At 39.2% G+C, this 70,498-nt stretch overlaps 4 protein-coding genes across 7 annotated transcripts; 1 reads left to right on the top strand and 3 right to left on the bottom strand.

Moving 5' to 3' along the window:
• The first annotated feature begins 13,594 nt into the window (after positions 1 to 13,594).
• On the top strand, positions 13,595 to 17,631 carry LOC133129476 (adiponectin-like). Its single transcript, XM_061243593.1, has 3 exons — positions 13,595 to 13,685; positions 14,587 to 14,852; positions 14,930 to 17,631. The coding sequence occupies exons 1-3, from the start codon at positions 13,678 to 13,680 to the stop codon at positions 15,457 to 15,459; spliced, it is 804 nt and encodes a 267-aa protein (XP_061099577.1). The 5' UTR covers positions 13,595 to 13,677; the 3' UTR covers positions 15,460 to 17,631.
• A 2,097-nt stretch (positions 17,632 to 19,728) lies between these two features.
• Positions 19,729 to 24,161, bottom strand: LOC133129783 (uncharacterized). Its single transcript, XM_061244078.1, has 4 exons — positions 24,061 to 24,161; positions 22,668 to 22,712; positions 22,208 to 22,353; positions 19,729 to 21,567 (listed from the first exon to the last, which is right to left on the bottom strand). Exons 1-4 carry the CDS (start codon positions 24,125 to 24,127, stop codon positions 20,110 to 20,112), a joined length of 1,716 nt encoding a protein of 571 aa, XP_061100062.1. The 5' UTR covers positions 24,128 to 24,161; the 3' UTR covers positions 19,729 to 20,109.
• A 4,712-nt stretch (positions 24,162 to 28,873) lies between these two features.
• cops9 (COP9 signalosome subunit 9) lies at positions 28,874 to 32,717 on the bottom strand. Its single transcript, XM_061243395.1, has 3 exons — positions 32,548 to 32,717; positions 31,568 to 31,640; positions 28,874 to 29,090 (listed from the first exon to the last, which is right to left on the bottom strand). The coding sequence occupies exons 1-3, from the start codon at positions 32,641 to 32,643 to the stop codon at positions 29,053 to 29,055; spliced, it is 207 nt and encodes a 68-aa protein (XP_061099379.1). The 5' UTR covers positions 32,644 to 32,717; the 3' UTR covers positions 28,874 to 29,052.
• Positions 32,718 to 33,214: 497 nt separating this feature from the next.
• On the bottom strand, positions 33,215 to 45,473 carry LOC133129130 (otospiralin-like). Of its 4 annotated transcripts, XM_061242981.1 has the most exons (10): positions 42,616 to 45,473; positions 42,151 to 42,231; positions 38,416 to 39,831; positions 37,999 to 38,109; positions 37,845 to 37,900; positions 36,072 to 36,107; positions 35,498 to 35,619; positions 34,716 to 34,777; positions 34,272 to 34,295; positions 33,215 to 33,680 (listed from the first exon to the last, which is right to left on the bottom strand). In XM_061242981.1, exons 8-10 carry the CDS (start codon positions 34,774 to 34,776, stop codon positions 33,493 to 33,495), a joined length of 273 nt encoding a protein of 90 aa, XP_061098965.1. In that variant the 5' UTR covers position 34,777; positions 35,498 to 35,619; positions 36,072 to 36,107; positions 37,845 to 37,900; positions 37,999 to 38,109; positions 38,416 to 39,831; positions 42,151 to 42,231; positions 42,616 to 45,473; the 3' UTR covers positions 33,215 to 33,492. The 4 variants fall into 4 exon arrangements, with proteins under 4 accessions (XP_061098965.1, XP_061098964.1, XP_061098966.1 ...); XM_061242980.1 differs by lacking the exons at positions 33,215 to 33,680; positions 34,272 to 34,295; positions 34,716 to 34,777; positions 35,498 to 35,619 and having other exon boundaries at positions 35,967 to 36,107; positions 38,416 to 38,685; positions 39,500 to 39,831; XM_061242982.1 differs by lacking the exons at positions 33,215 to 33,680; positions 34,272 to 34,295; positions 34,716 to 34,777; positions 35,498 to 35,619; positions 36,072 to 36,107 and having other exon boundaries at positions 37,168 to 37,900; positions 38,416 to 38,685; positions 39,500 to 39,831; positions 42,151 to 45,473.
• Positions 45,474 to 70,498: the final 25,025 nt, after the last annotated feature.

Here is a 70,498-nt window from a genome sequence, read left to right as displayed (position 1 = left end):
GGGGCTTCCTACCCTTTCCAACAGGTAGAATATGTCGTAAACCTGTAATTGTACTGTCTAGCAGGGTTAATAGGACTCTGGTTAACCTAATTTGGAAATAAAGTTCCATTTCAAATGTGATGCAGATTTGTTAGAAAGCGTTAGGTTGAGTTATTCTTTATTCTTTCTTTGAGTTTTTTTTTACATTTTATAAAAGCATACTCTCATATATGTAAATAAAACACACGTAAAAGTACATTTTCTTTACATTTTGCATCAAAAACTTTTCATAGAAAAATGAGATTTTCTGGTCATTTATGTTTCTGGACAAAAAGATTTGCAGATGCTTTGTATTTGGAGAGATTTGGGGACACTTGAGAACATCACTTTAGGAAGTGCAGTTTTGGGAAAACTCATGTGGAATGCCTTTTGATATATTTTCCATACCATAAGTTGACATCAAGATTGTGCACAAATATAAAGGGTTGGTCCTTGACTTAGAAATTGAGATATTCTTTGCTAAACTATAAATATACATAAGGTGTTTCGTAATTTGTGTAACTTTCGTGTACACATAACAGTACAAGCCTCTTCTTTAATTCATGTCTTCAACCAAGTGTGTGTAGTATATATATGGGGGGAAAAGGGTTAAATAAAGGAGAAACAAAGATAAGCAGAGAGGAACGGGACCATGCACACAGATAAGCTTTCCACTCCACTTCTCCAAGGCTCCAAAGGATTCTTTTTCATCGCTTAACTTTATCTGTGAGTTAGCCCAGCTCTTAAATCCCCACCATAACACTCCAGGATTTGACAATAAGCATGCCACAGAAACTTGCCATCTAAAATGAATGGCCTGAGGGTTGACAGTCTGCCCTATCAAGAAGCTAGGGAGGAAGAATATAATGGTTCTTGTTAAAAGTCTCAAGAACTTTGATATTCGCTAAATTATTAATTTACCCAAGAGAGAGCAATAGCTTCTGCCAGAATAATAATAATTCTTCTGATCTATATTCTTCAGTGAACTATGTCATTCTTCAGCATATATTTCACTTTTGTTCAAGGGACAACCATTTCAAGCAAATAGTCCCAGGAGCTTCTTACAACGATAGTGGAAAGTCCTAAAAATGTTTTGCTCTTTGTTACATGCTGCTGATTTTTGACTCCCCTGGTGGTCTCTCTCTCTCTCTCTCTCTCTCTCTCTCTCTCTCTCTCTCTCTCTCTCTCCCTCTCTCTCTCTCTGCAACAATGAGCACAGGCATGAACAAATTTGGCACACCGAATTGGGAAAAAAAACATAATAAAATAGAAATAAATATTCCAAATAAAATAATATTCCAATTCATATTTTTGAGACTTTTTTTATACCAAAAGTGCATTTGCAAATATAATATCAGACAATATCATATAATATCATCATTTAGATAGCTGTGATTGGATTTATTGCCAAGAAATGTTTTTCAGAGGCAACCCCCATTACATGACAGGAAAGGATGGAAAGAATCTGGTGTGTGTGTGTATCTATGAATACTCAAGGAGGCTGTATCAACACATTCAAAAACTCATTCATGATAAAAAATGGCAAATAATATGAATTATACTGACAATGCAACATCAGTGGGTCATGCCAAGACAACGTTGTTATACTATTTGTTTGGCTAATGGTGTGATCTGATTATTTATCCAATTCTTTTAACTGTTCTGTTTTGTTCTCTTTGCCCAGTTAGCAGATAATGCACAGCACTGGGCATGTTCAGCACATTTTCATGCCCAGCATGTGGAAGACATTATAGTCTACCACACGCAAAGCAGAAAAGATATATCATTTGCTGTGCTTCCAGAGATGTTGTCAAGGGACAAAATAAATGGGCTCAGATGTGTTGATATCCATAATTATCCTCTCTTCAACACTTTTATGCATGAACATGAAATATAATGAGCTGGAGGCAGATGCTAGGTAGTGTTCGGTAATCTCTTTGTGGGCTTTATCGAAAACTCTTCATGCAGAAATATGATCTAATGCAAAAGGAGGCAGCGGTGATTGTTGAATGGTTTAATTAACAACAAATATAAATCTTTCTCACTTCCGAAAGATCTACACAGAATGTATTTAATACTCATAATTATGCTGTCAGTATGTAATTTAGCTTAAAACAAGTTAATTTGTATGTTATGCACTTGCTGTTCGGTTATTTAAATTAAATTAATTTGCATAGCAGACACCCTTGTCCGCAGGGGAATCATACGGATTTTGTTTTGCATATTAACTATTTAAACAGATGAATATTTATTGAAGTAATTCTAGACACAGACTATTGCATAGAATGTATTGCAAGTGCATCTACATTTCCGACTTAAAATTGGCTTATAAACTAGATCCTTTATTGGACATTAAAAAAGAACAAGTGTCCAGAGCTTAAATATTGGCTGAGCATGGGGATGTGGGTCACCAGAAGAGAGTTTAAAAACCTTTTTACCCAGGTGGAACCGAACAGTTTATCATTTTACAAACATGATCTTGAAATGAGTTAAACTGTCTCATCACATTGGCAGTATTTTTGTTTTTTTAACAAAAATCTAACAGAAACATTGTTTATTTCTGCATTTTTATAGCACTCTACTATTAATGTAGAGTTCACCCATTCACAGACCAGCAGCACTAGGCCACAAACCAGCTTGATGGGAGCAATTGGGGATTGGGCGTCTTGCCCAGGGACACTTCGACACCCAGGGCAGGGATCGAACCAGCAACCTTCGGAGGGCCAGACTACCTGCAGATCTTACCTGCTGAACTAATGTCATAATTTATCTACTTAAATTGATTAATCTACTGAGAAGTTAATTTTACACAGTATTCATGGTTTCCTAATTCAGTTGATCAAACTGTATTGATTGTAGTGCACGTTTACGATGAAATTGTCACAAAGTTCAAAACCAACTGTATTCCAGGAGGAATTGAAAAACTGGAAAACCTGAGCCTGAGAAAAGGCAATCAAAAAGTGCTCCTGGAAAACAATCAATGAAATAGAAATAAATGAAGTCTTGAAATATTGGCACAGTGTACAATTTCATATATATCAATATAGACCATAAACGCCTATGTGTAATAACTTGCATCTATCAGTCCAGTATATAAAATCAAACAGTCTGCTGAGAGCATTACATCAGTAGAAAAACATTTGTATGATTTGTATGTGCAGTATCCATCCATACAGAAACATGATATGATATAGGTGAATATGAAGCACCCCAATGATTCATAAATTAATTTGTTATCTTAATAGGCTATCATTCTGTAATGCTTTCTCACTGGCACATTCTGTAATAGCTATCTGCATTATTTATTTTCTTTCCCCAAATACTCTTTTCACAAAAAATCTTGCACAGCGGGGCACTGTTAATACAACTGAACTTCAATAGGTGCAACTGAAGAAAAACATTTATCTCGAGGGTACAGCCATAGGCAACATGTGAGTTTTTCACTAGGAAAAGCTACCACATCTTTCTGAGGAAAGTTCTTTTTACAGAACTGTTTTGAAATAAGTTCATGCTAAAAACCTTTTAAAGAGACATGATATGAAAGGCAGGCAAATGATAAACTACATCCATATATCTTTTGGGTATGAATTTTTTGGGGACATACTGTGTGTCAACACAGCAGTTATGTACTGTACTACAGTAGCTGGTCCTATGGCTGACAATGTGCTCAGAAAACAATGGTTTACCCATCCAAATGCGTTAAAAAGTTTTTGGTCCCAAGACCATTTATTTTATGTTATTATGTTATCTGACTATAATAGACTAATATTAGAACACACTTTTCTAAAATGTATTGCTTGTGGACCCGTAGACTGTTGATCTACTGTATATACATGCTAATAATGACATACACGTACACACAATACAGAGCAAAATCAGGAATACATTTCAAGTGAATTGAGATACAAGACTTTTTAAAATAATAATGTGCTCCAGCTCCTTGCTCAACACAATTGAATGTGGAAGGGACATTAAGCAGCTAAGTAAGTCGAGGTTAACTAGCAGCTGGGTCGGCAACAGCACTGAGGTCGACCTAGCCACTGAGCCAGTTGTTACCCAGCCTGCGGGGTGAAACCAATTAACCTGAAAACCATTGAAACAACCCAGCATGCTTACCCCAGTATTGGGTTTGAAAAATCAACCCAGCATTCAGTGTGTAGTTACGCATGTGATGGTCATAACCAAACCTATGTCATCCTATACGAAAGACTTCACAGATACAATGTACATCCAGGCCATACGACCAATGTGTTGAAGGTTGCTGTTCGCCAACTTGCTTTGCAACAGTGATCTTCCCGCTGGGCCGGTGTGACAGTCAATAAACTTTTACATTTCTCTAGCAAGTGTTTGTTGACTTGATTGAGTTCCTGCATTTTCACAGCTTTGATTACACTGAGAGAAGCTGGGTCCTAACAAATAAAAGCTCATTTATCAAATTTATTTCGATTTATTTCACCCCACCTATCATTTCCCAAACCTAAAAATCTTTCCTCAATCAGATCCAGAGCACAGACCCTTCCCAGAATAGGTTAAACATGCAATTACAATACAATTACAAGCGAGCATCCCTGTGTTTGTTCCACACTGGGCATGGTAAAGGCTAGGTGAAGCTATGAACAGATCTAGCAGGCAAAAGGTCACGTCAGTGAAACAAATCAATACAGATCAAAAAACATTTTCCGGTCACCCCAGGAAACAACTCAAAATGAATGGGTCTAAAATTAAAATAGATTGAATAGACAGATGGAACTAATAGAGCATGGTTTCCAATAAAGAGTAAAATATCCTTGATAAAACGCTAATTCCACCATAACCCTCCTTCATCCAAACACAAATGCTTCATTTTACATACTATTTAGTAATCATAACCATGTTTCACTTGAAGAGACGAACAAACTGCAGGTACTACTGTAGGAGCTCAGTTTTGGGATTTGTCTTGACCACTTACCCTCACAAATTCACAAGGTTGCAGAAAATACATTTAATGCAAAGAATCAAAGGATCAGTGGTGGCTTGAGCTTTTGACATGATCTCCCGGTGGGAGGGAAACAGCTGTTGTGATGAGCAATATGGATGAAATTCAACAGAGCATCTCAATGATGCGTGTGGAATATACTATGACAGTGCTTGCTTGTGATTGTAGAGACAAACTAGTTTTACCATCTGTAACATGAATTAACATATGACTAGTTAAATAGGACTTCCTTCCCAAAAGTTCTTCAGGTTTTGAACTATGAAATAAAAGTCTTACACACATATTAGCATAATTTAACAAGGGGCGTCTGAAAAATAGTTTGCATTAAAATGTATCTGATCTCTGGGCACCTGCATTATCTTAGATTTGTAAAAATGGAAAAACAGATTCCATGGAATTCAGCTGAAAATGTTTCAGGAGAGGCTTGAAATTGAGTAAATATGATAAGCGTATAATGCTGTAATGAGATTCTAAGCTATTCAAAAACACAGTGTGCCAAATCAATGCATGAGACAGCGTAATAAATGAAATTGCTTGGAAGTCAGCTCATCCAACTTGCTACCTCAAAGCAGAAAGTTCAGTTAGCTTTTAAACAAAAGTACTTTGGGGAGTGTATCCTTGTTGGGTACTTAATATGTAAAGGGATTTTTCAATTTCTATCCACTTCATCTCTGATAACCATTCTCTGATTTACTCAATAAAAGTCTGAATATGGTTCTCACATATGCTCAAATTGCACTTATTCCTGAAAGTGAAGAATCTCATTAAGACTCACATTTTGTAAGAAAGGGCAAAGCAATACATTAGTGGTATTCTTGGTCTGTGTTTGTGACTTTCCATTAAAAAATATTGATGATACAGAATCATTGGGGCTTTTAACCTGATCATTAACATAGATTTGTTTCTGCTATAGCACAGGCCATAGTTCCCATAATTATTTTGCAGTTTTGTGCCTGAATCCCTAGATTATACATCTCTGAAAGGTGATGTTTCTACAAAGTTTCTATAAAGTTCCTCTGTTCACTCTTTTCTTCTGAAGAGACAGTCCCATAACGCTGATTTTGGTTGGTTCTTGGGGGAGGGAGACCAAACTCCAAGTGTAATAAATATTTAAGTTTACTTCCTTGCTTATACTTTTCACAGGTCTTAGGCTGCATTGGGGCTGCCCTGTGTACATGTCCAAATACAAAAGAGCAAGAAAAGAATACAGGAAAGTCACTCACTTGTCTTTCAAAATTGTTTTTTAAATCTTTCAAAATTCTTTTATTTAAGGAGGGTGTACTGCTGAGACCAGGGGTCTATTGCAGAGGAGCTCTGCAAGCTATTTTTTATACATAGGAAGAATATACATTTAAAATGTCGAAATTACGTGATTGCATGATTAAAGCCTGCCTCAAAGAGGAGATAATGATCTATGGCCTCGCCCAGCAGGCGGGACAAACGCATTTTGGCAGTAACGTCAGTGCGCGGTCGGAGCGGTTTAATGAAACATAACCTTGGACGCTGTCCGTGTTTCGGCTCTGGGGGACCTGAGAGCGCAGCGCTTCCCCGCCGCGTGCATCTGAAAAGGACGATGGCAGATGCGCAGCGAGATTTATGGGCTTTTCATCCCCGCGGGACCGGCGCAATTAAGGGGCCGTTGTCGGAGATGATGAATGTGTGGCTCACGCATTCGGTCGGAGGTGGAGGTGCTGGCGGATGGGTGAGACTGTACAGGGTCCAAAGTTCTGCCGTCCCTGTTCCCCGTTCCTTGCTCTGAGATAGCTACGAGGTAATTTGCATCAGTACTCGGTTACTATCAGTACTATGATTGGGATGTTGTTTGTGTCTGTCCAGCCCCCCCCCAACCTCCCACTCCAGAGCTTTTTACCATTTTCTTAGCACATACTGTATGTCGTTTGTTGGACTGAAGTGGTCAGCCTCTCTCTGACATTTCCCTGGAAAGTTTCAGATTTGTGGGCTCATAAATTTCGTTCTTCTTGCCCACGTTGGTGCCGGACGATATGCAGGTAGTTGGGATTTATGTGCGCGTTGCCAACTGTCAGCATCTGCTTCCAGTCCCTCTGAGACTGGTGCTGTCCCAAATGATCCAGCTATTCATTCTGCGTGCTTCATACAGCTTTCAATCGCATGTCTTTTCCCCCCATGAAATGCCACATTTGCCACATAATCTATGCTGCGTTGCATGGTAGATTATGTACAAAATATCAATACATCAAATCCAAGGCATATGCAGTCTGGTCAGTATTATCAGCACTCTTGATAAAAAGGGGGGGGGGGGTATATTCTTCCAGTCAGAATATATTCATGTTATTAACATCAGCTCCAAACATTGGATTAAGCCCTGTCTGTCTGTTCCTGTTAATTAGTTGGGAAGGTAGTGGTTTCGGGACTGTTTAACTTTTCATTTTGAGTTTTCTTTCTTTAAGTTTATTGAATGTATATTTTCCTTTCAACACCTTCCACTGTGGTGTTGTTGTTGTGTTGTGTTGTTTTTGTAAAATGCATGGTATATCTAAATTGCACTAAATTGAGTGCAATTTAAACAGGTACAGGGACTATCTTGTGAGTAACTCCTCTATTCATGTATTTATTGATGACATAATGGTCCTTTTCTCCACCAAAATCTCCTTCCCCGACGGTGCGAGATGAATGACGTCCCATCAAGAACATATGAAGATAAACATAAGAGCAGTCCAAGGCTGACAGCAAAATAACAGCCATTCATCAAACACACTCTTCTTTCAGGGCTTGTCAGTGTAATATTGGAATGCCGTAGCACTCCTAATTAAGACTGTGACATGGACTCCGGTAGCCAGACAAGCCGAGAGCTTTAATGTTCAAGGGGCACTCATCTATCGTAAGGGCACTCAGTCAGTAAAAAAAAAAACCTGCATGACTGAATGATATTTCAGAAGTTGAAATAGAATAGAAAAGGCCAATGTCATCGTATTTGCTTCTCAAAACCAGAAAGGGTGTAACTCTCACATTTAAAAAAACTCCCTCAGTCGGGTTGTCAACAGTTCCATATTTGCTAGGATATCCTTTATTTATCGGCTAAAAATGGTTTGTCCCATATTTCTGCATGTTCAGCAAATTGTACCACTGGAAACTATCGCATCTGTTTTATTTGATTGATTTATCTTCCTATGATTGCATTACATTACATTAATGTCATTTGGCAGACACTCTTATCCAGAGCAACATACAGTTGATTAGACTAAGCAGGAGACAATCCTCCCCTAGAGCAATGCACGGTTAATTGCCTTGCTCAAGGGCCCAACGGCTGTGTGGATCTTATTGTGGCTATACCAGGGACCGAACCACTGACCTTGCGTGTCCCAGTCATGTACCTTAACCACAACACTACAGGCCGCCTTACTGTTGGTATTGGCTATTATTTTCACTTTTCAAACACAAACTAAATGCAGATGAAAAAGACAAGCGGCGTTACAGAAGCTAACACAAGTCGACACAAGTCCAAGTCAGGCAAAAAAGATACTTCATTATAATGCATATCCAACAAGGAGTAAAAGCATAGGTACAAAGAAAGCAGCCTATATATGTGTTACAGCAAAAAGCCTTCATCAGGGTGTAGCCCTGCAGAAGTGAGTTATCTATTATCAAGTAACCCAAGGCAATTGTCAATTAAAACCTGTCGAACTGATGGCAATAAAAAAATCTGGTTGTGGTCTATTCACAACTATGGCAAGAGACAATGAAGTAAAGTTGCTGAAGAACAGTCATGTAATGAAATATAGCCTAGTGTGCATCCCGCATATCTCACTCATCCACCATGGTAACATTATTAACAGAAATTACAGTACCTTAAGAATGGTTCACACACACACAGACGGCTCGCCATTCTATTCATAAAAAATGGTCTGAAATCAACTTCATCATTGAAACTGGAAAACGGCATAGCTTTAAATGTATAAATTCAAACGGTCTCTCTTCGTAGTAGTGTTTTCAATCTTTCCCCACCCCTAACTTGTTTATTTATTACCACAATATCTTCCACTTTCAGTAATTCTGGATTACTATGTTTATTTTTAAAATGTCTTGCCAGAGGATAATCCATGTTAACAGTTCTAATGGCATACTTGTGTTCTCTGATCCTCTCTTTTAGTTTTCTTGTAGTTCTGCCTACATAGAAGCATATAATAATCGATACACAACGTGATTGGTAATGCAGTTAATAAATTGTTGTGAAATCTCTGAAACTTTTTGTCTGAATTATATTGCTAAAGGTTCCCATAATCGTTTTTTGTAACCAGGTTCCCTTACGATGAGAACAGCTGTAACTCTTCGAATTTTATGGGCATTGGAGAACACTTCATTTTAGGCAGCGTCGCTTTTTATTATTTCCCAATTGGAATTCATACTAAATGCAGCTTTTAGGAATGTAAACTGCCAGTCAGAGCCAGTCCATCCTTTAGGCCATATTTTCTCTGCTGGTAGGCAGAAAGGTCTTGATAAGATGCTTAAATAATATAGGCTTAAATGCCTGTGCATGTCCAACTAAGTATGTTTCCTGGATTCTAATTTGCCACAGAACAATCTTGTTTTTTTACACTCAACCCTGCATCTCTTTGACAGGCACATTGGGATTACAAAAGACTCTTGTTTCAGAGGTAATAGTGAGTACAAATGGAAAATCGTTATGTCCCCAAGGCTATAGTAGCCAACATGACTTATAAAGTAATTTCCTTGGAAGACACCTTAAATCTTGCAGTAGGATAAAATAGGGAGAGAGATGCTTATTTCCAAAGTTGGGATTTTATCTCCTTTCACTGTTAAGGCGGTTGAACAGAAAACATTTTGATCAGAATGTGAATCAGCTGTTCTTTAAGCTGTTATATAGACAAAATGTGTGTGAATAGGACTAGGAGTCCACAAGAGTTATTTTCATTCAAATTCAGTTTTGAAATATCCATAATACACCTTTCTTGAGCTTTATGGGGTTAAGTGCCTTGCTCAAGGTACAACGGTAGGCGTTGGAATGTAGTCGTTCATCGGGCAACCCTCCAGTCACCAGCTCACACCTTTTACCCCTCTGGCTTGGGGACTGGAACTGGCTGCTAGACCTCGCCTCCAGCCATTGGGCTGCATACCGCATTGCGTATTGTACACAATGTGTAGCCATGTACAATACATTTTACAGTGCGACCGAAATTATTTGCAAATGCAATGGCTACTCACCCGTTTTCCTTCTGGAACATGCAAATGATTTAAGCCACTGTAGATCTGTATACATTAGGCATTACATTACATTACATTACATTATTGGCATTTGGCAGACGCTCTTATCCAGAGCGACGTACAGTTGATTAGACTAAGCAGCAGACAATCCTCCCCTGGAGCAATGCAGGGTTAAGGGCCTTGCTCAAGGGCCCAACGGCTGTGCGGATCTTATTGTGGCTACACCAGGATTAGTCCTTTACCTAAACCACTACGCTACAGGCCGCCCTACAGCTGAACACTCTCTCCAGCCTCTCTCGGGGAAAGACCACGATTGATAGAAAATTCAATCGAAGTTGCTCTCAAGTATTTTACCCTTCTTCGAACATGCCCTCTACTTCCCCTACCTCCTCCATGCCATCCATCTCCTCATGCTCCTTCATGTCCTCTACCTCCCCATCCCTTCTTCCAACTCCACCTACTCTACCTCCTCTCCCTCCACTCATTCTGACAGATCTGGAAACACTTTCATTCACTTGCTCCATTCTTTTGTCAGCCTCCATAGCTTTCACAAAAACAAATGGACTTCAGGTGACTTGATTACTGCGTGAACAATTTATTTAGCAATTAAAATTTTCTCTGTTGTGTGCTTTACTAACCCACCTGACATCAATAGGCTGGAAATTGAGCACATGTTTTGTTTCTAGTTTTGTAGTTTGTGTGAAAACTATTCAAAACATGCTATTAGTTTTGCAAAATTATCAAGTGTTTAGATGGCTGTGCTACTGTAACTGTTTTGAGAGCAGTTTGGAGAAATATGCCAAATCAATTGAGAAAAACTGTACTTGCAAGTTGTATGCTATTCAATTGCTAAACTGCAAGGGGCAGCAAAGTGCAGCTTTTTAAAGTAAAATATAGTTTCTGGGGAATTTCTTTTTTCACAACACACCAGCCTGTTTCCCCAATCATAGACTATTTTAAGGTCTTTAAAGTTTGACAGCCTGACCTTCAGATTAATCGCTGGCAAAATGCAAGCACATCTATTTCGAGTATCATTTTTATGATGCCATTTTAAAACATTTTAGCTCATGGACAGAACTCTTATATTTGACCTTCTGCAGTTGCCAGTACTCCCCTGGAACTTCAGACAGTAAGTTGCCAACCTGCAGGCAAGCTAGGCTATGCCATCAGTTGATTTGTAGTGCAGTGTGCCAGGGTTGATGAACAACAGCAACTGTTGTTTGCCCCATGCAAAACCTAAAGATTAGGCAGCGTGTTAATTCTTGCCTCATAGCCAGACCTCAGACTCATTGCATGTAGTTGTGAGCTTGCAATGCCAGTTTTGTGCTTTTAAAGAGTATGTGTCACATTTTGAATGTTTAACATCTTTTGCTTTCACTGCAGTTACATAAACGATTCAAACACTTACATATAATGTTGCATGTAGGGTTGCCACACGTTCTGGTTTTCCCGGGATTGTTCTCTTTTTTGAGAGACTGCCCCGGAGACACGAATTTTCTGTACTTCTAAATATCAGTTCCAAATGAAACCGGATTCTTCTACTGCTATTCTGTTTTTTTCCTATTTACGTTTAGACATCCAATCCCGTGTATGTAAACAGGTCAAAATGATTAAAACACTGCGACGATTGGGCATATTCCTATACTTCTATTTAATTGGTAGCAGAAATACGAAAGTTTATCACCTAGCAACTGCTGCACGGGCCGTTAGTCTGGCGCGTGCATTCACTTCAACGACCCCACCGTAGGAAAGTTCAGCTAGCTACTAGCCTAGAGGTACTCACCTACTGTAATACTTGATTTATTTATTTTTTATTTTGTCGGTTTTATAAAATGGGGGGGAGAGGGACGAGGAGTACGATAGAACAAAATCACACAAGCAACCAGCAGCGAAAAAATAAATAAAAACGATATACAACGTATAAACCTGTACAGAAAAGAGGGCACTTTTGAATGTATAATGGCGCGTCAAATGTCCCGGTTTTTCACAAATCAAAGGTGGCAACCCTAGTTGCATGTACGCAGTTTGATGGTCACAAATTCCGAAATCACCTCATAACTGTAATGTGCTCAGGTAAAAAATGTTAGCTAGCCATAAATGTTTGGGATTTGTTTTTCCACTGGTGAACACTGCCCTAGATACCTCAAAAGTGCAAAGAATGGACAGAATTTACAAGACTGCACCTACAATTACTGCAAAGGTGTACCCATATATTCTCAGTGGGGAAAGGTAGTCATTAGGGCCCCTGGCTCAGGCTTTAAACTTTAAAACTGTCAGCACCTGAACAACTGTGGCAATGCTCAGTACTGCTCTAGACTCCGTGGTCTGGAGTTCTGAAGTGCCAACGGCTAAAGGTATACGGTATCTGTGAAGTTACATAGTCTAGATTCCTTCTTCCTGTCTTATACTCAAGCATTCCTGTGTCATATACAAAATATTTTGATTCACTCTTATTTTTAAGTAAAATTCTTGTACATTACATTATTCTGTAACATTGTCTGCAATGTTTTTATCTAATTTTATTTTATATAAGAAAAGCACAGATTCTTTTGAATGTGAAAAGCAGGCAATGATGACCTGTATATTGATATTGCATTATATTGCACACAAATATCAGTAAATCTGAATCATGTTGAATTCCAAGATATTGAATTTTGTTGTGTTCAATGTTGAAGCATGATTGGGTTGTGCGCTTCTTCCTCTAGTTCAGAAACAATTGTGGAATTTCAGCACGCTGAATGAGCACATCTGTTCCTGCTGTGTGATTATCATACACACACATATAGAGCAGCTGACACATTGTCCATAATATATTTGTGTGAGTAAGTGTGTACTGTATGGAGCTGTAGTCTGCTGGCACAAGTTCCTCTGACTTTCAGAGGGGCTGTTCTACTAGTACAATCCCCCTGTTATTAGCCTAGCTCAGAATCAACAGCAAGTCTGGAAATAAGTGTGTGCCTTTAGTTTCAACCTAAATGTTTGTTGTATGTTTATTGCGTATTGTGAAATTCAGTGATTTCATATTTTACTTATTTGTTTATAGTTTGATCAGGTGAAATGATATTCCAAGATTGCTTTAGTTACTGAAAAAAAACCTTGGCATTCGGTCTTCCAGCAAGTGTGGGATGTCTAGATTTGCAAAAGGATGCATTTCAAAAGAAAATATTGACAAATTAGGTTATGTATTAGGTACAGTGTGTATTATAATAGCTGCAGTCCATTGGATCTGCTACACCATTCATTTCCTTGCCCATTAACTGCCTGAGAGAACCACAGGGAGCCCTGATGGGGGCTCATAGGTTGCTTAATGTCCACTGACGTCACCAAGCTACAAATCCATTTGTGCAGGGATAAATTTAGCAGGGGCAATGGTAAGAATTGAAAGCTTCAGACACCCCACCAGGACAGTTGGGACCCACCAGTGATTAGCTGCTGACCAAGTGCTGTTATCTTCTGCTCCCGGAAAACAGGACAGTACAACGATGGGCTGGTAAGGGCATATCCCTCTCCCTATTCACTTTTGGCTTTTGCAAAAAACAGCCTGTAGGATATATAGGTCCAATCACAAGAGGGATACAATGGGATGCTTTCTTTTCTTAAGAGATGGTAAAAATGTTAGGAACATTGTTTTGCCGTTGTTGAACTGTGTTTTAAGACACTACATATACAGTATGTGTGAATTCTAACACAAAAATACTGTTTAAAGAAAAAAGATGCAAAATGTAAAAGGTTGTATCTGCTTGCAAAAGGATGCAAACTCTAAACCACTCAGGACACAAATAGAACCTTATAATTCCAAGGTCATGGCCTTATAAACACAATCAAAATATACTTTCTATATGTGGGGAAACCTGGTATGACTAGCTGAGTATAGCAGTCTTGCAGGTGTCATTCTTGGTTTTATCAGAATGTGATTTGATTGTGTGGTGGCATTCCAGTGGATTGAAAACTCATACCTTCTAGCTTTATGGGATCTCAGTTAAGGTTCCCCCTTTGAAAGGATAATTAAATGATGTCTTTACTATTAATACATGTAATGGCTAAAAAGTCATACAAATGCCATCCACTCATTTCTATGGATTGAAAGCAAGCAATTGAATACACCTGAGTCATCAGAAACAGCTGAGAAGCCAACAGTCCAATTACTTTTGGTCCCCTAAAATGGAGGGGATATCTATAAAAGGCTTGTAATACACTGATTTCCTGATATAGGTGTACAGTAAATCCTCTCAAATTAAAGGTGATAGTCTGCATTTTAACTTCATTTTTCATTGCTTCATTGCATATCTAATATGATGTGTCATATCAGAAGTACCACTGTCCAAATACGGACACTGTATATGTGTATGTACAAGGGGCAGGTGTCCTAAAGGTGTCCACTGTCCTTGCAGTACCACAGGGCAGAGATCAGTCACCACGAAACTGCTGTGGACCCTGCTACTCAGCCTGCTATTAGCAGGCCAGTTGGGCTCTACTCAGGAGGTGGAAGAGGCAGCAGAACCAGAACAGCCTGTGGCACCAAGCAGTACGCCTGATGACAGGCAGGCTTGCAGGATGTGGATGGGAGGGGTGCCAGGCACCCCAGGGCACAGTGGCCTCCCAGGGCGAGATGGTAGAGATGGGCGCGATGGCCTCAATGGGGGACAAGGGGAACCTGGTAAGAGTCGGTAGTTTTCTCTTTCTGTTTAACCAGGGAGGAGGTCTGAAAGTCTCTTCATGTGACTGTGTTTGCAGGGGCAAAGGGAGAGATGGGCAATAAAGGCAACAACGGCGACCAGGGCATGCCCGGTTTCCCAGGCATCGTTGGGCAGAAAGGTGAGCCGGGGGTAAGTGCCGTGGGCCCCCGCTCGGCCTTCAGCATGGGCCTCATCAGCCGTGCGTCCATCGCCAACGTGCCCATCCACTTCAACAAGCTCTTCTACAATGAGCAGCGTCACTACGACGTCACCAGTGGCAAGTTCCGCTGCGTCTTCCCCGGCGTGTACTTCTTCACCTACCACCTCACCATCTACCCCAAGGACACCCGCATCAGCTTGTACAGGAATGACAAGGCCATCATGTTCACCTTCGACCAGTACCAGGAGAACAACCTGGACCAGGCCTCCGGCTCTGTTATGTTGCACCTGGGGGCCGGGGAAGAGGTCTGGCTGCAGGTGTATGGGGAGGAGAAGCAGGGCGAGATCTACGCCGACAACACCAACGACTCCACCTTCTCCGGATTCCTCCTGTACCCCGATGCCCCGGCGACCAGCCAGAGGCGCTGAGCGTGATGAAGCATGCTGGTGGTGGTATCAGTCATGGTCACATTGTGCCAAACTGAGCATTCTAACAACTGTTGTGCTCCCCTTTGGAACATAGCTGAACGAAATTTACTAACAGTCCTTGTTTGTCCCTTTAGCATGGTATGAGTGTATGGTTTTTTTATCTGGCAATGACAGTGTACTATTTTTGTGCTGTATATTAAGTTTCAGATTTATTATACAGTAGAACCTCACAGATCTGACTCAGATGTTCGGATATAGAATCGGAAGTATAACACTAATTCAAAATGATTGCAAAATGCAAACCAGGAAGACAAATGAGTGAGCTTAACAGCTGTTTGTTTCTGGCAATTTTACAAGTTTACAATTTAGATTATTGTTGGTTATTAGATGCCCGTTATAAGGGGGCGTGGCTACGGGCAACTTCATCTATCTGCACCACAGGCAGAAAGGTTTAGAAACATGCATTATCCTGCCGCGAATGAATGGACAATCACAAATTGAGTAACCGAAAAGTAGCCTACAAATATTCTGGTAACGCCACTGACACTGTTATATGGCAGTTACCCAACTGTTGAATGCCATTGCTTAGGCTATTATTGTTTATTATGGCTCAAAATAAAATGAACTGCAATAAATATTAAATAAATAAGCTAAATAATAATGTGTATTATCCTGCCGCAAATTGACAGACAATCACAAATTAACTAAAAGTTCAATTTGATTATTGGTTTATTATGATTCAAAATTAACTGGGATGTTTTGGGGTAAAGTCAAGACGTTCAGTTTTAGACAGAGATTTTACAATTTAGATGGGCTTGTTGCTGGGCAAACAGTGTCTTCAGCACAGCCCTAGGTTTAAGGTTAAATTATGTTTCATTTTGCGAGTAGAAAACAGCATACTAGGTTGCACCTTCAGAATTCTGTTCAGAACAACCTTCATTCTTGATGTGTTTGGGTCTCTGAGGTTCTACTGTTATTTTAACCATATCCACTTTGCCCCCTTGTGGTTGAGTCATCGACATCCCAAATTTTTGTTGCGTTCATATTTCTAGAAAACAAAAAACTGACGTAATAAAACGGCAAAACACAGATGCCAGATTGTTAAAAAGGCTCTCCGCTAGCAAGAGCAGCCTCTTACTTGCAAAGCAGGGCAATAAAACTCCAGGCTCCCCCTTACCAGGCAGGCAAATTAATAACATTTCTGAACAGTGCTGTAACAGAGTTATAATCAGCAGCTGTTTTTGCCACCATCCCACACAAGCCAGCCTTTCAACAATCTGCTGGAGCCTTTTCAACTTTTCTGTTGATCCATTGCTATTCCATTTTATATCAGTACATTTATTTTAATGATCAAGGTCATGCAATAGCACACTACATTCGTGTCATATGTCCACTCCACCATGAGATTCTAATTATGCCAATTGTTGCCAAGGAAATTGACTATTTGTTGTCAATTGACAATTGTCAAATCCAGCTGTTCCATTATTTTCAGTGTCTGTCCAAAAAGCAGTATTTGTCTGTGTCCAAAGACTCTGTGTCTCAATAAAAGAGATACATCTGTTCTTAGGGAGAGCTGAGTGGTACTATTCAATCATATTTTTGGGGAAAAGTAGAAATGAATGATGACTGTAGGTTGGAATAGTGTCATCAGTTTGGAGAGTATAGAGTACCAGCTGCATGGAGTAAATCAAATAATCAATCACTCTTTCTTTTGTCATTGGATTGGTAAACAGCATATCTCATGGTCATTTTTCTCAAGGGAGTAAAAAATAATAATTTAAGCCAATGTGGGCAAGAACGTAGGTTGACGACAATTGAGCTGCCACTAGATATTAAATGGTTTGAATAATTTTTCTCTGTTGAACTTGGAAAAACTATTCTAGAGAAGCAACCATTGAAGTATCTACTGCACATCTAGTGGCTTGGAAGTATTGCAAGTATTGCTTATAAGACATCCTGATGATGGTGATGTTGATAGGTCACAGACATTAGCAAGTCATGGCATGCAAAATATATGCAACCAAATATAAAATTGAACAATTTTATATGTTGTTAATTTCTCCCAAACTTTGAAATGGGGGCCTTATGCATGGGTTATGTTGTTTAAAAGGTACTGCATTTACTAAATGGTGAAACCAAAATGTATTCATTTCAATTTTAATAAAACCTGAGAATCTGCATTTTAACCAGATGTTAAAACATTGCTCTGAATTTCTTTTAAAAAGGCATGGTGTGACCAAACCTTTGACTGCCAGCCTACTGGATGCATGTATGTGGTAATTTAATATTATATATATATCTTCTATATAATAGTCTCACTTATTAAATATCCAACTTCTATAAGGAAAGCATAATAATATCATCAAGATTTTGTGCTTTTTCCAAACATGCAAATATGCTCCCTTGTCTTAAATTTAAGGAACTCCTCAATTGTAAGTTGAATGATATTCCTTTGTTAAACTGCAAGGGGCAGCAAAGTGCAGCTTTTGAAAAGAGGGACAATGTTTTTTGCAGCTCACAAGTTTCCCCAATCACGGACTATTGGTCTTTAAAGTTCACTTTTAGAAACATAACATGGACAAACTGACTGAAAAATGCAAGCACATCTATTTAGAGTATAATTTTTATGATTCCATTTTCAAAATTTTCGGCTCATGCACAGACAGTAAGGTGCTAACCTGCAGGCAAGCTAGGCTATGCCACTAGTTAATTTGTAGTGCAGTGTGCCAGGGTTCTGATGAACAACAGCAACTGTTGTTTGGCCCATGCAAAATTCAAACCTTTGCATCTGCCAACCTAAAGATAAGCAGCGTGTTCATTCTTGCCTCATAGCCAGACCTCCAGATACCATTTGCATTTAGCTGTCAACTTGCGAGGTCGTTCTTTTGTGTTTAAAAAAATGAAGGCAATTGGTCACATTTTCATTGTTTCACATCGTTTGCCTTCACTGCAGTTAAATACAGGATTCAGACAGCTACACATAATGTTGCATGTATGCAGTTTGATGGTCACAACATAAATCCATCCATTCACAGAGGAAAGCAGGATTTAACAATTGTATACTGAATTACATATTGATACAACTTTCTGTGGTGACAAAATTGAGCTAAATCACCTAATAACTGATGTGCTCATGGACCTGTAACACAAAACAGTATTACTGAGTTACAGCCAGATAACTGCACTGAGTAAAACCCAGACCCCACCCAAATCTAGTAAATAGAGCTGTTTTGGGTTTTACTTTGTGTAATTATCAGTAATTCTGGGACAGGAACAGGCCCCAGGTAAAGATTTTAGCTCGATATAAATGTTTGTGATTATTTTTCCACAGGTCAACATAGCTCCAGATGCCTCAAAAGTGCAAAGAGTGGACAGAAACTGCACCAAAAAGCTTCTAAAAGCTTCACAGATACATGCTGGGGGGAAAGGTAGTTATGGAGCCCCTGGATCAGGCTTTAAATTTTTACTGTCAGCACCGGAACAACTGTGGCAATGCTCAGCACTGCCCTGGACTCATTCCAAGTGGTTGCGGGTTCCGAAGTGCCGGTGGCTAAAGGTATACAGTATCTGTAAAGTTACATAACCTAGTTTCTTTCTTTTTGTTTCATACTGTAGAAAACCCGAGCATTCCCGTGTCAATTCTTCTGATTCACTCTTAATTATTTTTTATTTAATTATTATTTTCTTATCTTACTTCATTAAATTCTGCAACATTGACAGCAATGTTTTTAACTAAGCTTATTTTATATCAGAAATCTTTTGATGATGTGAAAAGTAATCAATGCTGTGCATTGGTATTGAATTTAGTTGGACATGCATCTACCAACCTGCCAAAGGTTAGTGTTTCCTGACATGGATATGATGCCTAGCATCATATTGCACTCAAATCGTGGTTTTTATTTGGATATATTTAGTTTGGTTGTGTTCAGTGGTGATTCCCTGTTTCATGTTTTTACACAAACACATTTTTCAGAAGAGATGAAAGTTTTTGGGTGAACCACAAAGGCCCATGAAGACTTCACCTTAAAGAAAAAACAAAAAACTTTTTTCAAAGCTTTTTATTCATAACATTAAAAAGAAAGAATATTAACAACAAACAAAGCAGGTTTTTGAGGTTTGTAGATACATTTGAAGCTAAAGCCTAGAGGACAACATTAAATATTAGCAAGGAAAAGATCTATAACAAAATTAAATGGACAACATACCACAGAGAAAAAAATGCAATTTCAGGATAAACCTAAACCATATTCAAGTATGCTACCCTAATTTAAAAATCACAAGAATACAAAGGCTCATAACTACAGACATTGTGTTTTAAAAAAACACAAGGCCAGGCAGGTTTCACATGGTCTTCTCTTCGGCCAAAGGACCTATGAGAATGTTCATTATGTGGTTATTTTCTACACACATCAGGCAGTAATGGTGTGAACTTCATGTACTGTGACTGAGTGAATCAGATTCACTGATGCAGACGCCCCACACCTCGTCTCCCCTTGGCCTACTGCCTTTGCAGCACAGGATTGTGGTATAGACGAGACTGGCCAGGTTGACATTTTGATCTGTGTGTGTGTGTGTGTGTGTGTGAGAGAGAGTTGTGTGCATCAAACACATGTTTAAACATTGGGTTCCTAATGTTTTCTTAGGGTGTTCTTATTTCTTCTTGTAACCTCCAGCAAAAGAGTCGTATCTACCATACTGGTCGGCATATCCCCTAAGGAAGTCTTCAAAGCGAGGGACAGCATGGTCCTGGGCCACATAGGCAGCGTGGGGGTCCCCCTGGCCGCTCTGGTAGGGATCGAACCCGGGAGCTTCCTGGTGGAGCTCCTCCTGGTGGACGGGCTGGTCCTTGGGCTCCTCCACTGCCTGGCTCTCCTGGGGCGCCTCCTCTGCCGCGGGAGCAGCGGCCTCAGGTTCGGCGCGCCGTAAGCGGCAGTTATAGTCGTACTCTGGATCACAGTCGGGGTGGGGCTCGATCACGCCATCTTTAGCCGGTCTGCTGGCCTGAAGGGCGCTTGGGGACGGGGGGGCAAACTTGCCGCAGCTGGGGTCGTAGGGGTGGCAGTCAGGGCCGTCGGCGGCAGGGGCTTCTGGAGCTTTGCCTTCACCCTGGGAGCCTGGCGGGAAGCAGCCCTCGTCGTAGAACAGGTAGCAGTCATAGCCTTCCTTTGTCTTGCCCTTGAAGCCCAAACGGGTGCGGGTCTGGGCCTGGGGCAGGGGAGGTGGTGGTTTTAGCAGGGCGGCACTGGCACCGATGAGGCAGTAGGGGTCATAGCGACGGTCGCAGGCAAGGTTTGGGGCAGGTGCTTCCTTGGGGGGGTACTCTAAGACAGGCCTGGTGATACCAGCCAGCCTGGTAGCAGTGAGGGGGTTGCAGTTGTCGTCAAAGAGAGGATTGCAGTTCTGCTCCTTGGGGGCCTCGTCAGACTTCTCTGCGGTTTGAGCTGCAGGAGCCGGCGCGCCCGGCTTGCAGAAGGGGTCAATGTCCGGGTCACAGGTCGGGTACAGGTGGTAGAGTCCTGATGGGGCCTTCTGCACTAAGGTGGGTTTGCAGTAGGGGTTAGTCTTTGGGTCGCAGGCCAAGTGCGCGTAGGAGGGAGCGGGCCCCGGAGCCGGCCTATAGCCGTACGCAGCACGCAGGTGGTACTGCAGACACTCAACGTCAGAAGCGTCGCAGATGCGCAGAAGTTCGGTCCGCTGTTCGGCCGGCAGGAAGGGCTCGAGAACTGGGGCATAGTAGTAACCCAGGGGAACTTTACCAGACAGAGGTAGCAGAGGAGTTAGAATGGGGGCAGGAGCTTTGACTGGGCCTGGAGGTGGTGGTGGTGGTGGGGCTGGGCTTGGAAATTTGGCAGCCACCATTCTGGCAAAAAGGCAATAGGGATCTGTGAACGGGTCACATACAGCCCTCACTGGGGCTGGCTTGGGCATCACAACCTTAGCCTTGGGTTTGCTGGTCTGCTCAGCAAGGCATTCTGGGTCGTCGGAGTCGGCACACATCTTGTAGATCTCCCCCAGGTGATGGAGATAGTGGTTGAAGGAGGGGCTGCCCTCCTCCACCCGATGTTTGTTCTGCAGGTAATTGAGGTAAATGCGGTCAAGGTCCTCCACCTGGTGCCAAAAGGAACACAGTTCAACAAGCGTTAGCACCAAAACAATTTGTTCATTCTTGTTTTTTGGAACACTGGAAAATGACACCCTCTGCAATTCAATAAAGCAATCAATAAATTAGTCAGTATTTTGTGTAGCACTATTTACTATTACAATTGTAAATTACACCATTTACAAACTATTTAACAACATTTCAATTACAAACATTTCACAGAGGTAATCAAAAAACCTGAAAATATGTGAACCAAAAATTATTGTCTAACCTAGTCTTGAAACAAGCTCCAATAATTGTGCACTTTCATCAGGGCAGATCACAGTAGTCTTACCGTCGCTGTTTATTTCTTTTTCCACATATAGAAACTGAAGGGGCAGCAGTAATTAATCAATCACAATGTGATGAGCTGTGTGTCTGTATAAGAGCTACCCAGCTTTGTACCTTTCAGGCTAAGTGGTGCTTGGGTTTCACTGAGGCATAATTGCATTTTATTCTCGGGGACTAAGCAAGTTCTTCACCTGGCTCTTGTAAACATTAAACAAAAGAAATGCCATTAAACAAACTTATGTCCCACGCAAGACACATTTTAAGAGCCCTGGATGACTGACTAGGATATTAGGAGATCTGGGCCAGTGGTATACTTACCCCCTCTTGATTCCCAGTGTTCATATAAAATTTGTACCAGGTCCAGAAGTCTGGGAGCTGCGTGTACCAGTTTACGTTCCTCTTATTCCGTGCCAGTTTCTTCAAGACAGATGAACTGGCAGCCTCTTCTGGTGCTGCATCTCCCACTGGAACCCACAGCAAAAGGCATGTTTACAGAGATCCTCACCTGATTTCACAGGTGGGTCGCAATGAATATTGCAAGACCTTCTTACATGTTAACAAATCATTGTGCCTGATAGCAGCTGATGAAGTATGTTTGTCAAAATAATCTTTTGTCAGCTGAAGAACATTCAAGAAATATCTTGTATGATGACATTTTTGTGATCTTTCGCCACAACAAAGTAACACATATCTGCCAATTGCAATGTTACTCTTTTCATATTTCAGTCAGTGAATGATAATCAAATACGGTTTAAAGAAACAAAAAATATATATTTACCGTCTCCTTTCACACGCTCCCCCACTGGACCAGCCCCCAGAAAGTCTGTGAGGGACATTAAAAGGAGTGATCAGAACCAGATGTTGAATGTTCCAAAGGAAGAAAAAATGCTTACCTGCTAATAAGCCCCTTGGAGCATGTGGCTTGGTATTTTCCATGCTGAAGCAGATGCAGACAGTGTCATGTGGATTAATCTTCAAACACAACATTACAGTGCTTTGAACAGGGTCAGTGGGGGGTATGTGCTACCGAGGCCTACTGGTGGTACAACTATAAAATTCCAAAGTGTCTGTCTGCAATGTGCCCAGAGGCAGGCACAATTACCAACACATCGTTAAAATAGGGGGCTGGGGTAGGTGGGGCTGAAATGGACAATATTTTCTATATTTCTGCTGTGGCTCCATAACTGAGGAGATTTATAACTAAGAGGGAAATGTGCAGTTGGCAGCATAATTCTATGAGAAAGGGTGTAGCCTACTGAAATCCAGAGCACTACTTCTATACTATTAATTTTCAGAAGAGTGTTGTGGCACATTTGGGGCAGGACCATTTGGAAAGCAAGTGCTTCTTGTTGACTAGAAAAATATTGTTACAGACAGAGATGTGAAATTGATTTGGTTCATATTTATATCGTATGGAGTTCATTATCTTCCATGCGGGCATATAGGTCGGTCTTTTCTGGAAGCTTTTGAGCATTGCCGTTTACCCCTGTTAACCGTTGAGGTCAGAACTGTAGAATCTCTCCCCACCTTCAAGCGCAAGCTGAAGACACACCTCTTCAAGCAGCACCTCTCCCCATCCCTCCCTAGCTCCCTGTGAACCTTAATTGTTGTCTCTGTGACTTGCTTTGTGTATCGGTATTTTTAGTTGGCTAGGTAAGCAGTGTTTGGATAGTTAACTTTGGTCACTTTTGCTCTGTTGTTTGTTTGTTTCTTTGTTCAAAAAAAAAAAAAAAAAAAAAAAACTGGCCCTTGTCCTTTTCTTTGTTGTACAGGTAGCAGTTGAAATTGTACTTCCCTCTAGGGTCTTTCAGCGAACTGATCCCTGGTTATGGGTATACACTTTGTTGTACGTCTGCCAAATGCCGATAATGTAATGTAATGTAACTGACATGTTTTTCACGGGACAATTTTACGTTCTTTATAGTACAAAATACACGTGTGCGCGCATGTGCTGTTCGATACACATGCGCGCGCTTTATACGCAGGCAAGCCACAACAAAGTGATGCGCCTTTTCCCACTCACATTCTGACAGCGTGTCCTGTGATAGGTTACTGGTTTGAGGATCTTCTTCCAACACGAAAATTATTTCTTTATTCAAACTTGTTTCTTTTGTAGGGCCGACCTCATTGACTGGCTCAAAATTAAAATATGAGTGAATGATTGGTCTCACCTGGTAATAATGCGATTGCAAGCAGCAAGCCCGTGGCTATGCAGGATAACGTTAGCCCTCTTGCCATTATCAGCTTTCAGACGTTTCTACAGGGAAAGAGAAGTTTGGCATTCGAATCCAGTTGTCAGGAATAGGGAAATTAGATCGACCAACTTTAGTATGAAATGTCTCCAATAATGTTCCTTTACATTGCAACATAAAGTTGTATTATTTAACCTTATAGCATATGGTTGGCGCTATCCGTTCAGCACTAAAGGAGGATAGTCGTCAGTCTCAGATGCTTTTCCACAGGAATCTTAAAGGAATTTAACAAACTGAGAACCTCTGCTTTGAATTAACATCAGTGTTTTAATGGGATCCAGGGAATGCGATACAGCTTACAAACAAGAAGGAAGTGTTTCATGGCAAAATTATAGACACAACATGCATGTGTAAAGAAAGAGCCAGCTTTGTTTAAAGACATTTCCGATAGATTTAAATGTTCCCAAATGTCTTTAAAATATTCCTAAAATACTCGGTCGGTAGAAAAGTATATTCGTAATACAATTCGTTTACAAAAACAATCTTTCATGGGTGCACCGCTCCGGTCCCGGACGGTCGATCTGAGAACTGGTTTTTGTTCAAGCCAATCAGACTACCTTAGATTTAGTTCTCACAGCTTTAGTAATTACGCCGATGCACCCCTGTAGTTGAGAAGTCATATTTTAAGGACAGGCTACATTTGCAGTCCGCGACTGTAGCTAATGCTAACACAAATGTCAGATCAAGATGATTTAGCTAAGAGCAGAATGTGGCACAAATACCCGAAACGGATCGGCCCTGGTTGCGCACCAGTGCTAGGTATTAAAAGTTTAAATTCTACAGCGATATTCAACTTCAGATTCATTGTGGTGCATACATAAAACAGGGGTGTAAAACTCGTACAGGAGAGTCGCAATGAATCAGCAAATGATTCATTTACGTCTTTGATTGGCTGAGTAGTCCACACTCCTTTCTCTCAAGGCCTTAATTCACTGCAGATTGAAAGGAAACCACAAATACCAACAGACTGCAGCCCTCAAGGACTGGTGTTTTTTTGTATCCTCTTTTCTGCATCCGTGTTAAGTCTGTTGGTTGACGTAATATAAAATGGTGACGTAATAGAAAATAATACACTTGGGGCAACTGTTGCTAAACTGTTCAATACAGTAGTGGTACTCCTTTAGCCCTTTTTTACATAAATATCAAATGCACACAATATACATGTTTTTAACAGAGAAAACACACAATGAAAATCAAGGCAAATGAAAACTGTAGTACAATAATTTGCAGTGCTAAAGCAATATAAAATTTTGGATTTAAGTCTGCAGCTTTCTTTTCATACAAACCCAATAAACTTGCAATTTCTCACACTCCACCATATTGTTACAAATGCTATCTGCATGTATTCTGCTCATCTCAAAAATTTAGCTAAATGTTTGCAGTTTACCATTTGATCCCTCTGTTAGTCTTAGGGGCACTAAGTGCAGAACTTACCTGTGTTTGCTTAAAGCTGGGAGACCGTTAGCACTTGAAATCTGAAGGATCGCTCGAGTTGCGTAGTGAGTTTCCCTTACCTTAGAAGTGAGTTCTGGGGGCTTCTGTCTACTTGGACCTGCCCACCCTACCTTTGAGCTCCCCTCAGAACCCACTGTGTCAAGCCAAGTAGGACAACATTTTTAAACAGCACCTTGATAATTAAAAACAAACGGTACGTCAGACCACAGGGGCATGCTGTTACACATACTGGGATTGGCTCCTGAGCTGCCTCCGGTCCAGCCAATGAAAGTCCTGTAATTTTGGTACTAAGTATCAGTGGACTGTTGGGGAAAAAAGAGGAGGGAAAGAAACACTAGAGAATCGAATAGGGTGTTATTTACACATGCCATGTTTGAGTTATCAGGAGTCTAAGGTGCAGAATTGCAACTCATAAGCAATCCCAGAGAAGGCTCCAGTGCGTCCATGTAAGTGACATTTCAGTTATATGCCAACCTCTGAAAAAGAATTAAATGAAGTAGAAACACAACTTTGAGCTTTAACATGTCCAGCACGTGGTTCCTCAGTAAATGTTAAAGAAGCATCTGCAGTCATCCTTCATCAGAAGTGAATGGAGCATGCAGACATTTGGCCAAACTGCTCAGCCCCAACATGATTACAGAAATAATTATTGTTATTAGTATCATGTTTATCTTTACAAAATAAAAAAGAAAAAAGTGCCCACAAATTACTCATTTACAAATTAAATTACACTAAAAATAGGTTTACCTTTAGCGATATGACCCCTCTAAATTGGTCACCAGTGAAAAAATGAAAAGTGAATATTTAGAGCCAAATATCAGCTAAACTATATTTGATGCATGTTTTCTGAGGCCGGATATGAATTCTACATGCGAATTATGATACACATTTCAACAGATCTAGGGCGTTTCATTACAAAAGTATGGATCTGTAAAAATTAACGACACCCTTAAATTTTCACGAGTTCTATATCTCATAATTTTCCAACACACAGAAAAAGCAGGGCAACCTCCAGCAGACAGCATGGAATGGCGGCATTATTATTATTATTGAATTTGGAATCCAGGCCAGATATGTCCATATACAACTTCGAACAATTCATTTTCTGAAAATAGTATTGATATTCATTTCAGCAACAACCAAAATTAAACCTATTCCAAGTATTCATATCACACTCAGTGCTGCTGCCCATCTGTTTTTGTTGTTGCCCAAGTTTTGCTGTTGCAGCTACATATTTTTATCTCTCAGGTATTTGTCTGAAATCCATCTAGAATAGCCAATTTTGGTCAAGTACATTCTGAAGAGGTTCAAAGCAAAATGTGCACCTTTCCAATCTGTCCACAAACAAGGACAGTAATAAAAGATTTCTGCCAGCCAAGCCGTGGAAGACCACACCACACTGAATTTTAATATGTTGAGAAGTAAATCAAGGTTTGCTTTTTCTAGCATTACTTCAGATTTTCAATTCAGTAAATGCAGCGTGACAAAATAAAGAGTGCCACCATGAGCCAAATTTGGGTTTGAAGGTGAAAACAAATTCAATTAAATATAAATGTCAAGTCGACCTTCATCCGTGCATTTGAACTTTTAAGTAAAAATGTTTGGGTTATTCCCCCTTCACATAATGGTTTAACAACATATTATTTTGTGAGCAAACATGGGGACAGCTATAGTCATGTTTGACACTGGCCATATTTAGATATATTTGCACTTTTGCACTTAACACGGAGAAAACTGATACCTTCCTAGAACCTGCATAGGTATGACTATCTGATGAAGAAACCTAAACTCAACAATGTCTGGACAGCCAGATGAGCAAAGCATCCGTCAGAGCAACAGAAATTTATACTGAATTTCAGCGCGAGTAAAAATGATTTGTGGGTACTTTCACACAGGTCTCAGGTTGTCACATAAAACTAGACCAAAAGGCAAGGTTTTATGAGGGCTTCCTTGCCTGTCTTTAGTGGGCTGGTAGTCCCTGGAAAATCATGTGCTAGTAAAAAAAATATGCCCTGCAGTCACTGATTATGGCTGTTTCCTACCCATCTTTTTAAGAATCCGTCAGGGAAAAACGAAAAGATTGGAAAAGTAAAACTTTGTGAAACTCCACACTTGGTTCTTATTTAAAAGTCAGACTTCTTAAACTGTCTTTCAATCTTGTGAAAACTGAATTTGTTTGGCCACTAATGAGTCTCTAAAACAAAGTTGTGAAATATCCATCACATATATCTAAATGGTTTATACTTCCCTTGTGTGCAGCTGTCTCTAGCTCATTCTGAAATTGATGTCTCTTTCCTTCAAGCGATACGGTTTCTGAATTAGCTTCCTCCAATAATGAGTCTTTTATGAGTTTTTATACTGAATAGGGGTAGTTAGAGCGGTTTTAAATGCCATAAAGTGCATTCATGTGAAAATAGCAATAAGAAAACATGTTTGTACAAATGTTTGTGCCAAAACCTTTCCTCCAATAATGAGCCTATAGTTTTTATACCAAACAGGGCTAGTTAGAGCTTTTTTTATTGCCATTTATAAATTGCATTCATGTGAACACAGCCATAAAAAACTTGTTTGTACAAAGGTTTGTACCAAAGATTTAGAAATACAAGTACATTACATCTTACACACAGGTTGATAAATGATGCCAAAGAACATTTTAGTGTTTCTCCACCTGTTTTCTGCTGACCCTTGGAGGATTCGATTTTTTTCAAATGGCACTTCACTCATTTGATTAGGAAGGCTGAAGGCTGCATAGAAGCTGAAAACCTTTGGTTGTTTAACGATTCTAAATTGACATTTTTATTACCGTTTCTTTCCTTCTAAACTAGCATGAGATATGGTCTGGGTTTCTTACATGTTAGGCGGACTCATATAATCGCATGGTATCAAGTGTGTAGAACAAAATACATTGAAATCATAGATGTATTCTGTTTCATGTAACAAAAATGCCATTGCATTTTAATTCATACATAAGATGAACTGTATTTATATACTTGCACCTTTTACTAAAACCGTTTGAAATAATTTAAATTTAAGAGTTGAGGCTCCATTAATCATTCACCATCTGCTGTGTGTTTAAGCACAACTTGTACAAGCATTCTCAAATCTCACATATAATTATACTCAAAATGTACACCCAACAGGTGTTCAGGACAGCACATAAACCTGCAATCTAGGTTTGAGGCTGTTTTCAACATGAACAAGTTGTTATAATTTTAGCATACCATAGAAAGAGGAATGTTAGAGATTTTTAGAATTTAGCAACATCTGGACTCAGGAATTGTCTGGAAGTACAATATTTTACTCACCCAAACAAACGTATGATACAACAAAGTATTTGTTCTCAACTGTCAGTTCCTCACCCCAGCATCACAGAAACAGAATTTCAGATAAGTTTTTACATTTTCAAAGTCTCCCTGTGTTTATTTACAAACTTTTCTTAAGTGCACAACTTGGACATCACTGGATATCATCATCATCAAAGAGGTCTTCAAAATCTGCAAAATAAAATAAAAAATACAAATGTAAATAAAAACACTTATTTATATATACACATCAGTAAAAATGTATATACGTATAAAATATGTCATACATCCCCTCTTTCATAGTTCTCATAAAAGAGTTTCAGCTGTGAAACTTAAAAACTGCTTATTTTGAAATCCACTGAGGATGTTCAATGTTATTGCAGAATAGGTCATTGTAGTTATTCAAGTACGTTTTGATGATTTTGTGAGTTTAACTTTTACCAGTATAGTTACCCATGAGTAGCAATGAATGTTGGCAAGTCCTGACGAGGAACAGATAACTTTTCATGCATTTGGCTAGGTGCTGTATTCCTTTTCAGATACAGCGATGATCTGATATACAGTGCCCTCCATAATGTTTGGGACAAAGACCCATCATTCATTTATTTGCCTCTGTACTCCATAATTTGACATTTGTCATTTTAAAAATCACATGTAGTTAAAGTGCACATTGTCAGATTTTAAGAAAGGGCATTTTTATGCATTTTGGTTTCACCATGTAGAAATTACAGGAGTGTTTATTCATAGTGTTGTTCATCACTCTAATACAAGTTAATCTTTGTCTCATCTGTACACAAGACCTTTTCCAAGAGCTGTGTGAACTTAAGTACTTCATGGCAAACTGTAACCTGGCCATCCTGTTTTTGCAAGTAACCAGTGGTTTGCATCTTACTGTGTAGCCTCTGTATTTATGTTCATTATGAATACATATCTAGTTATAAAACGATGGCAGTTTGTTCTTCGTAGCAACAAGCAAATTAGCCGAATTTACAAATATCCACCTGGATATGGATATCTGTAAATTTGTTGAGCTAACTATGGCTAATTTGCTTGTTGGGACCGATAGCGAACTGGTATTGTTTTACAACTAGATATGTAGTCTTTGCTTGGATAATAAGCAACAGCATTCAGAGTTTTGGTGATCGCTTGTCTGGAGTGCAATTTGGGCAGCTACCCGCGAACCCGATCAGAATAAGCCCCCACGCCATTGGCTCTGGCAACTAGAACCAATTTTCAACCAATGAGCTTGTATTATTGTACAGCTGTACAATGTTTTGGTACAGAGTGACGGTGCATCAGCTGTATACTTTTAAACCCGAATTTAAAGACTATAAACATAAGCAGAGGGTGAGTCAACATCTCAGTGAGCCTTTTTTCAACGATAGGAAGGGATTTACAATGGTCTTGTAAATGTTTTGACACAAAAATCTTACCTATTGTACCTTTAATTGTGTGATTCCAAATCTATATCATGGCATATCAGAGGCAGATTAAGACATAATGGGTCTTTCTCCCCGAATATTATGGAGGGCACTGTATTTTACTCCTCTCACTAAAAGATGCTCTGCTTCAGCAGGAAGTGCATTCTGTTCCACGGGCCTCTAAAACCCAGATAAACTGGAACAAATCACAGAACCATGCTGAGCTGGAGTCTAACAAGCTCCTGTAAAATTGTTTATAGTTTTTTCATTTTTTTCCTCCGACCACACTTTATGCTTCCTTCCCTAAAAAAACCCCAAAGGTAGCTTTGCAAAAGCAAATGTTCAGGGCAGACAATGTTTAACATGGACAGAAAATAACCCCTTATTTTCTGGGCTGTGAATGTAACATTTAACAACAGAGGCCCAAAAGCCAGTTTCAATGCAAAGTGAACCGGAAGGTGGTGCTTTAAAAACCACTTCCTCTTTACTTGGGAGCATTAAACCAGCCGGACTGCAGCAATAGAAGACACATTTAATGAACTCATAAAAGGTAGAGTTATATAGTGATGCCCTGCTTTGAAGGAAAGGTAGTGCTTAACATAGAAATGTATTTTGACTGGTTTACGCGAGTCAGTGACAAACTGCACACAGTAGCCCCTCCCATTATGGGTTTCACAGAGACTCACAATGCCACTACAAAAGACTATGGGGTGACGATCATGTGATAGACTTTATCATTTGCTTTACATACATATCATGATAATCTCAAAGCCTACAAGTCTTAGAATTTTAGATCCCTTGAACCTCATAAACCATTAAACACCTCCAGCCAATAACAGCTGACACCATTGAGAGGGACCCCTTCTTTGACATGTTTCTTTCACACACAATGAAACTGAAGCCCTGCTGCTGCAGTGGGCCACATTAGAGCAACAGATGGGGAATAGTTTTGGCAGTTATTGAGGTTTGAGGTTATTTGGCCCAAGGGGCAGGTGTCACACTATATCATAAAACTGACTTTGGAAAAAAGGGAAGGGAGGTAAAAGATCACAGTGTTTCTGAAGCATATTGCTCCAACGGTAACAGTATGCAAATACTATGGGCAGATGTTATGGGCAGATTCCACAAAATGCAAATCTTCCAAACTGAAGCATGTAATATCGTTACATACAGTAATTGTACCACAGTTAAAACACAAATGCAAAGTAAACAATAATAATAATTTCACCACCCAGCTACCCCACTTACCGTTGAAGAAGTCCGCATGGACTGCTTTTTCGTTTGCAGCCAAGTCCATTAGAAGCCCAGTGCTTCCCCCTGCCTGTGAGAAAGGAAAGCATGCAATAAAGCAGTGGTTCCCAACCTCGGTGCTGGGGCGCCCCTGTGTATACTAGTTTCCGTTCCATCCACAATTGCAATCCCAAACAAGCTGTTAATAATGTGCTTTTCATGTTCAGATGGAATATTAAAACCCTCAAGCCACATTCTGTCAGACACAGCTATGCATACCATGAAGAATAAAAACATTTTTGTATTGTGCTTATTGTATTATGTTACAAACAGCTAGGCTACATCAAATAAGGTAACATTTGTTTGATCAAATAATAGACTGGGGTTACTCAATATGCTCCTATTTACGTTGGTCAACATATGCAATTTTATCATTTTTCCCTTAAATTTTTTAACGCAAAGCAGGCTTGACTTCTTATCATTAGCTTTGTTTTTCAATTCTGAACCTAGCAAAATAATACATGGCTCTTCATCGGTCGTCGCTTGCGACGTAACAGGGAGTTAAACCAGAATAGTTCAACACATTTAACCATTCAAGCAAAAACATTTTCGCTAATTCAATTACAGCAGTCATCAGAATAGTTGTGGGGTATGCGAGCGTTATCCAAGGTTAACATTCAAGAACATTAGTGCTAGTCTAGGCTTCAGTTTGAGAATGCGTTGAATCACGAAACATTTTAATAAAGCCAACCCGCCTACAAGCAAGCCAATTAGCCTAAAGATTATAATCGAATGCACTTGAAATAACTAAATTACACCCAAATGTGGTGATGTAACGCTTATAACATGCACTGGCTAACGTGTTTTCTAACGTTAACTAATTAGCTAATTTTACCTTGCCAGCTGTACGTACAGCTAACAGCTAGCTACAAACGTTAATACTAGCTAGCTATGCGGCTAACGAATATATAAATATATTTAATAGACAAGTAATAAACCTCGTCAAGGTCTACATAAGGTCCAGCTCCTTCTGGGAACATTTCATCTACCGCAGGCTTCATGGTGGTGGAGTTTGATTGATCCTTGAGTGGCATAAATAATCCCAAATTTGTCCGACCTGTTGTGAAAAATGCTTGTCGCTTCCGGTTTGGTTACATCAATTACTGTCCGACTGTGTATAGGGATACTCGCAAGAGTACCTCCAAGTGAGCGAATCTTTAATGTATGTTAATGTAACTTAATCTAGTCGGACAGTGCAGGTTTTTATTCCTATGAAGTGTATTTATTTACAGTTGTAGTATAATTGTCAATCTAATTTAGGTGAAGATATGTAATCAAAATCAAAATTTTTATCAGTCGTGTTCTGCAAAGGCGAATGCTAGTCCAAGATACCGGCTTCTACCTCTTCAATTACTTCGTGAAAATTAGGTGTACTATGAATACATTGGCACTATTATGTTTACGTAAGGTTGTCCTGAGTATTTTCATATATTTTAGTTTAGCTTATGAAAATCAACCAGCAAATAAAAACAGTATGCAGATTATTTCCATTTATTGGTATTTTCCATTTCCTTACATGACATGCTTTACATTTGTCAATAGCTTGTAAATATTAACCCACAAACTGAGATTAATTGTAGATAATTCTAAAGTACAATGGGTCATTATAAAATTGTGAACTCAACTGCTATAGGTTCACGTTAAGAAATACTATATAATATTATTTTAAGATTATTTGGATTACTTCATTCACCTATGTGATTTAAAACAAGGTTGGCATCAGTGGTGTACACTGGAGATTATTGGTTTATTGGGTTCCTTCCAACTACTTATTTAGAGCTTTTGATTGAATTGGACCTTTAATGTTTTATGACCACATCAGCTGCTGGCTGGATAGCATCTCTAAAGCTTATTGGACACCATTGTTCCTCAACATATTATTTTTAATGTTCATGCCCCCCAGCAACTTCATAGCCCAGTGTGTCTCCAAGGTGTTGATGGGCGAAAAAGGCCCTAGCCATTTCGTTGATGTGGTTGTAGGCCCCGATGCTGCGGAAGTATTCCACGTATCTCCAGAAGTCCGTGGTAGAGTAGGGCCAGTAGGGCACATTTGGTGGCTCATCATATGGAACTGGGGTAACAATAATACAGTCACTGAATCTTAAAATACACTGATTACTCATATATATTTAGTACAATATTTTACTGGATGTATGTATAAGAATTGCATTCATGAATACATATATAAAATATTGCACAAATTCCATTAAACAATCTAAATGAATTACCGTCCTGAACAGCAAAACATTGTAAATAATTATGATATGACAACAATGAAACATTTTACTTTTAATGATTTAAAATGTAATATTTATCATCTTTAACCTAATATCAGCCTAAAACCTTGGTCAGTCAAAGTCTGTGGGTGTTCCTATTGCAGCACATCTCAAAGCAGTGATGAGATCACACTAGAGCTGGTGTCCAGGGTTCTGCTCATATAGTTTCTGTCCCAAATGTTCTCAATGGAATTTGTGACATTGACAGACAATTCTCATCCTCAGTTCCCACCACTTTACAGTACAATACAATGGCAATCTTGGTCATCCTGTTGCCCCATGCAGTGTATTAGAAGAGTTTAAAATTGCCTTATGAAATGGGAGGCTAGAGTCTGTTTCAAGTTAGTTTATGAAAACAATGAAGGTATTGAAGCTTGTTACAGTACCTCCTTCAGGAATGACTCTGGCATCTGGAAAATGAAAGAGAGGAGATATTTACATTCGGGGACCCCTTCCACAAAGGAATGATTCAGGTAATGTAAATTGAGGTTCTCCCAGGGGATTGTCAAAAATTCATCAAAATACATTCCTTCACATATTATGCCACACTGCATTCACAACTTTTATGAAAAATACAATGGGTTGAATACCAATGTCAACACAAAATATGTAATCTACTCATTTTTTTATATTTTCTAAATACACATGCACAATATATATATATTTTTTCTCCTTCTTAGTATGCTTATTTTTACTCCAGGATACATGCTAAGAAAAGTGAAAATGCTGAAAAAATTAAGGGCATTCTTTCAAATTAGTTGTTTTACTACATAAATTCAGAAAAAAAGAAAACAACTTTGGTAAGAGTACAGAAGTATTCATTTACTTACTGCTAAACTGATTGAGAACGATGCACCCACAGATCATTCCAAAGAATACAGACCACTTCATCCTTCGAAAAAGAGAAAAATGTATAACATGATGCTCATAACATGATCAAACTGCAAGCCATTATATGCGTCAATTAGACTAATTTCACTCGGATAAAATATCTTAATATGATCTCCAATAAACTTAGATTATACATTTTGAAACAAGTGGCTTAATACTGTATCATTGCCTGTACCTGTTATGCTGCCTTTGAGAGGTAAAGGAAATCTCTTATTTTGCATGCAGGGCTGAATGGGTCCTTGTGTGTCTTACAGGAATGTTTAAATTGGACCCCAAAACTCAGGAAAGAGACGTCACATTTATCCCCCTCCCATTTCTACAGACACATTTACGTTTGTTTAATCCTTTCTATTTCACAGCTGAGCTCAAAACTGACACGTTACTTTTAGAATTTAGAATTGTAAACAGGCATAGTCACTTCTTAATGTCAGAAATTCTGGTTATTAATTCAATAAAATAATATCACAACCATGGCAAGTATTGCTCTTTATGGTTAAAATATCTTTATTCTTGATGGATCTCTTTTTTGCCTGGTCTCACTGCATGTGTCGTAAGTGAGACCAGCTCATGCAAAATGCTGCCTGTCTTCTCTCTAATCTGCCAAAGTGTACTCACATAACTAGCCACAGGTTATCAGTTGTAGCCTAAGTAAAACATACATCTCTCATCTTAGCTGAAAGCGTAGAAAAGTGGAACTGTATAATCAAATATGAACCCTTACACTCCTGCCAGACCGCTCCACTCTGCCTCTTCTGTTAGTTTTCATTCCCTTTCCGAAAGGGTCCCTCCTCTCTGTCACATCTCATCTTTACTTTGGCCCCCAGTGCTGGAATGAGCTCTCCCCTGCAGTCAGGACAGCAGATTCACTGACTATCTTCTACCACAGACTGAGGGCACAACTGCACCCTGGTTCAGCTAATCCAAAAACACGTAAGATAACATTTCATTAACATTTTCTAGCCCAACATTTGCTATATGTAACATTATGTTTTAAAGTACATTTACAGCAGCCTACTACTTTGAGCCTACTCATTGTAGGTTTAGGGATGACACCATCTCTGTTTCTTGCCAATGCTTTACTGTATGTATGGCATATACTGTGAGCAGAAACGCGTTGTTAATGATTGCGGTCAGAGGAGAAGGCCCAGACTGGTCAAAGCTGACAGGAAGGTGACAGTAAAGCAAATAACTACTCACTACAACAGTGGAATGCAAAAGCGCATATCTGAATGCACAATACAAACCTGTAAGTGGATAGGCTAACACAGCAGAAGACAAATAAGTCTAATAAATACCTGATAAAGTGCTCACTGAGTGTATATTCCTGCGACCTGGTAGGAAAGAAAAGTTCATTTTTTAAAATAATACAAGTGTCTAGGATGAGAAAACCATGTTGTAGTGAAAATATTGGCAAACATATAATTGACTTCATTTTTATTGAAGGTCCATTGTAGGTTTCAGCATAGTATAAAGTGGTTCTTGAGATTAAGACCCGAGACTCATATCTCCCACAGGGAACAAAAATGAATTGTAGGGTGTCAAGAAAATATCCAAATGGCAAAGTGTACCTTTTTGTTAACTTCATTAGGAACACTATACTAATATTGGGGATGGTCACCCTTTGCTCTCAAAAATCAATGTGTGCCAATTGCAGTTAAATCTCAACGTGAGCTTAACATAGGACTGCAACTAAAGTATCAAAATATGCGTTGTTCTAAAAAAAACTAAATTTTGAACTTTCTTGCAGAAGAATGTTTTATTCCATAAGACATTATATATTACATGCCTTTTTTGTTTTTTTACTTTTGAAAAAAACTCATACAAAATGGCTATTTAATTTTTGAGGTAGTGCCTCTTGTTTTGGAGAAACATTGTGACAACTTACCCATGTGACAATTTACCCTGCTCCCCCCTACTTATACAACACAAAGAACTACCTGCAATTAACTCAGACACAGTCCATAATTAATATTTGTACCCTCTGACCTATCAAGTAAGCACAAAATATTAAGATTTCACAATTTTTATATCCCTCTATTATTAGAACAACATGGAAGATATATAGTACAATTTGTTTGAATTCAAGTCAAAACATAATCTAAATTATGCACTGTTTATACACTTGTTTAAGCACTGCATTTATTGTTAATGGTGTTTTATTAAATAATCTGGGCACTAACCTCATGACAGCTCCAAAGCTGTTGTTGAACTAACAAGAACATGTTTGTTAACTGGTTCATTTAACAGTGTACTGTAGGTAGAGCACTGCTGTGCAGTATATAATTATGTTTGAGCAATGGCTATGAAGGCTTACAACGGATGTCATGTGAGAGATCAATCGGACACCCCCCCCCCCCCCCTTCCCTTACACACACACACACACACTGTTCGTCTGATCATACAGTGTAATAGGTTTGTGTGGGTGTTTGCATTGTGTATACACAGGCATGCAATTCTGTTTATGCACAGGGTTGCAATCACTACTGAACCTACAAACATCTTCAGATATACTAGTGTTTGGTATGAATGACCACAACATTTTCCATCTGACCTGGAAGGCCGCCCACACACAGACGATTCTTGTTTGCACCTGACCGAAGACAATTAAACCTTGAAAAACACGTATGTGAACTGAGTCGCGAGTCACTGATTTTTGAATACAGAAGCGAAAACAAGGTTGGTAAAAATGTAAAAAACTTTTTTTTAAATTAAAAAATGTAAAAAATGTATAAACTTACTGTACAAACCATTCAGTGCACATACAGACAGCTTTACACAATATAATTTAGTCTATAACTATGTTGTATGCTTCAAGAAAAAACATTTGAGCATCATACAAAATACAAATAACAGAACATGCAATTACCACCAATCTATCAAAAAACCAATACAAGTCACAAGAGATATGCCACAGGGAGAAAGCCTCATTGTTCACCAAAGAGACAGATCTTCTCTTTATAGCATGGTATTGCTTATCACGCTCACTGCCTTTTCTAATGCTTGTATTTTCAGTCTCTGCATAGGGTCCGTCATTTGTTAGTGAGATGATCTGAACAGGACCTGCTCACATATATTGGATCAATAGAAGGCATTGCAGATGGTGGCTCGTTCTCCATGACTGCCTCTGAAAAAGAAGCATTTAATAAGTTAGGGTATTTACTTACATCTTTACTTGTTTCAGCTAACTGTATACAATTGATTCCACTTATCAAAGTTGCTTACCTTGAATTGGTTCCCTTTCATATTGTGTTTGCCTTTTCCTCATGTACAGCAGTACTAGTGCTCCGAAGACAATGAAAATAGATGATGCACACAAGGCTGGAATCCATCTTCCTGCAATATATATTACAATGTGTCATATTCACCGAACCAGTTGCAGGGTTAAGGGCCTTGCTCAAGGGCCCAAAGGCTGTGCGGATCTTATAGTGGATTGATATTTAACCTGTAATTACTGCAGATTACAATCACCTAATGTTTCAGCGATTGTGTAGCAATTTCCCATTTCAAAACTGGGACAGTGATACTATGCAGAAATGACAGAGCGGGAGGCAGCCACTGTTGTTCCATCATTAGGCCAATGTGCACACAGCTGCCACTGCTACAGTGGGTACATTTTCTCATACAGTATATTGGGCTCACCTTGTGATCCTGAGGTGAAGCACTTTTCCAGATCAGTAGAATCACTGGAGGCTTTGCTGACAGGGTTATGGGCGGTGCACGTGTATGTTGTGGAGGGAGGGTGGGGGTGTAGCTGGAGGTGAATAGTTTGGCCCAGCTGCACATAGCTGTCATTACCACTGGGGGGCAGAGTTTCCCAGCTATAAGTAATTTCAGTCCCCTGACTGAAGCAGCTGAGACTGACATTATTCCCCAGGCACTCTGCTGTGATGTTGGGTTTAGATACAGGCTCTACAGGAAAAGTAATCACAATTTTAACTTCACTCCATTCTCATATTGAACACAAAGTAAACATTTAAATATCCAGAGGCTTGGGCCATTTCACATTCATGGGACATTCACTTGGGACATTTCAACTTCCATTATTTGGTAATGCCAAGCATTAATGTGTACCCCAAATACCAGAAAATAATTCTGTGGAAGTATTAACCCTTGTGTAGTCTTAACATTCTGTATACTCCCCTTGTCTGAAGGGTCAAAAATGACCCGCCTTCACTAAACCCCTAAAATAAAGCAGTTTAATAAAATTTTAAACCCCAAGTCTATTTTGCATGAAGAAACAACCTGTCAAATTTCAAGTTGAAAAAATGTCATTTTGGGGGTTTCCTCTGCTTTTAAACATAGTGGCGGGTCATTTTTGACCCTTAAGACCACACAAGGGTTAACAGTCTAGTTGACAAATGTTTGCCCAACTTTTTTATTTTATTTTTATTTTTTCATTATTTTAATGAGCATAGTACAAAGGAATCTGAACGCCTGAGGATAAATGTAAGTAACTTAAAATGGAGGAGGGGGGGCGCACTTCACAGGTCGGCAAGAATACATACCACTTTGCGTAGTTTTTTTGTTTTTTGTTTTTTGCCAACTTTCAATGGCAACATATGCCACGTGTACAGCCAGTCCGTGTAATTACAAGTGAATTATTGCTGTCATTATGTATTCCCTATAATAATATAATACAATACTTAATATGAATGACAAATGATGGTGTGTAAAAGGTGGAAAAACATTTAGATAATGTGAAATCTGCTTTGTGCCAACTTACCAAAAAACTGCAGGTGAAAGTATGTGTTCTCTGGTGCCCTAAAATGCCCTGATATATATTCAATTTTAACTCGATACAAGCCAGAATCTGATAGGTTTGGTTTGTTCAGCCACATTGAGTCATTGACAACAGTGATCCTTCCCTTATATTGTTCATGAACTTGAAATAATGTGTGAGGACTCCAGAAAACTATTCTAATTGTCTTAAAAAATAGGTCAACATTGTAGCTTTGGTTGGATTCAGGCGAGACAGGAAAAGAGAGCCGTCTCCCACTTTCACTCTGATGGTGGCCCGTCTCTCTACCACCCCCTCACACCACCTGCACTGGCACACTGTAAAAGAGAGGAGAATTATTCACACTGTATCATGGAGATGGAGTTGTCACATTATAACACACAAAGATGGGGTTACCAGAGAGAGGTTATTCACATCACAGAAGGTTAGGAAAGTGGGTGGATGTATGATTCATTTGGCACCTTAAAATGAAATATACACACACACACACACACACACACACACACACACACACACACACACACACATATATATATATATATATATATATATATATATATATATATATATAGTGGTGTGAAAAAGTGTTTGCCCCCTTCCTGATTTCTTATTTTTTTTGCATGTTTGTCACACTTAAATGTTTCAGATCAAACAAATTTAAATATTAGTCAAAGACAACACAAGTAAACACAAAATGCAGTTTTTAAATTAAGGTTTTTGTTATTAAGGGAGAAAAAAAATCCAAACCTACATGGCCCTGTGTGAAAAAGTGATTGCCCCCTAAACCTAATAACTGGTTGGGCCACCCTTAGCAGCAACAACTGCAATCAAGCGTTTGCGATAACTTGCAATGAGTCTCTTACAGCTCTGTGGTGGAATTTTGGCCCACTCATCTTTGCAGAATTGTTGTAATTCAGCCACATTGGAGGGTTTTCGAGCATGAACCGCCTTTTTAAGGTCATGCCACAGCATCTCAATAGGATTCAGGTCAGGACTTTGACTAGGCCTCTCCAAAGTCTTCATTTTGTTTTTCTTCAGCCATTCAGAGGTGGACTTGCTGGTGTGTTTTGGATCATTGTCCTGCTGCAGAACCCAAGTTCGTTTCAGCTTGAGGTCACGAACAGATAGCCGGACATTCTCCTTCAGGATTTTTTGGTAGACAGCAGAATTCATGGTTCCATTTATCACAGCAAGTCTTCCAGGTCCTGAAGCAGCAAAACAGCCCCAGACCATCACACTACCTCCACCATATTTTACTGTTGGTATGATGTTCTTTTTCTAAAATGCGGTGTTACTTTTACACCAGATGTAATGGGACACACACCTTCCAAAAAGTTCAACTTTTGTCTCGTCAGACCACAGAGTATTTTCCCAAAAGTCTTGGGGAACATCAAGATGTTTTCTGGCAAAATTGAGACAAACCTTAATGTTCTTTTTGCTCAGCAGTGGTTTTCGTCTTGGAACTCCATTTTTGCCCAGTCTCTTTCTTATGGTGGAGTCATGAACACTGACCTTAACTGAGGCAAGTGAGGCCTGCAGTTCTTTGGATGTTCTTGTGGGTCTTTTGTGACCTCTTGGATGAGTCGTTGCTGCGCTCTTGGGGTAATTTTGGTCGGCCGGCCACTCCTGGGAAGGTTCACCACTGTTCCATGGTTTCGCCATTTGTGGATAATGGCTCTCACCTTGGTTCACGGGAGTCCCAAAGCTTTAGAAATGGCTTTATAACTTTTTCCCGACTGATAGATCTCAATTACTTTCTTTCTCATTTGTTCCTGAATTTCTTTAGATCTCGGCATGATGTCTAGATTTTGAGGATCATTTGGTCTACTTCACTTTGTCAGGCAGGTCCTATTTAAGTGATTTCTTGATTGAGAACAGGTGTGGCAGTAATCAGGCCTGGGTGTGGCTACAGAAATTGAACTCAGGTTTGATAAACCACAGTTAAGTTACGTTTTAACAGGGGGGGCAATCACTTTTTCACACAGGGCCATGTAGGTTTGGATTTTTTTTCTCCCTTAATAATAAAAACCTTCATTCAAAAACTGCATTTTGTGTTTACTTGTGTTGTCTTTGACTAATATTTAAATTTGTTTGATGATCTGAAACATTTAAGTGTGACAAACAAAAAAAGAAATCAGGAAGGGGGCAAACACTTTTTCACACCACTGTATATATATATATATATATATATATATATATATATATATATATATATATATATATATAATGTACTTCATGCTAATCCAATTAAGCAAGTCCCATGATTATTTGATGAAAGGCTTGTCGTGAGATTCCCGGGAAACAATCGCTAACACTCAAATAAGGAAAACATTTCAGTCTTTCAAATAATATCTATTCAATGATTCAATATTGTGAATATGAAACCTACCACAACTGTATCAGAATTATTTTCTGTAAGTGTTTCTGTAAGTGCTTGATAAAAAAGGAACCACTCCTTTCCAACATTTGTCTTTATATTTCAGGGTAATTAGCAAAAAACGGTCAGAATTAGTTCACCTCTGAGTGCTCCATTCAGTCTAGAGACTGAACTTCAGTCATGCATAAACATTATTTTACAAGTCTTAACTTTATTATACAGAATTATACTCAAAACAGAGGATTAAAATGTATTTTACCTATTACACAAAGAAGCATCGTTTCAACACAGATTCTTCTTGACGTTTTGAAAGCTTGGTATTGAGTGGTCATTCTTTTAACTGCAGAAAGATATTGACAGGAAGTAACTATTATCAAACTAGCTATAAACTCTACGTTAAATCTCGTGTCCTACAGCGACAGTTTTGAAATACAGACCATGTGACACCTACAATTGGTACTTTATATATTCCATTCTACCTCCTTAAAACAACATAAGAAATAAGGTAAATATAAGATCTGTAGAAAAATATACCGGCCACATTTCAAATATACAGACTATTTAATCTCGTTGATATAGGAAGCTACATTTCAAAATGTAGGCTACACGTATTACCAGGAATATGTAGCATATAGACCTACCCTAAGGGGTGTACATGCATCGTGTCCTATGTGCAAAAAAATAATATATATTATATTTTCCATTCATTAAAATTCAAACTTACCAGTAGCCAGCATCAAATCATCACCAAATCATTCATAGCAATAGGCTCCAATATCTCTGAAACCGCGTTTTCTTTGCTTTAGAACGCGCGAACAAGTATTCGGTAACCCCACTTTCACTTTACGACCCCTAGTCCTGAGCAGGGTCTTTCTTTGTCTCGTAACACGTGCTTATGGCGCTGTCAAACCTCTCCTACAGAAAATAACTGTCCATAATTATTGGCGCATTTGAGAAAAACGCACTGTGCACTAAACACAATATTTGTAAACTAAAAACAATAGTTATTGACATAAGCCTTTCTTTCAACATGTGTAAAGTGTGCTTTATTAAAGATTCAATGGAATTAATCATACATTTAGTCATACATAAAAAAAAAGAATAATAAAATTCACAATAATTGGCTCCCATGGTTTATTATTTTTTCGCAAACAACCCTGGCAAAGATGACAGCTATGAGTATTTTCCGATAATTCGCGATAAGGTTAGAGTACCTTGGAGGGATTTTTGAACATTCCTCCATGCAAAACTTTTTACAATCATTGATATAATTTTATGGCTTTTTGAGACTTGCCGACCGCAAGATGCAACCAATCTCTGCTATTCTTAAACAGTGATCCTTGGGTTCGTTATGGCCTTCCTCATCCTCGCCATCCCTGGGGACAACCTGCGCATGTGTCTTCTTTCTGACAAGTTTGCAACCATTCCATGTTTGACTCTTTTTTAAAAAATTGCCCTTACAGTTCTAAGTGATATGAAATGCATGCTTAGTTGGATTTAATTCAGATGACTGACTTGACCAGTCCAAAAGTTTCCCATCTTTCCCACTGGTGAATGCTTTGGTTGCATAAGCTGTGTGTTTTTTGTCATTGTCTTGTTGAAGGATGAAACGTCAGACACATTTCTTGTACATGGGGAGACAAAATCTGTCTATACACTTTCAAATAATTCCTATTGCTGCCCTCCACCATTACATCTCCGATAAAGATGATTGAACCTGTTCTAGAAGCAGCCATTCATGCCAAAGCCATGATACTACCTCCTCCATATTGCACAGTTGAGGTGGGATGCTGATAAGAGGTTCACATCTTGCCTCTATACTATACATGCAATTCTACTCTCAAAGCCTTCTGCGTACAGTCGCTTGTGATATTTTTACTGCTGCCCTCCCCAACCAGATTAGATGTTTTTCAGCCATAGTAAGATGAAAATGCAATATCCACTGATGAAAACAGTTTGGAATCAACAGTCTATACAAAGGGAATCCGACAACTTACTTTTCCAAAGCTGACAATGGGGGGACACAAAAAGAGCAATTTCTTTACTTTTGTCTCGTATTCATTTTGTTCCCCAATTCAAATGGCTGAAAAATAAAAAAAATCATTCTACCGTTGACACATATTTGGAGGGCACTGCAAGTCGATTAACCCTTGGAAAAATGCAAAACTGACTAAAATGCTTAATAACGGACCATTTTATTTTATTCCGACTTAGAAAGAATGCAGACACTTAATGCTCTTGCTTCTTGTGTCAGGCGTGTATAAAGGCACACAACACTGTGCAACGCAGTTTGAATGGTGAAACCTCTATGAAGTTTTTTTGGTATGCGGGCAGAGTTCAGGATGGTATGTTTCACACTTTTTCTGCGTACATGAGCTTACTTAAACAGGAGTGTCCGAGGCATTACTTTAAAGACAAACGCTAAAACAAAACAAAAAAAGCCCATCTTTGAGTGGAATGTTGTTGACTTTGACGGTCGAGGAGAAATCCACACTTTTAACATGCACATAATCTGAACAAGTGTGCAAAACTATTCTCAAAGCACAACTACTGCTTTGCCCGTTTCCTTTTCTGCTTGCAAAAGTTATTTCGTTTTCGACAGTGGTGAGCAGGGCCACCATACACCCATTTGACCTCTTACATCAAGGTCAATATACAAGGTCAAGGGCTCCGTAATTATTGGCTAAAACTAATCTGCACAGTACTGGTCTAAATTCCACCTGGGTCTGGCAGTTACAACAGCCTGCTACCGCCCAACAGCACTATATTGTGGTCCTACAACTTTTTTTTTTTGCTTTAACTGATCACTGAAGAGACACTTATCTGAATTCTGCGCCATTACATCTTTATACCCATGAAATGTTGAACCATTACATGACCACAAATGATCCAATGACATGCGCTATGGCCTGGTAATGTTATATTTTTAGGGAAAAAGGGAATACTGGAAAACTATGTATTTACCTAAAATAACTATATACTTTTCCTGGACTTATACGCCTCTGATGCCTTTTCCCAGGCAGTGGCTAATTTGAATCGCAATGTGTACTACTGTCATCATGGTTTGTTTGTATCTAACAAATGCAATGTAGGCTTTTAACCCCCTAAGTCTCACCGGCCAAGGATATACCATTTTAAAGCGTTAAAACTCACGGTTCTATCTGTATAAACTATTTTAAGATGCCATTGCTTTAGCAACAACAGTAGTGTCATGGCTGGGGGAACAGAGGAACCAATAGCAGGCACTGGGATGATGAAAAAGTCAGACCAAATAAGGCAGAGGTACAGATATCCACAAAAACCAGAGAAGAGTCCAGAGAATCAGGCAGGGGCTCATACACAGGAATCCAGAAAACAAAAACCAACGATAGAGAATGCCACAAGGGCAAGGGCTCGGGAACAAGGAGGCTAAAACTGGAGTAAAGGAAAATAAGGGCTCAGGATTTGGAAAGCAGGATATGACAAACTAGCAAGGTGCAACTGAGAAGGGCAGGTATGAATACACAGGGGAATGAGACAACCTAGGTGGGGCATGGGAGTGAGGGTGGTCTAACAAATAAACATCAGGCGAGACACATGAAAGGGCAATTATACAACGACAAGGAAGGCACAAAAATGCGGGACTGGATTCACAGACACACATGTAATACAAATGGCGCCGGACTAGGGAGTAGACAATTGCACAGAGTTAAGGAATGTAGAGATAGTGGAGAGCAGGTACAAACATTTCACTGAATCAAGGCAAGCAATTTAGGGATAGAACAGGGAGGCGGAGTTATAGAGGAATATTGAAGTAGAGGTAGAGTTAGTCTGTTAGTTACGTGATTAAATTACAAATACCCAAAACTAGTGAATGTTAGTTTGTTAGTTAGAGGAACATATTAGTGTGTTAATATAATTTGTACTGTACAAATTCTATGTTATTTGGGATTAGTATATTAGTGCTATCTGCAAGCATGAAATGGAGAGAAAGCAGTACGTAAGAACAGCGAGACAGTGGAATCGTGGGAAACCGGAAAATTCTGAAACCCCCTGAATAGTGAAGCACACAGACAGGGGAGTGACTCGAGATCAGAAAACATTCAGACACAGACATCACAGGGGAAAATGAATGCAAAGACTAATGAATGTAAACAGAAAACCAGACATGAATATGAAAAATAATACATTTACAAAAATACCAAATAAACTAACAGACAGAAATCAGGATCATAACAGGTGGTAAATCAAGTGTGGGGGTACCTCAGCTTCTCTGCATTTAGTAAATCCACATACTGCAACAACTAAGGTAATGTCAGTGTCCTTTTCAAGACAAGTGTTCAGTGGACAAATGCATAATAGGTTCTTGTTTTTAAAATGTGCTCAGAGAAACATTGATAGAATGCCAATAGTTTAGTTAGAATTGATAGAAAGCCCATTGAATTTCTTGGAGCAATTATCATTGTTGTCCGTTTCACCGTTCCTTTCTTCTACAAAAGTACTTGTACATAGAAATTCTATCATCTCAGTTTTGTATAGTCTCTCTCGAACATGATGAGCACAAGCACAACCATCTCTGACCAGTATTTGTAATGTAGTTGCAGAGAAAATGCGTAACCCCCATCCATGTGAAAGAACATTCAGTATAACTTCAGCTCATCAAAGAATTGATTAGAAAAAAACAATGCACAATGCTCATTTTTGGTGATATTGTCCTCAAACTTGAAAGGGGATTTGTGCTTCTAAGCGCACCAGCCACAGCTACAATATCCTGTATCCAGTCAAAAACAGTATTCTTGTCAGTGAGAAAGAAAGCTTGCACTTTCACTGTGATTGAGCTGCTGCAACTTTAACTTTGAGTAATATTTTGAGTAATCCTGACCCCAAATGTTTAACTTTCAGAAGACCCCAGGATTATGCCTTTAGTCAAAATAGTTCAAGAATAGTAATCATTTTATTATGGGTATGTCAATTTTAAGCTTGCGTCAAGAAAAGGAGTATTTAAGTTGAGCACTGAGCAATCAATCAGGTTATTTTCATACAGTAGATTAATTCAATAATTCAATGAAGTGATTAAAAGGGATTATGACACACACACACTGATCATACAGTGTAATAGGGTTGTGTGTGTGTTTGCATTCAGTGTATACACAGGCATGCAATTCTGTTCATGCACAGGGTTGCAATCACTACAACCATCACCCACAAACCTCTTCACTAGTCGGCACAAGTGTCTGGTATGAATGACCACAAAACGTTTCATCTGACCTGGAAGGCTGCCCACACACAGACTATTCAGGACAATAAAAACATGCATGGGAACTGACATTCATTCATTAATTCATTATCCTAACCCGCTTATCCTGAACAGGGTCGCAGGGGGGCTGGAGCCTATCCCAGCATACATTGAGCAAAAGGCAGGAATACACCCTGGACAGGTCGCCAGTCCATCGCAGGGCACGCACACCATTCACTCACACACTCATACCTACGGGCGATTTAGACTCTCCAAACAGGCCCCGGGCGACAGGGATTCAAACCCAGGACCTCCTTGCTGTGAGGCGGCAGTGCTACCCACTGCACCATCCATGCCACCCAGTAATTGCACAATTTTTTTAAATATTGGGAATATGACACATAACACAGTTGTGTTAGAATTAATTCTGTTCTGTAGTTATGCAAGGAGAGGGCCTTGTTAGAAAAGCAACCACTCCTCCTTGCCAACATGTGTCTTTATATTTCCTGGGCAATCTCTCACGGTCAGAATTAATCCATGAGTGCTGCCTTTTAAATTAATTCAATCTAGGCTCACTTGAGACTGAACTTGAGACATGCATAAACGTATATTTTACAAGTCTTGCGTTTATTTTACACAGTTTATTTTACACAAAACGGAGGATTAAAATGTAGTTTCCCTATTATATAAAGAAGCATAGCTTCAACACAGATTCTTCTTGATGTTTTGAAAGGTTGGCATTGAGTGGTCATTTTTTGTAACTGTAGAAACATATTGTAAGGAAGTAACTATTAGCAAACTAGCTGTAAACTGTATGTTAAACCTCTTGCCATACACCGACGCAGTCAAGGTGACACCGTAACAATTGTTCCTTTAAGGGCACTCCTTCGACATATACCGTACTAAATAGCATAATAAATAATGTAAGTAGAAGATCTGTATAAAAATATACTGGCCACATTTCAAATATACAGACTATTTAATCTTATTAAAATTAACGCTACATATAGCCTATATATCACATGCATTTCAAAATGTAGCTTACATGTATTTCCAGGGATATATAACCTATAAAGGGTTACCCTACGGGCTGTGCACGCATCGTGTCATAGGTACAAACATTTTTGTGATTATAGATCGGAAATTATTACATTCAACACGAATTAAAATTCCTACTTACTCGATTCATAAACCATTCATACAGCAAAAGTATCCTCTCTGCAGCCCTGCTTTGTATAAAACTGCCCTGCTTTGCCCCTCCCACTTCCTAACGTTTACGATTTTTAGAACAAAAAAGTGTGTATATGCAGTGCATATACAATTTGGGCTCCATAAGTATTGACACCATTGAAAAATATCCACAAAATATACTTTAAACTAAAAAACAATAGTTTTTGAAATAAACATTTCTTCCAACAGCTGCTGCTGTTGTAGCGTGCTTTATTAACCCTTTCGCTCAAAGTTCAAAAATAATTCCAACGAGGTTGTGCGCACTTTTTTCTGCAGCTGTTCTTGAATTCGACTGTTACATTACACTTGCCTTCACTCGGTTGAAGTTGGCCAAGCCCTTAATATGAGTCATGATAATTATTGTAATTATAATTTTCAACTAATACTAATATAGGCATGTTACTACTATAATAATATCAATATAAATCATCGTAATAATAACAATATTCTTACCCATTAGTGTGGAGACTGACAAACTGCCCCCACATCACCTTCATCCTACACGATGTTTGCACTTTTCTGTCGCACCGTCCATAAATGTCCCACCATAGGATCGATTTAAATCTTCACACGTTATACATTTTCTGAATTAATTTATCTTGGCCGCTATCGGTGATTCCGCGTGATCTGAGAGTTCAGTTGCTATGTACAGGATCAGGAGGATTCAACCGTACCTGAACACGTAATCTTGAGACCATGGAAAGGCCAAAGTGTGGAGAAGGAAGGGAGCTGCTCATTATCAAGAACATACAAGCTCATCTGTGAAGCATGATGGAGGAAGTGTCATGGCTTGGGAGTTGGCTTATTAATCTTTATTGATGATGTAACATGATGGTAGCAGCAGGATCAATTCAGAAGTCTACAAACACATTCTGTCTGCCAACTTACAGAGAAATGCATCCAAAATAATTGGGAGGAACTTCATCATGCAGCAAGACAATGACCCAAAACACACTGCCAACAGAACAAATTACTTCATTTGGGAGAAAAAGTGTTTTAGGTTTTAGAGGTTTTCGACTGACCAAGTCAATCACCAGACCTTAATTCAACTGAGCATGCATTTGACCTCCTGAAGAGGAGATTGAAGGGAAAACTTCCAGAAACAACTAAGGACAACTAAAAGGCTGCAGTAAAAGCCTGGAAAAGAATCACAAAAGAAGAATACAAAAGTTTAGTCATTTCAATGGGTCGCAGGCTTGATGCAGTTATTTCAAGCAAGGGATATGCTACTAAATATTTAGTGTTATTTACTTTCATTTACTTAAATACTCTGTTCCAATACTTTTGCTCACCTAGAAATTGGGTGGTCTGCTATGTTCTAAGTATTTTAACACATCTAGGTGTAAATACCATAAATAAAAGCTGAAATTCTGAACTCTTGTCTCATGTTCATGTTTTTAGCTCAACCCCAAATGTATTCAGTTGATTGCAAAGACAAAGGAATTGGCCTTGTTGTTCCAATACTTTTGGAGGGGACTGTATGTGAACAGTCTGTGCAAAAGGAATCACCTGAGCAACAGCTAACACCTCTCAGTCATCCGTAACTTACTTTTTCAAAGCTGACAGTGGGGGGAATTTCTAAAACCATTTCTAAAACGATAAAACATATATGCATGTAAATACCATGAAATAAAAGCTGTTTGTACTTTTGTTTCATATTCATCATATCATATTTTGATCTCAAATCCAAATGCCTTAAACATATAGCAAAATAACAAATTACACTCTACCATTGACATAAGTTTAGAGAGCACCGCATTAACCCTCTTTAACGGCAAAATTCAAAACTCACTTAAATACTTAATTTGAAATCAATTACAGTGTGCAACCAAAAAATCTCCATTATTCAACTAGAAAAAATGCATACACTTACATTGCAATGCTCTTGCTTCTTGTGTCAGGTGTGTATAAAGCCTGTTTAAGGTTTGTCACACTTGTCAAAAGTATTGTGTGACGCAGTATAAATAGTGAAACCGGTATGTGGTTATTGTAGTTTCCTTTCTGTTCATTTCTTGTTTAGAATGCCACATTTCACACCATTACTTGACCTTTAACATGCACTTACTTAAACAGGTGTGCCCTAGGCATAACAACAAATGTTAAAACTAATGCTTTCATACATATCAAGTGCTCAAGCTTAATAAATCCATACTAGCTTCTGTTGGTCAAAGTTGAGGACAAACCACACAGGTTAGATTGAACAGCTAATTCCCCAAACCAGAACACTTGTATGAGCAGGCAGGTTGATGGGCTTGAAGTATCCACAAGCCGTTATAATACAGCTTCAATTAAGGGTTTTTATTGATACGTTTTGTATAGTACTCTCAACCAAAGCAGGTGATTATAAAAATGGCTTTATGCCAAAAATAGCAGGAGAAAGCGAGATCTATGCACCTGGAAATCCAGAAACTGTGTGTATATATCCTTGCATGAAATTGTTTGTTTTTACAGCACTCATATCTGAGGAATGCAATATTGTAGCCTCTGAGGAGAAATCCAGGCTTTGAGTGCATACCTGATCTGAAGCATTTTAAACTGTTCTCCAAGCACAACTAATTATAATAATAATACATTGAAATTATGATGCTCCTTTCATTTAAAATATAAACCCAAGGAGCTACAGGAAAGACAACAAGATCTAAAAGACCTAAGTGCTGCTGCTTTGCTTATGTTTTGCACAACTCATTTTATTTTATCATAGTGGTGAGTCGGGTCAGCATATGCATAGTTGACCTCTTGCATCATAGGGAATATGTCTGTCTATTCACTAACCAAAGTGCACTCATAAATGGTCAGATATCCCTCCAAATGTGTTAAAAGTGTTATAGGAAAAGACTCATGCTGTTATAAATACAAAGTATTAAACGATGGGTGCCAATAATTGTGAAACCTGATTTTGGGAGAAAAAAATTATTTTTGAAAAATAAAAAATATCTTTTTCATTCAATATTTTTTGTGCACAGGGTTTCAATCACTACTGAACCCACAAATATCTTCAGATATACAGTGGTGTAAAAAAGTGTTTGCCCCCTTCCTGATTTCTTTGCATGTTTGTCACACTTAAATGTTTCAGATCATCAAACAAATTTAAATATTAGTCAAAGACAACACAAGTAAACACAAAATGCAGTTTTTAAATTAAGGTTTTTATTATTATGGGAGAAAAAAAATCCAAACCTACCTGGCCCTGTGTGAAAAAGTGATTGCCCCCTAAACCAAATAACTGGTTGGGCCACCCTTAGCAGCAACAACTGCAATCAAGCGTTTGCGATAACTTGCAATGAGTCTCTTACAGCGCTGTGGAGGAATTTTGGCCCACTCATCTTTGCAGAATTGTTGTAATTCAGCCACATTGGAGGGTTTGAGCATGAACCGCCTTTTTAAGGTCATGCCACAGCATCTCAATAGGATTCAGGTCAGGACTTTGACTAGGCCACTCCAAAGTCTTCATTTTGTTTTTCTTCAGCCATTCAGAGGTGGACTTGCTGGTGTGTTTTGGATCATTGTCCTGCTGCAGAACCCAAGTTCGTTTCAGCTTGAGGTCACGAACAGATGGCCAGACATTCTCCATCAGGATTTTTTGGTAGACAGCAGAATTCATGGTTCCATTTATCACAGCAAGTCTTCCAGGTCCTGAAGCAGCAAAACAGCCCCAGACCATCACACTACCTCCACCATATCTTACTGTTGGTATGATGTTCTTTTTCTGAAATGCGGTGTTACTTTTATGCCAGACATAATGGGACACACACCTTCCAAAAAGTTCAACTTTTGTCTCGTCAGACCAGAGTATTTTCCCAAAAGTCTTGGGGAATATCAAGATGTTTTCTGGCAAAATTGAGACGAGCCTTAATGTTCTTTTTGCTCAGCAGTGGTTTTCGTCTTGGAACTCTGCCATGCAGGCCATTTTTGCCAGTCTCTTTCTTATGGTGGAGTCATGAACACTGGCCTTAACTGAGGCAAGTGAGGCCTGCAGTTCTTTGGATGTTCTTGTGGGGTCTTTTGTGACCTCTTGAATGAGTCGTCGCTGCGCTCTTTGGGTAATTTTGGTCGGCCGGCCACTCCTGGGAAGGTTCACCACTGTTCCATGTTTTCGCCATTTGTGGATAATGGCTCTCACTGTGGATCGATGGAGTCCCAAAGCTTTAGAAATGGCTTTATAACCTTTTCCAGACTGATAAATCTCAATTACTTTCTTTCTCATTTGTTCCTGAATTTCTTTAGATCTCGGCATGATGTCTAGATTTTGAGGATCATTTGGTCTACTTCACTTTGTCAGGCAGGTCCTATTTAAGTGATTTCTTGATTGAGAACAGGTGTGGCAGTAATCAGGCCTGGGTGTGGCTACAGAAATTGAACTCAGGTTTGATAAACCACAGTTAAGTTACGTTTTAACAGGGGGGGGCAATCACTTTTTCACACAGGGCCATGTAGGTTTGGATTTTTTTTTCTCCCTTAATAATAAAAACCTTCATTTAAAAACTGCATTTTGTGTTTACTTGTGTTGTCTTTGACTAATATTTAAATTTGTTTGATGATCTGAAACATTTAAGTGTGACAAACATGCAAAAAAAAAAAGAAATCAGGGCAAACACTTTTTCACACCACTGTATATTGCCTACATTTTGAAATGCATGTGATATATAGGCTTTATGTATCGTTCATTTTAAACTATAGCTTCCTATATAAACGAGATTAAATAGTCTGTATATTTGAAATGTGGCCGGTATATTTTTCTACAGATCTTATATTTACATTATTTCTTATGTTGTGTTAAGGAGGTAGAATGGAATATAGTACCAATTATAGGTGTCACGTGGTCTGTATTTCGAAACTGCGTCGCTGTAGGACAAGAGGTTTAACGTAGAGATTATAGCTAGTTTGATAATAGTTACTTCCTGTCAATATCTTTCTGCAGTTGAAAGAATGACCACTCAATACCAAGCTTTCAAAAGGCCACCATCAGAGTGAAAGTGGGAGACAGCATCTCTTTTCCTGTCTCACCTGATTCCGACCAAAGCTACAGTGTTGACTTACTTTTAATACAACTAGAATAGTTTTATGGAGTTCTCGTACAGTATTTCAAGTTAATGAACAATATAAATGGTAGGCATTTATATAGCGCCTTTATCCAAAGCGCTGTACAATTGATGTTTCTCCATTCACCCATTCACAGCGATTGGCTGCCATGCAAGGCCCCGACCAGCTCGTCAGGAGCATTTGGGGGTTAGGTGTCTTGCTCAGGGACACTTCGACACAGCCCAGGCGGGGGATCGAACCGGCAACCCTCCGACTGCCAGACGACTGCTCTTACTGCCTGAGCCATGTCACCCCCCATGTCATAGAAGGATCAGTATTATCAATGACTCAATATGGCTGAACAAACTAAACCTATCAGATTCTGGCTTGTATCAAGTTAAAATTGAATATATGTCTGGAGGTCTACGTACACCAGAGAACACATACCTTCCCCTGCAGGTTTTTGGTAAGTTGGCACAAAGCAGATTTCACATTATCTAAATGTTTTTCCACCTTTTACACACCATAATTTGTTATTCATATTAAGTATTGTATTCTGTTATTATAGAGAATACATCATTTTATGAGAGATGACAGCAATAATTCACTGGTGATTACACTGATTTTCTGTACACCTGGCATATGTTGCCATTGAAAGTTGGGCAAACTTTAAGCCTAAGTAGACTGTTATTACATGGCCCAGACCTCTGAATATTTAAATGATTGCTTTGTGTTCAATATGACTGTGTAATGCGGTTGAAATAAGATTATTTTTCCTCTAGAGCCCATGTCTGAACCCAACATCACAGCAGAGTGCCTGGGGAATGATGTCACTCTCAGCTACTTCAGTCAGGGGACTGAAGTGACTTACAGCTGGGAAACTCTGCCCCCCTGTGGTAATGACAGCTGTGTGCAGCTTGGCCAAACTATTCAGCTCCAGTTACACCCCCACCTTCCCTCCACAACATACTTGTGCACCACCCATAACCCTGCCAACAAAGCCTCCAGTGATTCTACTGATCTGGAAAAGTGCTTCACCTCAGGATCACAAGGTGAACCCAATATACTGTATGAGAAAATGTACCCACTGTAGCAGTGGCAGCTGTGTGCACATTGGCCTAATGATGGAAGTGATCCACCTTCTGCTTAGCATCACTGGTAGTTTTGAAATGAGAAATTGCAACAGATTCTTTTGGTGATTGTAATCTGCAGCAATTACAAGGTGACATCTAAGTATGAGCATGACATTTCCAAAAAGAACAAAAATTTTTTTGCAGTAAACAATAAGTGGCAGTTGCAAAGAATCTGGATCTTGTATTGTTCTCCCTATGCGTTATGTAGCCTAGTCTACGTTAGCACAGTTAAACAGCAAGCCAAAAAAAAGGTATTTTCCCTTGAGCCAGGATATGAGCGCCTTGCTCCTTTATTTTTCTCAGTGTAGGGTGAAACACCAAGAGTGAAACTGTAACAGAAATAAAACAGAAACTCAGTTGTCTTGTACATCAAATTACGATACCAATAATCGGCATTGCATCCAGCTATTAATATATGAACGTAAACTACGCGCCGAAAATGAGCCCGTTCACATAAACAATAGACTAGCCTGCTATCAATTGCTAGCATGTACACGCGAGTCCACACATTACATTAACTGATTAACGGACGGATAACTATCCAGTAGAATAAACCATCAAACTTTACCTTATACAAGTTTATGCTACGTATGCATGTTTGTTTATATCATGAAACACACTGTGAAACTTACAGCCATTGGTTTCGTGAGCGTGAGAAAGTTGACGATGTTCACCATGTGAGCGACCATATATTTCTGCTGCAGTAGCTACCATTACTAGGGATATAAACAAACATGCAACCCGCTATCACACTTCAGAATAAAGGTCCGGTTCTCCGTAGAACTGTTACTGAGTGTGTGTGATGCAAATACTCTAATACAACATTAATGACTTAAAACATCATTAATTGTGAAAATAATTCTGAGGGCAGAACAGATCTAAATAAGCCAAATAAGCATTTTCTCTATGTTCTTAAACGGGTATTAGCAAAATATATACTAAATGTAAAAAATAATAATTTAGTGGAAAGAACCCCAGAAGCTTCCTGAAAATATGAAAAAATGAAACTGGTTCGGTGAATATGTCACATTGTAATATATATTACAGGAAGATGGATTCCAGCCTTGTGTGCCTCAACTATTTTCATTGTCTTCGGAGCACTAGTACTGCTGTACATGAGGAAAAAGCAAACACAATGTAAAAGGGAACCAATTCAAGGTAAGCATCCGCACCCTCTGATAAGTGGAATCAATTGTGTACAGTTGGCTGAAACAAGTAAAGATGTAATTAAACTTATTAAATGCTTATTTTTTAGAGGCAGTCATGGAGGAGGAGCCACCGTCTGCAATGCCTTCTATTGATCCAGTATAGGTGAGCAGGTCCTGTTCAGTTTATCTCAGTAACAAATGATGGACCCTTTGCACAGACTGAATATGCAAGCATTAGGAAAGGCAATGAGTAATGTGAAGTAGTATTAAAATTAAAACCACAGCAAGCATGCTTGAAAGAGAAGATTTTTCTGTTGAACAATCCAGTTTTCTAACTGGTGTGTCTCTTGTAACTAGTGAAAGGGTGAATCTGCTTAATTTCTGCACCCAGAAATCAGATTAAATCAAAAATACTTTTTTATAATTAATAATTATTTTTTGGTACATTCCAGTGGATGCTAGGTCTGAACAGTTGTAAAATGTAACTTGTAAGATTCAATGGACTTGCATTGTTTTATATGAATAGACTTATTTCGTGAAATATGTCGCAAAGCATTTGAAAAAAGGGTGTATATTGTCATGTGCACAGTGTCTGAAAGGGTTAAAGTAATGACTACTTTGAAAGACATTTAATTTAGCTGGTTGTGTTCTGTTATTTGTATTTTGTATCATACTCATTTGGTGAAAATGAGTGAATGCCTTCTGTTGATCCAGTATATGTGAGCTAACTCACTAACTATCTTACTAACAAATGACGGACCCTTTGCACAGACTGAATATGCAAGCATTAGGAAAGGCAATGAGCGCTTGAAGCAAAATCAGGCTTTCTACCTGTGATGTATCACTTGAGAAATGGTGACTAAGTTACCATAGCTGGCAACTGAAACCAATGAAGCAAAATAAGGAAAATTGAATGAAACTGCCAGGCACTTTGACAAAATAATGCTGTGACTTTTTAAAACTCATGACGACAACTAATTTCTTTATTCAAAGATCAATGACTCGCGACTGTCTGTCCCCATTCTTGTTTTTCAAGGTTTTATTGTCTTCGGTCAGGTGCAAACAAGAAGAGTCTGTGTGTGGGCGGCCTTTCAGGTCATTCATACCAGGCACTTGTACAGTGGTGTGAAAAAGTGTTTGCCCCCTTCCTGATTTCTTTTTTTTTTTTTTTGCATGTTTGTCACACTTCAATGTTTCAGATCATCAAATAAATTTAAATATTAGTCAAAGACAACACAAGTAAACACAAAATGCAGTAAAAAAAAAAATCCAAACCTACATGGCCCTGGTGATTGCCCCCCCCTGTTAAAACATAACTTAACTGTGGTTTATCAAACCTGAGTTCAATTTCTCTTTCTGGATTTTTTTTTCTCCCTTAATAATAAAAACCTTCATTTAAAAACTGCATTTTGTGTTTACTTGTTGTCTTTGACTAATATTTAAATTTGTTTGATGATCTGAAACATTTAAGTGTAACAAACATGCAAAAAAAAAAAAAAGAAATCAGGAAGGGGGCAAACACTTTTTCACACCACTGTATATATACCAGGAATATGTAGCATATAGGCCTACTCTAAGGGGTGTACATGCATCGTGTGCTATGTGCAAAAAAAGAGCTGTGATTATATATTACATTTTACATGAATTAAAATTCAAACGTACCAGTAGCCACCGTCAAATCATCACCAAATCGTTCATAGCAATAGGCTCCTATATCTCTGAAACCTTTGCTTTAAAACGCGTGAACAAATATTCGGTAACCCCACTTTCACTTTACAACCCCTAGTCCTGAGCGGGGTCTTTCTTTGTCTAGTAACGCATGCTTATGGTGCTGTCAAACCCCTCCTACAGAAAATAACTGTCCATAATTATTGGCGCATTTGAGAAATATGCACTGTGCACTAAACACAATATTTGTAAACTAAAAACAATAGTTATGGACATAAGCCTTTCTTTCAACATTTAGTCATACATTAAAAATAAATAAATAATAATAATAATAATAATTTTACATTATTGGCTCCCATGGTTAATTTTTTTTTGCAAACAACCCTGGCAAAGATGACAGCCATGAGTATTTTCCGATAATTTGCGATAAGGTTAGAGAACACACTTGGAGGGATTTTTGAACAATCCTCCATGCAAAACCTTTCACAATCATTTATATAATTTTATGGCTTTTTGAGACTTGCCGACCGCAAGATGCAACCAATCTCTGCTATTCTTAAACAGTGATCTTTGGGTTCCTTATGGCCTTCCTCATCCTCGCCATCCGTGGGGACAACCTGCGCATGTGTCTTCTTTCTGACAAGTTTGCAACCATTCCATGTTTGACTCTTTTTTTAAAAATTGCCCTTACAGTTCTAAGTGATATGAAATGCATGCTTAGTTGGATTTAATTCAGATGACTAACTTGTTTCCCATTTTTCCCACTGATGAATGCTTTGGTTGCATAAGCTGTGTGTTTTTTGTCATTGTCTTGTCGAAGGATGAAGCGTCAGACACATTTCTTGTACATGAGGAGACAAAATCTATCTATACACTTTCAAATAATTCCTATTGCTGCAATCCACCATTACATCACCGATAAAGATGATTGAACCTGTTCTAGAAGCAGCCATTCATGCCAAAGCCATGATACTACCCCCTCCATATTGCACAGATGAGGTGGGATGCTTCAGATCATGGGCTGTTCCTTACTGTCTTCACACTCTTCTCTGTATTTTTGGGCAAATTGTAATCAAGCATTTTGATCTTTCTGCTGATAAGAGGTTCACATCTTGCTGTTTAGCCTCTGTACTATACATGCAATTCTACTCTCAAAGCCTTCTGCGTACAGTTTCACTGCTGCCCTCGCCAACCAGATCAGATGTTTTTCATCCGTAGTAAGATGAAAATGCAATATGCACTGATGAAAACAGTTTGAAATCAACAGTGTATACAAAGGGAATCACCTGAGTCATCCGACTTACTTTTACGTGGGGGGACACAATGGGGGGACACAAAAAGAGCTTGTCTTCATTTTCTGATCCCCAATTCAAATGGCTGAAAATTTTTTTAAATCACTCTACCGTTGACACATATTTGGAGGGCACTGCAAGTAGATTAACCCTCTTTGATGGAACAATGCAAAACTGACTAAAATGCTAAATAACGGACCATTTCATATTATTCCGACTTAGAAAGAATGCATACACTTACATTGTAATGCTCTTGCTTCTTGTGTCAGGTGTGTATAAAGGCTGATTTATGCTTTGTTGCACAACACTTGTCAAAATACTGTGCAACGCAGTATGAATGGTGAAACCTCTTTGTAGTTATTTTGGTATGCAGGCAGAGTTCAGGATGCTATGTTTCACACTTGTTCTGCGTACATGAGCTTACTTAAACAGGAGCGTCCGAGGCATTACTTTAAAGACAAACGCTAAAACCCCAAAAAAAAGCCCATCTTTGAGTGGAATGTTGTTGACTTTGACGGTTGAGGAGAAATCCACACTTTTAACATGTACATAATCTAAGACTAATATAATAATCTAAGTGTGCAAAACTATTCTCAAAGCACAACTACTGTTTTGCCCGTTTCCTTTTCTGCTTGCAAAAGTTATTTCTTTTTCGACAGTGGTGAGCAGGGCCACCATGCGACCTCTTACATCAAGGTCAACATACAAAGGGCTTCATAATTATTGGCACCCTTTATACAAATTAAGAAAAAAGACACATATAATAAACAGCAGAGTAATGTAATGTTCAAACAGAGGGGAAAACCAGATACTTTTATTGAAATACATATACTCTTGTGTTTCAATGTTTTTTATTAAGTATCATTTTTTCTTGAAAAAATAATATATATAGACAGTGTCAAGGGTTAAACATACCACTGTAAGGGCAATAATTAAAATATAAAACACATGGAATAGCTGGTTGTCTCTGCTAAGGAGGTGAGACTTGCTCATATGTAGATTGTCCTGCTGGACAACACTTACTCCAAACACAGAATCCACACAGAAACGGTTAAGAAAAAACAAAATCCATGTTCTGTGTCGTGGAACTTTAATTCGTTGCCTTTCTCTGCGTTGTGTATATTTAAGAAAGATTAGAATTATTTACATATACGGAAGCAAACCACCTCTGTAGCAAGATGATGGTAATACTCTCAGAACAGGAAGTCTCCCAGACAGATATAGGAGTAAAAAGGGGGAGGAGTCTACAAGGGAAGTGGTATTCTGATCCAGCGACACCTGCAGGACAGGAGGCATACAGGACGACATGAAAAGTTCTTCTACATCTGCAATGGCCATCTTAATCTCTTAAATCCAAGCAAAAACTTATGAAACCATAACTGCAAACCCAAGGATATAAATGATTCTGAAAGGTCCTGCATGGTGGAATGGTCAAACATCCTCAAACTGTAAGACTTTGGTTGATTCCATTGAATCTTTAATAAAGCACACAACTCTACACATGTTGGAAAATATGGCTACACCTGTCTACACCTGCATATATAGCTCAGTTCCATGTCATGTCTTTGTGAAATTGTTGGCTCCTGTTTGTCAGTGCACTCTTTAGTGGTTTTGTCAGGCCATTGTCTACCCGTTATGATCCAAGCTTGTTTATTGACCAAAGATTATTGACTTCTGTTTTGTTGACCACTGCCTGCCTGTACCACGACTTTGCCTGCTGTCTTTGTGCTTTTGCCCCGCAGAGCAGACTTCGGTCTTCTTGCGCTGTCATCGACCCTGAGCCTGCCTACCATCCACCTGTACTTCTGCCCCACTGACAGCTTTCCTGGCTACTGGACTTTTTGCATGGTGTACTGATTACGAGACTGCCTTCTCCCTCGGTACTGTACTTTGGTTTTGGCTGGATTTGACGTGTATGAACATTGCTTGTTTTTTGAGTCGTGCATTTTGGGTCCAACCCCCCACGCACCTGTCTCAACAGCTCCATAATAATATATCATGCCAGCTCCACAGCTGTTGAACTAACAAGAACATGTTTGTTACTTGTTTTATTTAACAGTGTACTGTAGGTGGAGCTGTGCTGTGTGGTATATGGGGGTGTGCTGTGCCTGTTTTTGCTTTTGCAAGAGATCAATGCTGTACATTGTCCAATTAATTATCCCAATATAAGAATTCATGTAATTTTATCTTGTTTAAAACTAGTCTGTTGAGGTAGATCATTTCTTTCTGTTTGAGGAATGGCTACAAGGGGTTACAATGGGTATCATGTGAGAGATCAACAGGACACCTTAAACATTTTAAGTTTTCTAAATCTAAATCTGTCCCGATATGCATACATTCTCAATACATCATGAAGGAAAATAAAGTTGTACACTGCAACTTCTTTCCATATCTACTTTCTTAGTTTGCTACACTGCAAACTCATTGCTACACTGCAATGAAATACTATTTTTTTAATGGTGCTTTAGAAGGAAGTTCAATAGAAAAATAAAAAACAAATACCTGCAAATCAATTTCATAGATCTAGTACAGGGAGAAATATCTTACAGTAATTGGTCAGTGATGGCATTTTGGTACCTTCATCAGAAGTAACAATCTATGAAGTATGGTAGGGCATGTTTACAAATTTGACATAAACCCAAGTTAGAATGGTTCCATGTGCTGATATATTTAAGATTTAATTTGCATGCACATACAAATACGAACAGCAAAACAAGTAAACCAATTATTCTAACATAGTCTAAAGATATAACCATCTTTCAGTCAGGGCTACATAAACAGTATATGTTGCAATTTGCGGTCATTTTTGTTCCATGCAAACATGCTGTATCTGTATTTCTGCACGCCAGCTCTCTTATAATTGCTTATATGCTGTGATACGCTTGCCTCTACCTCAAACCCACAGGTTTCTAAAATTAATCTGCAGAGTACTGGTCTAAATCCCCCCTGGGTCTGGCAGTTACAACAGCCTGCTACCGACCAACAGCCCTATATTGTGTTCCTACACCATTTTCTTTTTTTGCTTTAACTGATCACTGAGGAGACACTTATCTGAATTCTGTGCCATTACATCTTTATACCCATGAAATGTTGAACCATTACATGACCACAAATGATCCAATGACATGCTTTATGGCCTGGTAATGTTATATTTTTAGGGATGGCTGGGGGAACAGAGGAACCAATAGCAGGCACTGGGATGATGAAAAAAAAGGGAAGTCAGACCAAATAAGGCAGAGGTACAGATATCCACAAAAACCAGAGAAGAGTCCAGAGAATCAGGCAGGGGTCATACACAGGAATCCAGAAAACAAAAAACCAACCATACAGAATGCCACAAGGGCAAGGGCTCGGGAACAAGGAGGCTAGAACTGGAGTAAAGGAAAATAAGGGCTCAGGATTTGGAAAGCAGGATATGACGAACTAGCAAGGTGCAACTGAGAAGGGCAGGTATGAATACACAGGGGAATGAGACAACCTAGGTGGGGCATGGGAGTGAGGGCGGTCTAACAAATAAACATCAGATGAGACACATGAAAGGGCAATCATACAATGACAAGGGAGGAACGAAAACGCTGGACTGGATTCACATAGACACACATGTAATACAAATGGCTCCGGACTAGGGAGTAGACAATTGCACAGAGTTAAGGAATGTAGAGATAGTGGAGAGCAGGTGCGAACATTTAGCTGAATCAAGACAAGCAATTTAGGGATAGAACAGGGAGGCGGAGTTATAGAGCAGTATTGAAGTAGAGGTAGAGTTAGTCTGTTAGTTATGTGATTAAATTACAAATACCCAAAACTAGTGAATGTTAGTTTGTTAGTTAGATGAACATATTAGTGTGTCAATATAATTAGTACTCTACAAATTCTATGTTAGTTGGGATTAGTATATTAGTGTTATCTGCAAACATGAAATGGAGAGAAAGCAGGAAGTAAGAACAGCAAGACAGAAGGAATCGTGGGAAACCGGAAAATTCCGAAATAGTGAAGCCCACAGACAGGGGAGTGACTCGAGATCAGGAAACATTCAGACACAGACATCACAGGGCAAGATGAGTGCAAAGACTAATGAATGTAAACATAACAGGTGGTGAATCAAGGGGTACCTCAGCTTCTCTGCAACCGAAATAAGTGCTAGGTGATGAGCACTGAAACCCCAGACCAGGGACCAAAATAAAAGTACAACCTAGTACAAAAACACTAGGCACCTAATTCCCTTTTCTCTCCTCTCTAATCAACACCTCCCTCTCTTCCGGCACCATGCCCTCTTCCCTGAAGAGGGCCAGAGTCACTCCCCTGCTCAAAAAACCTACTCTTGACCCCTCTGCTCTGAACAACTACCGGCCCGTCTCTCTTCTTCCCTTTCTATCTAAAACTCTGGAACGGGCGGACTGCTCCCAACTGTCCACTTATCTTCTTCACAACAATCTCCATGATCCCAACCAGTCCGGCTTCAAGAGTGGCCACTCCACTGAGACTGCCCTGCTCGCGGTCACTGAGGCACTCCACTCTGCTAAAGCCAAATCCCTCTCCTCTGTCCTCACCTTCCTCGACCTGTCGGCCGCCTTCGATACAGTCAACCGTGAGATTCTGCTCTCATCGCTGTCTGGGATGGGTGTCACAGGGTCTGCACTCGCTTGGTTTTCCTCCTACCTCTCTGGTCGTTCCTGCCAGGTGACTTGGAGGGGCTCAGACTCTGACCTTCACCCCCTACAAACTGGAGTCCCGCAGGGCTCAGTTGTTGGTCCTCTCCTCTTCTCACTACACACCATGTCTCTTGGTTCTGTTATCTCTTCCCATGGCTTTTCTTACCACTCTTACGCCGTTGACACCCAACTCTTTATTTCCTTCCCCCCTGATACCCAGGTCACCACACAGATCTCTGCCTGCTTGGCTGATATCTCTGCGTGGATGACTTCCCACCACCTGAAGCTTAACCTTGTCAAAACTGAGCTTCTCTACATCCCTGCTAAGTCCTCTCCGACAATCGACCTCTCACCGACTGATTTCCCCCGCCCCCCTTTCTGCTATCCCTATCCCTCTTGTCTAACCCCCCCCAAAAAAACAAAAAAAAAATATATATATATAGATATATTTGCACTTATGATGACTATATGTTTAGAACAACACTTCATGTGTATTTTACTAGCTATGGATGTGATGCTTTAACTTGTTAACCTATGCACTTTTAAATCGCTTTGGATTAAAAGCGTCTGCTAAATTACAAAAATGTAAATGTAAAAATGTAAAAATAAAAGACCTTGAGACACAGCTCAGGAACAAGCACAAACCAAAATACAAATACCCGGGACAACGTCCCTCACCCAAAAGCTCACACAAGCTAGAAGAAGAAAAAAAAAAAACTTTAGGAAGGCGTCAGAAGCGCACACGGCCCTAACCACCTGATCGCCTTCCTCACCTTTTCTTTTCAGCGTAAAAATTAACCCGAACCACCATACCTTACCAGCTTGGTGCAAGAGCGAACAGTTGACACCAAAGCGCCGAGAGACTGCCAGCGAGGGCTTTAAATACCCTCAGGACGTAGGTTCCCCTGGCACTAATGAGGGCCAGGTGAAGATAATGAACCGTTACCACATTTATCTTTCAAAATTGCACTAAAAGAAAAGACAAACTTTAAATGAATGTATTTTTAATACATTAATGGAGCTTTAGAATGTAGACCGCTGTGTAATTTGTCCACTTTTTTACTTCACAGTAGTGATCATACGAGGTTAGTATGATGTAGCTAGCATAAGCAAATAGCACAAACCCATACAATTTGCTTCTTAACAGCACTGAATATTTCTGTCGCACTGTCCATAAATGTCCCACCATAGGATCGAGTGGATCAAGTGTACAAGCCACTTCAGCAGTTCAACTGTCATATGACCGCGTGAAGTCAATCAGTCATGGACTGTTAAGTTGCCATTGTTACGTCTTCGTTTTCGAGCCACATGCAATATGGAATATTCAGTGAAATCTGCCTGTTTTTCGGTGCCGTCGGGGTCCAGCATTTAACACTGACGGATTGCTGGTAAAATGAGCGCTTAAAAGCCACAAAAACAGTCATTTTAACCCGTGCTATCGGGTTCTCGTTCAATAAGGCTTAATTATTTTACTTTGGTTGGCGACTAGCGGTGAGATGATAATGTCATGTTACGTTCATTTCGAATGTTGTATTATTTTATTCTGAGTTATTGACACGACTGACCGCCTCCCGCTCTGGTGAGAATCTGGGGATGGTCCTGGACAACCAGCTGGACTTCAGCGACCAAGTTGCAGCAACATCATGCAGATTCCTTCTGTACAACATCAGGAGCTTTTGACCACATAGTCTACACCACGGACCTACTCGTCCAGGCTATGGTAATCTCCCGGTTTGACAACTGCAACTCCCTTCTTGCAAGTCTGCCAGCCTGAGCCATCCAGCTAATGTGTATCTACGTAATTGTTTCCTCTGTGCTAGTATAAGAAACCGGCGGCACGGATGGTGCAGTGGGTAGCACTGCCGCCTCACAGCAAGGAGGTCCTGGGTTCGAATCCCCGTCGGCCGGGGCCTCTCTGTGCGGAGTTTGCATGTTCTCCCCGTGTCTGCGTGGGTTTCCTCCGGGTACTCCGGTTTCCTCCCACAGTCCAAAGACATGCAGGTTAGGCCGATTGGAGAGTCTAAATTGCCCGTAGGCATGAGTGTGTGAGTGAATGGTGCGTGTGCCCTGCGATGGACTGGCGACCTGTCCAGGGTGTATTCCTGCCTTTCGCCCAATGTATGCTGGGATAGGCTCCAGCCCCCCTGCGACCCTGATCGGGATAAGCGGGTTCAGATAATGGATGGATGGATGGATAGTATAAGAAACCTTTCAGTATCTGATCTTGATTCTAGGTTTTTGATTGCCTTTGTAGTTATTGGCATTTGTCAACATAAATGATTAGCGACTCATGAGCACGTCACATTCATTAAGTTCATTAAGTTGATCCAAGATACATTTTTTATCCGATCGAAGGCAAACTTGCTGCTTTCACTCAAGGCCCATCACCTCCTCCACAAGGTCGTTTTTCTTTTTGCAGGGAAATGTTTCACGAATTTCAGAAGTAGGCTATAGACCACATTCAACCATTGAAGGATATTAAGAGTATATATAAAGAGTAGTTTAAATTCAACAACTCATCATCGTAGTTAAAACCATTGGCCTACAATTGTTTCATTCTCTAGCAAAATGACAGGTTATGTTGGTATTTTATGGAGTTACGATTATTAATACACTCGCACCTCGATGTTGGTCCAATTTCATAATGATTGAATGACAAACAGCGCAATGTTATTTTAAACCATCCTTTTTGTATATTATTATTATTATTATTATTATTATTATTACATTACTATTATTATTATTATTATTATAAATTAGCAGATAAATTGAGTGATAAAGAGTGGTTGCATAGCCCTTAAATGCAAGAACTCATCTCTGTGTTTTATGGGCAAATTGTACTCCAGCATTTAGATTCTTTCTGCTTTGTAGCCTCTATACTGTAATTCTATTCTCAGTGGTTTGTGATATTTTCACCGCTGCCCTCCCCAATCAGATTAGTTGCTTTTCAGCCGTAGTAAGTTCTCTGGTCTTACTATGGCTGATGTTGTATGCATCTGAGTTCAAATGCAATATCTACAGATGAAAACAAAGACAAAAAAACTAGACCCTCACTGTTCTTTTATATATGAACAGTCTATGCAAAAATAAAGATTTTCACTCAACCGTTGACACATATTTGGAAGGCACTGAAAATATATAAACCCTCCTTAATTGAAAAAATGCAAAACTGACTAAAATGCTTAATTTGAGATCACAAAAAATCTCATAATTTTTTAACATGGATTTACCTTAGACAGTTAATGACTGTTGTATTTTATTCCGACTTTTATAAAGAATGCATACTTACATTGTAATGCTCTTGCTTCTTGTGTCAGGTGTGTATAAAGCCTGAGTTTTGCTTTGTCACACGACACTTATAAATGGTGAAACCTGTATGTGGTTATTTTGGTGTGTGGGCAGTCGCCTTTCTGATTCTTTCGTGTTCAGCATGTTATGTATCACACTTCTTCTGCGTACATGTGCTTACTTAAACAGGTCCTATGCATGACTTTAAAGACAAACACTAAAACCAAAAAAAAGCCCATCTTTGAGTGGAATGTTGTAGCCTGAGGAGAAATCCAGGCTTTGAGCGTGCCCATAATCTGAAGTGTGCAAAACTATTCTCCGAGCACAACTACCATTCTTTCGACAGTGGTGAGCAGGGCCAGCATACACCTATTTTACCTCTTACGTCAAGGTCAATATACAAAGGGCTTCATAATTATTGGCACCCTTCATAAAAATGAAGAAAAAGGCACTAAAGGTAATAAACAGCACAGTCTATATGTTATGTTCAAACCGAGGGGAAAACAGTCTTTTTTGTGCATATCTATCAAGGGTGCCAACAATTCTGGAGCCCACTGAATCTATTCAACCAGAGTGCGCTGAGATAACAGCTTCACAGAACAGCACATCAGCATGCTGGCTGCCTTAAACCTTTGAAATATATACATACATACCCTTACATACTCTTTGGTGGTATAATGCAAGAACATTTTTTTTCAATAATTATATTGTGTGACATGAATAAGATTTGACTTTTATAAATACACCAAATAGTGTATTCGTGTTTACCACAAGAACTGACATTTAATGATTATCCTACATTTTTGTCCAACTTTAGATTGTTATTGTGTCACAGATGGCAATAGCTATATTACTGCAATGTCTATAATTAAGCATTTGAAAATCCTGCACTGACAAGTGACCTCTTACTGCTGTTTTATGTTTGACCACATGGTGGCAGTAGAAATCCATATTATTAATCGACACAAGGGGTGAGCTATGAGAAATCGAGAGCATGTGATCATCTAATTATTTTAGAAACTTAAGTTTATTTACATTGAATTTATAATACCATGGTTTCAATTTTAAGGCTTATAGACTTTCAAAATGATATATACACTACATAAAAATACATTATATATAGACTATAACGGTCTACCTAAAATCCACAGGTTTCTAAAATTCATCTATATTTCCACCTGGGTCAGGCAGGCACAACAGCATGCTACTGACAAACAACCATAAAATGACCACTGTGTTCCTATACCCATGACATTTTATGATTAATCTGCTCTGTGAATTCTGCACTATTACTTATACCCAACATTACCATACCCATTATTAATTTTGAACCACAACAATGCCATAAATATTCAATGACATGCCCGATGGTCTGGTAATGTTATAGCTGTGATTGTTTTTCAAAATAATGCAAACAGAGCAATGAGCACAGAAAATACTTCCCTTAGATATGTTATTTTCTTACATTAGATGAATTACATGCAACATCACACACACACAAACAAACAGACATACAGGCAAAACAATTGATACAGGCAAAACAATTGATAATCTAAGCAATAGGTTTGTGTAGGTGATTGTGTTTGCATTCAGCATAACCACAGGCATGCAATTCTGTTCATGCACAGGGTTGCAATGACTACTGAACCCAGAAACGTCTTCAGATGTGTATGGTATGAATGACCACAGAATGTGGACCACAGAGCTGGAAGGCCTGCCACCCACACCCAGACTATTCTTGTTTGCACCTGAACCAAGACAAGCAAAGCATTACAAAACTTACATGGAAACTGAAAGATCCACAAAACATTCATTTTTAATATAGGAACAAAGACAAGGTAGGAACATGTGTTAGTCATCTTTTTAACCGCTTCAGACCCCTTGACATTGCATTTGGTGTTTTATTTTCTATGTGAATTCAATATTTACATTACAGTTTTTAGTAGACCTTACTAATCAATCATTTACATTTACATTTTAGTCATTTGGCAGACGCTTTTAATCCAAAGCGACTTACAAGTGCATAGGTTCTTCCACAAGTCAGAGCATCACATCCATAACTAGGAAAATACACATGAAGTGCTGTTCTAAACATATAGTCATCATAAGTGCATTTTTTTTTTTTGGGGTTAGACAAGAGGGATAGGGATATCAGAAAGGGGGGCGGAAGAAATCAGGAGGGAGGACTAAGGTAGAGTTTGAAAAGGTGTGTTTTGGACCAACAGGTTGACTTTTGAAGAAGTTACATCAGACAAAAGTGAAGCATTGCAGCAGTACCTCAGAGCTGTCAAACTAAGTAACTTTTATAAATGCATAAAAACTTTCATTTCTATATTTGATGTTGATGTTGAACATAACATGAAAAAATTGAAAATGTGATTTGAAGCATTACGTTTCATAACAAAACAAGTTTAGACACAGGTTATTGCCCATTGCAATGGACAAAAGAGATGTAACCTGTTTATAGTCTATTTATATTGTGAAAAGTTTTTACAATGAAAAAATATATTGGCATAGTAAAAAAAGTTAATATGTAAAGTTCTAACATTTGGTCTGAAAACCAGCTGAACCTCTTGACCATCCATGTCAGCATGCTTGTATGCATTTAGTTACTGCCACATTACTGGCTGATTAAATATTTGCATTAAATGGTAAATGGTTGGCATTTATATAGCTCCTTTATCCAAAGTGCTGTACAATTGATGCTTCTCATTCACCCATTCATACACACACTCACACACCAACGGTGATTGGCTGCCATTCAAGGCACCAACCAGCTCATCATGAGCATTTGGGGGTTAGGTGTCTTGCTCAGGGACACTTCAACACAGCCCGGGCGGGGAATCAAACCGGCAACCCTCTGACTGCCAGACGACTGCTCTTACTGCCTGAGCCATGTCGCCCCATTAACAAGCTGGTGTACAGGACTACCTAATAAAGTGCTCACTGAGTACATATTATCTTAAGTATTTTCACTATTCAATCCAGTGTGAATATGAATAATCAAAATGATAAAAAGACATACACACTCACTGAGCACTTTATTAGGAACTCCATACTAATACTGGGTAGGGCCGTCCTTTGCTCTCAAAACAGAGCTCCTGACCCATATCTGCATGATTTAATGCATTGCAGTGCTGCTACATGATTGGCTGATAATCGCATGAATAAGTAAGTGTACAGGTAAGATAAGAAAGCTTTCAGTACCTTGATTGTAGGCTTGTAATTGCCTGAACAATAAGTAAAAACTGAGACATAAGCTAAACAACATGCTTACCAAAATAAATAGTTTGGAACATCATTAGGAATAAACAGTACTGGTGATCTTAGTAATCGCATAGGTAGGCCAAGAATGACCTCTACAGTTGATGAAGCAAAACCCCCCGAAACACCTGTGCGACAGATCAGAAGCTCTGTTCAGGGGGCAGTTGTGGATGTGTCAGTGACACAAACAGTCATCACAAACAGAACTGCAGAGGCTACGCTGCAAGATGCAAATCACTAGTTAGCTGCAAAAACATGATGGCCAGGTTATAGCGTGCTAAGAAGCACCGAAGAGCCTGCAGAGCTCTGGAAAAAAAGTCTTGTGCACGAAAAATGGGGTTGGACATGCTATAGTTTGGGAATTTATGGCTGCCACAGGTGCTGGCTCACTTGCCTTTATTAATATCATAATGATATATTAATGATCAGCAGAATAAATTCTGGAGTGTACAGAAGCATCTTATCAGCTCAAGTTAAATCAAAAGCCTCCAAACTCAGTGGACAGCGCTTCATCCCATCCCATGATCCCAAACATACAGCAGTGTTCTCTTTCTTCTTAATGATGTTCCAAACATTTTGTTTTGGTTAGCCTATTGTTTAGTGTATCTCACTGATAATTTATCTGCCTATATCAGGTAGCCAGACATTATTTCTTAAAATTTTCACAACCGTCCAGAGACATTTGCTCAGGAGGTAAG

Source organism: Conger conger, chromosome 5 (assembly GCF_963514075.1).
Source record: "Conger conger chromosome 5, fConCon1.1, whole genome shotgun sequence".
NCBI lineage: Eukaryota > Metazoa > Chordata > Actinopteri > Anguilliformes > Congridae > Conger > Conger conger.
Note: the sequence above shows the minus strand (reverse complement) of the source record. Positions and strands in the feature narration are given on the sequence as shown.

Coding starts and splice junctions, on each gene's coding strand:
- LOC133129476 (XM_061243593.1), top strand. Junction 14,853..14,929: donor TGGGGGACAAGGGGAACCTG/GTAAGAGTCGGT, acceptor CTGTGTTTGCAG/GGGCAAAGGGAGAGATGGGC.
- LOC133129783 (XM_061244078.1), bottom strand. CDS start 24,127: ATGGCAAGAGGGCTAACGTTATCCTGCATAGCCACGGGCTTGCTGCTT. Junction 22,713..24,060: donor TGCAATCGCATTATTACCAG/GTGAGACCAATC, acceptor TGTCCCTCACAG/ACTTTCTGGGGGCTGGTCCA. Junction 22,354..22,667: donor GGAGCGTGTGAAAGGAGACG/GTAAATATATAT, acceptor TGTGGGTTCCAG/TGGGAGATGCAGCACCAGAA.
- cops9 (XM_061243395.1), bottom strand. CDS start 32,643: ATGCCACTCAAGGATCAATCAAACTCCACCACCATGAAGCCTGCGGTA. Junction 31,641..32,547: donor CTTATGTAGACCTTGACGAG/GTTTATTACTTG, acceptor CCTTTCTCACAG/GCAGGGGGAAGCACTGGGCT. Junction 29,091..31,567: donor CCATGCGGACTTCTTCAACG/GTAAGTGGGGTA, acceptor TTTATTTTGCAG/ATTTTGAAGACCTCTTTGAT.
- LOC133129130 (XM_061242982.1), bottom strand. CDS start 39,614: ATGTGGCTGAACAAACCAAACCTATCAGATTCTGGCTTGTATCGAGTT. Junction 38,686..39,499: donor CTTTCACCTGCAGTTTTTTG/GTAAGTTGGCAC, acceptor CTTTTCCTGTAG/AGCCTGTATCTAAACCCAAC. Junction 38,110..38,415: donor CTTCACCTCAGGATCACAAG/GTGAGCCCAATA, acceptor TATATATTGCAG/GAAGATGGATTCCAGCCTTG.